The following is a 60,948-nucleotide window of genomic DNA, read 5'->3' as shown; positions in this document are numbered from 1 at the left end:
TTAAGAAAACCTAGGGAGCATAAAGATTGGACTCTGGAGCAATGGAAGAAGGTCATGTGGTCTGATGAGTCCAGATTTACCCTGTTCCAGAGTGATGGGGGCATCAGGGTAAGAAGAGAGGCAGATGAAGTGATGCACCCATCATGCCTAGTGTCTACTGTACAAGCCTGTGGGGGCAGTTGTATGATCTGGGGTTGCTGCAGTTGCTCAGGTCTAGGTTCAGCAACATTATGTGTCCAAAGAATGAGGTCAGCTGACTACCTGAATATACTGAATGACCAGGTTATTCCATCAATGGATCATATTCCAAGATGACAATGCCAGGAATCATGGGGCTCAGATTGTGAAAGAGTGGTTCAGGGAGCATGAGACATCATTTTCACACATGGATTGGCCACCACAGAGTCCAGACCTTAACCCCATTGAGAATCTTTGGGATGTGCTGGAGAAGGCTTTGCGCAGTGGTCAGACTCTCCCATCATCAATGAAATATTAGAGTGAGTGAACCTTTTTCTTCTGGCCAGGCTGTGTATGTTCTCTCTATCAAACGTGAAAAAATAAGAAAGTCAGACATGGGTTTGTTTCTGACTTGCAACTGAATAATTAGTGGTTTTGTTCAGTCTTCACTTACTAGTAACTTCCTTCTTGTATTCAAGAAGCTTGATGTTGTTGCATATTCTGTACACTAGTGTGAGTAATGTGTCCTGCTGCTCTGTAGTTTATCTGAAATGCCAACGTCTCTCTCAAACATGTGTTTTTTACTCTTCTACCCTGCTTCTCCCACGTGGAAGTAGCTTAACAGAGACAAAGTGAGGGGTGGAGGCCATACGGGACGCTTTCTCGCTTGTTGAGCAACTTTTCTTTAATGAAAACTTCATTTTGTCCTCATTAAGACACTCTGTGAAGCTGTGACAACATCAACAACAACAACAGCAGCAACAGAAAACTGTTTCCAGTGTAAAAGTGGTCAAACGAGATGTGAACTCAGTGCTGACGTCGTGGAACCAAAAGGGGATCGAGGTTGAAACGGATGAGAATGGAGGTTTGATTTCACAAAAATGAAAGTCTGTACACTCAAACCCAATCCCAAACAGACTGTCCCAGTGTGCCAGGTCCTCCGGTCCGGTCCGGTCCGGTCCGGTCCCGACCGTGAGGACTCAGCTTTAGCACTTTTGTTTGACGTTTTGATAGAAGCTGCCAGGGCCCCGAGACCAGTCTGCAGTAATCTCTCAAACCCAACAGTCAAGCAGCAGGTTAGCGACTCCCCAGCGCGACGACGCCTCATTCACAGCACAGAGGTTTAGTACGAACGGTCGCTCGGTGCGACTGACGTTATAGTAAAAGACCACAGAGCTCGTTCTGGTTTATCTGGCGCTTTGAAAGCAGCAATAACCTGAGGAAACTGGTTCACACCACACGGCTCACCATCACAGCAGACGTTTGTGCTTATTACTCTTCTGCATCACAAAAGAATAAAGACACGTAAAGATGTGAATTATTTTTTTACTGCGGGTGGGTGGGAACCAGTTTACCTGCACAATTTGCTAAAAATATAATCAAATGCTATGATTAAGAGCCTTCGCACGTCTGAGTCTGACAGACACGCACACAAAACAACTAAACAAACTTAAAAAAAAAAAAAAAAATGAACTAAAGTCTATAAAAATGTTCCCACTTTTTATCTTATGTGAAATGTCCTGTTACAGGATCCTATTCGAGTTAGAACAAGATATTATTTATGGTACCACACAAATAATTACACATTACCCAGGTACTGTGTCCTGCAGAGGGTGAACAAGGTCAAGCTGCCCTGCTGGATAACGGTGGATTGAACCCCCCCGCCCCCAGTGCTGGTGGAAAGAGCTGCTGCCCACAAGTGAAGGAGATCAAGTATCACAGGACGCTTGGAAAAAAACACACAACGACGAGGGGACAGATACCAGATTACAGTGGAGGGAACGCCCTGGTACCCCCCCCCCCACCTGGGGGAAGTTCTGAAGGGAGTAGGTCGGGTTGAGACACGTGGGTGACTTTGCTTATTATAACTTATAATAGTATCTGTTTAAACCAATCAACATTTGAAGCTTGCAGTGCAGGAAACTTCCTAAATTCCCATTTAAAACTTATCTGGTATTCATTCATTCATTCATTTTCTATACCCGGTTATTCCTGTTAAGGGTCGCGGGGGTCTGCTGGAGCCTGTCCCAGCTGTCCTCGGGCGAGAGGTGGGGGTACACCCTGGACAGGTCGCCAGTCAATCGCAGGGCTCTTATCTGGTATTAAAAATGTATATTTAATTTGAATATTGTTTTTAAATGAAGGTGAAACAGGTTTAAAAAAAGTTTTTAAAGCCTTTTTAAAAAGTGCTAGATACGTGTTTTCCCCACTGTTATTATTATTATATAATTTTATTCAATTATTATTATTATTAATAAATAATAATAAGTGCCAACGTTCCCCCCACTATTATTATAATATAATATAATATAATATAATATAATAATCATTTAATTATATTATATTATATATTATTATATTATATAAGAATAATTATAATAAATATAATAATATTCAGAAGGGCTTCTATACATTTTCTATGTGCAGGTCACATAAATAATATCTTGTTATAAAGGATCCACAAGAAACTTTATTTTTTATTATTAATGCTGGAAGCAGCAACACGCTGCAGTATTTTTAGGCTGGTAAGTGCTGGGGTCAGGTTTTTTTTTTTTTTTTTGTACCTGAAGACCTCCACTCCACAGTTTATGATTAAAAAGCACTGACGATTTTGTGTTTGACAATGTTCACAGTTGATTGGCACCAGTTTTTTTTGTTTGTTTGTTTTGTTTTTGCAGCAGCAGCAGCAGCAGCGTCGGTTCTGAAGAGCTGCAGATGCAGATGCGGATGCGGATGCGGATGCGGATGCAGACGGTCTGTCTCTGGCTTGTTTCTCCTGGTTTGGTAGGATGGCAGTTGTGATGGGATGGTCCTGCTGGTCCAGGCTGGCTCTGCCGACGCTCTGGACTCCTCTGCTCTGGGCATCACTACAACAAGGCACTAGGAGACACAGATGCTCAAGGAGGAGCCCCCCCCTCACCCTCGCAATGACCACGTCCACCTCCTCCACTGTCTGTTCCGGGGTACAATCAGCTGACATCTATCTCTCAGGAAGAAGAGTCCCGTCTGCTATAACTCCCCGACCGTGAGGGCTGGAGGTGGTGGATGTGGGGCGGTCCATTCTGAGGCCGAGCATGGATGTGCAACTCAAACATAAAACACGGTACAAAGTCTGTATCCCTGAAGATTCTTTAAATGAGATTTGGCACACTGTGGTACTACATTATTAGGTGAGCGGGATGGGGGAAGGGGAGGGGGGTCACAGTGTCTAGCCTTCTCCCCGAATCCACATTTCATTCTGTCGCTCCCTCTCATGGTGGAGTACCTGTCAGTAAAAGGCACAATGAATAAGATACATCATCACAAAAATACACCATCATTATTAAAAACGTATATACTGTACCTTGGATGTTTGGAAAAAAAACTTGATCTGTGCAAAAAAAAACAAAAAAAAACAACAACAACCCCCCCACCCCCCAAAAAAACGCTTTAATCTGATGGATGCTCTGGACAGGATCTGTTCACCTCAAACCACTCGTCAATACAGCTGGAAACAAAACAGGAAGAGACCAGAGTTAGCAAATAAAATGAGTGACCTGAAGTAAAAACAACCAATCATGTTCAGCGACGTAGACTGACGGGTCTCCACCTCCTCCCAAACTGATGCTAGCATCCCGGGGCGTACGGGCGGCGCCATCGTGCGAGTTTGGCGCAAGAGTCGTTAGCATTTGGCTAACACTGAGTCTGCTCTACCTCCACCAGTGAGAAAGAAATGTTGGGTTATACACTGTACTTATGTATTTATTTATTGTTTGCGGTTGACATGGCAACTGTCAATCATCATGATGTCACATCCTGTTTCTGCATCAAATAACCAGCTAAACTCGAACAAAAAATTTATTTCATGTGCATTTTAGTGAGTCTCATCCACTAACATGGAGGAGGAGGAGGAGGCGGAGCTTATGACCTATATTATCGGCAGCCACCAGGGGGAGCTCTACTCACTTTTTAATTTTAAAGGAGCTGTCATGGCGTCCACTTTTTATACAGTCTATGGTCCGGACAAATAGACACTACCTGAGCCCGAACGGTAGGCTTTACTTGACGTTCAGTGTTTTTAGTTTGGCCCAAGCCCCGCCCACTAACATCCACAACTCTTGAGGGAGCCTTTTCTCAAAACAGTCAAAGTTCTTGCAGTGCTTACAGTCGAGGTGATCACGTGGACGCCTGCAGATGACGAAATTAATGCCACGCAGAAATTATGCTACCCCTTAAACAAGCGGCCTTAACTAGAACTGAAATTTTCACATGGAAGTGAAGCCATAAAGTTTTTTTTCTTTCTAAATAAAGCAATATTCGTGGTACCCTTTGTGGTAGATGCAGAGGCAGGGCAGGCGAGCGATGGTGTCTCCTTGTAGCAGCTCCTCCAGGCAGATTGAACATTCTCCTGCATCCTTGGTCAGGACGTCCTCTGTGAGACGAAACACACATCAAACCGCAGACATAAGTATTATAGATAGATGAACAGGAAATAACATTAAGTCGGGACATCCCTAAGAATCAGTTTATATGAAGCATACATAACTGAGGACAGGCTGCAGGCGTATAGTTGCAACTGAAAATCAAAGAAACCCAGTTGCTACCTTCTTCTTCTTCTTCATATTGTTTATGCATGCTCAAATTGCAATAATGGTTTTCTGGAGGGTCCCTGAAGGCACCACTGATTTGTTAAGATGCTTTTAAAATCGTTTTATGTCAGTGTTGTGCTATGAAATGCACGTTTTAGTTGGCGTTTGTGCGCACACGCAGCGCAGCATTCATCTCGCCCCGCTATGAATAGCATCGGTCCAGTTCGGAAGCGGAAGTCAGCATGTGCACTATTAAACCCATCACCTGCAGCAAAACACACAGAGTCATTAGGACGGGCCTTATGCAACAGTGGATTAGCCCACATAGGACCGCAAAAGCTTGTTATTACGGGCTGCAGTGCATGGCATCCAGCTCAGCCGAGGGGTGGGGGGGTGGGGACATCTTTAACATGCTGCCAGTCTGGGCCAGTCAGACACCCATGCACGGTTCAAACATTTACTTTGTTTTAGTTGGAGAGTTGTTGTTCTCAACCCGCATGACTGCATGCAAGAGTGAGGCGGAGGGTTTGCGGCTTCTCGTGCAGGTTTGCAAGTCATTTACTGTGCATTTTGGTTCTTCTTTATCATGTCAGGACATGTGAATGAGCACTGGGGTTGCATAACAACCAAACTAAAAGGAATCCAAACTTGATTTTATTTGCACCGTACTTCTGCACCATAGACTGTATATAAATATGGACAACACATCCCCACCTCCTTGCATTGGCCAAACTGACGCTATTTTCCCGGGATACAGGCGGCGCCATCTTGCGACTTTGGAGCCAGAGTCTGCGCAGTACGGTCCGAGAATTTGATGTGCGCTAAAGTGTTTTAGTTCGGGCCAAGTCCCATCGGCTAACTGGAGGGGGTGGAGCTTATGACCTATACTGCAGCCAGTCACCAGGGGGAGCTCTATTTGCTTTGGCTTCACTTCTGAGGAGCAGTTCCTCCATCCATATTTATAGTCTATGTTCTGCACGCTAAGATATAACTTATCAATCCTTTAAAACAGAATGTGTCGTTGGCGGAACGTTTGCACAAGCGAACTTTGGATTACTGTACCTACGTCACGGTTTCTGAAAGCTGAGACGTTGCGCTTTACAGTCATTACGGTGTCATTGCGGTAATTTCACTTGCGCCTCTCCCAGGATGTTATCACGCCATAATGGCATGCAGTAAAATTGTAAACAACTGCCAGATATTGAAAGTCTAAGATATTTAGGGTTGATGAACTCAAAGACTCCCAGAGGTTCCTTGGTAGTTATTTATTCTTCAGTGACAGTTTTTTGTCTCATTTGCTAAACGAAGTCCTCAACAGTCAAACTGCAGCCATGTGTTTTATGAGTGTGAGGGTTTGGGAAGCGAGTCTTTGCCGGTATGTGAGGGAAGAAGAGCAAGCAAGTTGCGGCAACATCTGAAATGTTTATGGCTTTCGTTTGCAATAAAAACTGTGATGCCGGTCGCCTGCGTCTTCTTAACACAATGTTGGAGATTAACTGTAATGACTAAGGGTTACAGAAGGAGTGCACGCAGTGGAATTTTCCTTTCAGTGAAGATGGTGCTTGCAGGATTACGAAAACCCAATTTCAGATTTGCAGATTCTGGATCATTTCTTCAGAAGAAACGGCGCCTCAGCTTGTAACGGCGCTGGTATTTTACTGTGGCAGCAGAGCACAGGTTCAGCCTTCAGTTAGCGAAATTGAATCAGTCACAAGAAGTCGTGCGTACAAGGTGATGATGCAAAATGTGAGCCTATGGCAAAGAGGTGTCAAACATAAGGCCCACGGGCCAAAACTGGCTCGCAGCATGAATTTGCAAAAGTGCAAATATTACAACTGTAAATTTTCAATAAAAGTAAATGCCATTATTAATTTGTCGACTGTTTTAGGGAGAGTACAGGATAGAACTAAACAGCAGATGGCAGCAATGCCCCAAAATTGCACTTATTTTTCAAGAAATTTCAGGCTGTTCTTTAAATGTTTTGTAAAAGAATAGTTCATTGAACGTAAACACTTTCATAATGTACTTCTTTGCACTTAAACAAAGGGAAAACTTGTCGTTATTTATAGATTATTATGCTATGATTATGTTACTGGTTCTGCCCACTTGATATCAAACAGGACTGCATGTGGCCCCTGAACTAAAATGAGTTTGAGCTCCCTGGCATAGCAGCTCATTTCAGTTAATAAATGGTTTGTTTACATTTTAATTGTAATCGTCTAGTTCTTTTATTGCACTGCTCATACTTGCAGCACAAAATCTTTCAATGCAGAAATTTCAATAAAAATAATCCCTCGTTCTCAGCATGCATTATAAATATTTAACCAACAGGTTTGTTCTTTAAACCAGTTATTAGGATGTCTCATAATTAGTAAAACTTGTTCCTCTGAGCCCTCAAACAGACACAGCCAACACCGGCTCCAGTCTGGACGGGGTGTTCCCCAATAAAACCATGATTATTAAACTGTTCCACCCGTCTCAGTAATCACGCACCTGCCACAAAGACCACGGGGCAGCTTTGTTTCCTGAAAGAACAACACACAACCTCTTGTACGTGCACACACACACACAAAGTGTAATTACACTGCCTGGCCAAAAGAAAGTCTCCACCTGGATTTAACTAAGCAAATAGGTAGGAGCCTCCCATTGGATAATTACTGCATGGGTGATTATCTTTCAGCTGACAAGTTATTTAATCCCAACTGATGCAATGAGTAGCTTCTCATTTCTTCAACAACCATGTCTAAAGACACATCCTGTGGTCGTGGAAAAGATGTTAGTCTGTTTGAGAAGGGTCAAATCATTGGCATGCATCAAGCAGAGGAAACATCTAAGGAGATTGAAGAAACTACTAAAACTGGGTTAAGAACTGTCCAACGCATTATTAAAAACTGGAAGGATAGTGGGGAACCATCGTCTTCCAGGAAGAAATGTGGTCAGAAAAAAATCCTGATTGATGGTGAGGGGCGATCACTTAAACGTTTGGTGAAATCAGATGGAAGAAAAACAACAGTAGAACTCAGGGCTATGTTTAATAGTGAAAGTAAGAACATTTCCACACGTACAACGTGAAGGGAACTCAAAGGATTGGGACTGAACAGCTGTGTAGCCTTAAGAAAACCGCTAATCAGTGAGGCTAACTGGAAAAAAAAGGCTTCAATTTGCTAGGGAGCATAAAGATTGGACTCTGGAGCAATGGAAGAAGGTCATGTGGTCTGATGAGTCCAGATTTACCCTGTTCCAGAGTGATGGGGGCATCAGGGTAAGAAGAGAGGCAGATGAAGTGATGCACCCATCATGCCTAGTGCCTACTGTACAAGCCTGTGGGGGCAGTGCTATGATCTGGGGTTGCTGCAGTTGCTCAGGTCTAGGTTCAGCAACATTATGTGTCCAAAGAATGAGGTCAGCTGACTACCTGAATATACTGAATGACCAGGTTATTCCATCAATGGATCATATTCCAAGATGACAATGCCAGGATTCATGGGGCTCAGATTGTGAAAGAGTGGTTCAGGGAGCATGAGACATCATTTTCACACATGGATTGGCCACCACAGAGTCCAGACCTTAACCCCATTGAGAATCTCTGGGATGTGCGGGAGAAGGCTTTGTACAGTGGTCAGACTCTCCCATCATCAATACAAGATCTTGGTGAAAAATGAATGAAACACTGGATGGAAATAAATCTGGTGACATTGGAGAAGGTTATTGAAACAATGCCACAGGGAATGTAATCAAAGCTAAAGGCGGTTCAATGAAATATTAGAGTGTGACCTTTTGTTGTGTTTTTTTAGTGTATTTTAGTGCATTGTGCTCAAATGCACCTTCAAATGTTGATAGTGTCTGGGCTCAAATGCGTTTTGAAAAAAATGTCCCATTTTAGTTGCAAAAACACAACGGCTCCTGACAACTGTTAAAGAATGGGCTGACCTTTGAGCGGCTCTCTGTAAAGGCCCCCGGCAGGAGGAGCTTTAAAGAGCAGCTCTTACTGCAGCAGGTTGACCTCTGAGCTGCGTCTGGGCGTGTTTACTAGACAGAGCAACTTGGCTCCGACGGCGTCATCCGTCTGTTTCACAGCGGGTTGTAAATCAGAAATGAGGCCACGAAGCATCTCAGGATCTTCAGTGGAAACGCACGCAAAAGAAAAAAAAAAAAGAAAAAAAAAAGGTGGAAGCTGTGATTCTGTGTAGACATGACAGCTGCTGGTTGTGTGTGTGAAAATAAAAACAGTATTTCGAGGCCAAGTCACAGCCCGCGCTGACGCGAGGTCAAAGCAGTTTTCACCTTTGTCTCTTCTCGCCTCCGCTATGCCGGTGCACGCATGGACGTTTGACACATGACACGGTTAAAACATTACTTCCATCAAGGTAAGATTACACTGTCAGTAGGGAACTCAATAATCAACTCGGTGAGCACAGGGTTTCCCATGCAGTGTTAACACCATGACGGCCAGCCATGGTCTCATAACGTATCGGGAATAATTTTGCACGTTTCCAACAACGCTGTGCTTGTGTTGTGTTTCTCCAATTGCTCCAGGAAGCATCTCTCCCTCTCCTCCCCCAAAGCCGCCTCCCCCCATACCGATCCCTCTGAATTTAACCTGACAGAGAAAACGGCCCGGACAACTCACACTCACACTCACTTTTTGGTCAGCTACTTAAACCTGATGCAATATTTAAGTAATTTTTGTACCTTAACAAATTTACTTTTATATAGTTTATCTTGTCTTATTGTATTTTTTTTTTGTATTTTGCAATGTTGTTCCCTGCTGCTGCAAGATCCATCCGCACCGTAATCTCTGGTAATTAAGGTAAATACTTAACTTGACCACATGTTGCTCCTCATACGTCAACATGATCACATAAATAATTAACCACATGCTGATACGTTATTTAATGACAAAATCACACTAGTGTGCTCATATCAAATACTTTCATTTGTTAATTCTTGTTTAGATTCATCTGTTATTTAGTTAGCTAACAGCTCCAAGGACAGACTAGACATCACTAACGGCGCTTTTTCCTTTTCAGGCGATCATTTATTAAAGCTGCTTGTGTGTTTTTTGTTTCTAAATGAATGAGCTCAAGAGCAAAAGCACCCCTGATGAGCATAGCCCGCCTTTAATGAAGCTCAGGACCAATTGTGCGTTCACACTACCAAAGGAATAAGGACAAATGTGACCCAGACCAGCTCCAAATGTGGTCTAAGATCAGATATCTCAAATAGGGGTGTTCACACCTGTGTGCGCTTTACGCTGGTCACTTGTGATTGGATTGGCCCTATAGTGGAGAGATGGCCTTGCTTGGCTAAAATCACCCTTCAGCGGTCATGTGAATCTCTGTATACAATAGTGAGTGTGTTATGTGTGTCAACAGACAGTAGGCAGACCTGAGTGGCTGATTATTTTATCATGATGGCCAGAAACACCACAGAGGAGCTGTGATAACTGTGATACGTGACCTCAGCGAGGGAAATACCCACAGGTAACTGTTACTGTCGGCTGTATGCAAATGAGTAATATTGTCAGGATGTCCTGATCTGGAACTGGGGCCCATAGCTTGAAAAAACCCTTAGAAATCTGTTTTATAGCAAGAATTCATTCTTTTCTTGCTTTTTAAGAGTGCAATAAGAATTACATAGCAGTACATATGTGTGTTAAGTGTAATAAGCCAGAGTCATGATGTGAAAACTTGTTGCTGGCTACCTAGCTAGCTCAAACTGGGACAGAGCCAGGTTCTGCAATTTCCCCCTGTTACTAGTCTTCATGCAAAGCTAGGCTTACCACTTCCTGATGTGGAAATAGCAGCGCTTTGTTTACTGCACATAGTAGTTTCGCAAGTTGGTCACAAACATCCGACTCTCTTGCCGCTCCTTGACTTTGACATTTCCATTAGTGCTTACTGACAGATTTTACTGTCTCTCTGCAAAGTCAAAAAAAAACAAAAAAACAAAACACCTTTGAAGATCACATTATCAGATTGTGTTTGTGGTTCCAAACAAGCAGTTGGTTTTTATACCGGTGACCACAGTGATGAAACATGTCAGGGCCCGCCTTTTTTTTACAAAACAGACAAACACAAATCATTCTTCACCAGAACAACAACAAGAAAATGTTTGTTCGTGGGCAACCAACATGCTCTTATTGGGCTAAAGATGATGAAGTCTAACAAAGCCTGAAAAACCATTTCTGGAATATGTACCTAACCCTAACCCTACAGGACCAGATCATTTAGAGGCTTGTGATGCCATTGCATACTGTAGTGTTCCACTAGGAATCAGTGAAACAGTTATTTTTCATTGGTTCCACTAAGAACATGGCATCATTCTTTCATTCATTCATTTTCTCTCCTCTGGAGGATCGCAGGGGGGCTCTCATTGGGCGAGAGGCGGGGTACACTCTGGACAGGCCTCCAGTCTATGACAGGGCTAACACAGAGACCAGTGAACCCAATGAGCATTTCTTTGGACGGTGGGAGGAAGCCGGAGAACCTGCAGGGAACCCACACAGGCACAGGGACAACATGCAAACTCCACAGAGAAAGGCCCCAGTCGTCCCATGCATTCAAACCCGGAACCTTCTTGCTGTGAGGCATCAGTGAGATATTGCACTTTAAAGCGAGATGCACCGGAACAAATGTGCAGATTCTGCAGAAAAGTGTGATCGTGCACGGGATGAGTAGCAAAACGCCTTAAACAAACCCAACAAGTCCAATCGCCCTTCTTTTGGCTTTGCTTTATGGATTTTCAATGGCCTTGACGACTGAGAACCTTCACAAACACATTGATTATATCTTGTTTCTTGTAATCGAAGTCAGCAGATCTTTACATATCTAAATTTAGCAAAATATTTAACAGAGGAACCAACCAAACAGCACTTGCAGAATGACTAAAACGTTCACTGCGGTCACGACTATAAAACAGACAACAAATACAAGAAGAAGCTGCGCTCGGACAACCGCTGCATTACTCTACAATGTTGGAAATAACAGGAAGATTACACAAGATTTCACAGGGAACCAGACGGCAAAAAGATAATCTAGTTACATAACCAGACAGAGAACTGTGATTTTCTAGTTCGATGAGGAAGTTGGATTTTTGTTTTGACAGCGATGATCATTCTGTAGGATAAGCTGGTTAGAAGGAGCGCGCCGTTATTAAGCGGATATATCCTGTGTATATTCCAGTTTGACGGCTATTTTTGTTGTACCTAATTGCTGCCTCAATACAGTGATATAATGATTGTAATTACTGTCTGCGTTGTTATGACATGCTGTTAGAAGAAGCAGAAAGGAACGACCGGTCCTACCGTTGTACGTCACTCTGGGTTTGGTTAAACACAAAACCAGGTGAAGATCCATTTCGTCCGAAGACACAAACTTGGAGCACACAGGGCACTTGAAGCCTGGAAGACAGAAAGAAAGAAAAAAAGACAACAATGAAGCAAAGGTGGAACATAAGAAGTGGAATAAAAAGTTTCTAAGAGATTTCTGTTGCTGCAATGTCATTGTTGGTATATTGTGGACTTACATTTTCATTTAATTTCTCTGAAAACACAAACATGACACATGAAACTGAAACTTGCAGGCTGGAAAAAATAAAACAGCCAAATGCAAGCCCCAGCAATGCTATTAAGAGCTAAAGGGGAACAGCAGTTAGGTGATAATTCTGAGGAAATAAGTTATATTTTTGTCTTCTGTGACCAACAAATGCCCTAAACTCAACTAACCGTCAAAGTAGGGGAACCAGAGGGTAATCAACTGGCTACAGTAACTCAGTAAGCTGGCTGGTGGCTATACCCACTGAGAAAATCCGTTAGCCAATAACAACTAGGAATAAAACCGTATACACAGCTGATTGTATAGGTCATTTAGAGGCTACTGATGCCATTGCACACTGTAGTGTCACACTAAAAGCACGGCATCACTCTTAAGTAATCAAATTTAAGAGCATTAATCAAAATTAGCTATGGTTAGGATGTCATTGAGTATAAATCAGAGAAATGTGAGACAGAACGTTTGCGTCTGTATCAGCTGCCAAGTGGCACTGATCAGGCATAACATTATGACCACCTTCCTAATATTGTCTTGGTCTCGCTTGTGGTGACTCATCAGAGAATGGACATGGGCCTTCTGAGGGTGTCCTGTGGTGTCTGGCAACAGAATGTGGTTAGTGGGGGGCCTTTGAGGGGAGGGGCCTCCTCTGTGGATCATCCCACAGATACTTGATCAGTTTGGGATCTAGTGAATTTGGAGACCAGGTCAACACCTTGTGGTGTTCTTCATGTTTTTATTGTTGGTCCTAAAGTGTTTTTTTGTGTGTGCCTGTGTCAGGCATCAAGGAGTGTCATTGCTATGGGGTGGGGGTGCCTGGTCTGGTCTAGGTGGGTGCTACATGTCTAAGTAACATCCACACCAATGAATGCCAGGTCTAAAAGTTTCCCAGCAGAACACTGATTTGTCACAAGATGGTCGATGTTATTTACCTCTCCTGTTAGTGGTCATAATGTTATGCCAGATCGGTGTATGCTATTCCACTTGCTGAACAGAGTTGCAGTCAGGCGCCTTTTTTTGTGAAGGGGTATGGGCTTTAGACACACACTGAAAGAGTTCATTTGCATCCTGTGGACAGTTTTACACAAACTTGCAAAAAAGGGGAAATGACACTAAACTATTATAGAAGTGGTTCACGTAAAACACCTGAATGTGAAAGATAGCAATGGTGTCAGTCACGATTGCACTATATCACTCAATGACAGTGTATTCAGACTTATTCAAATGAACAATTGCACATAATTATCTTAACAATGCTCTCCCCTCCAAAAAAAAAACGCTCTCCGATCAGGACCGGTCACAGCTCTGGCTGGAATCATCCTTTTGTTTCGTCTTCCATCACAATTATGCTGCGACAGTCTCAGCCGTGACAGCAAATCTTGCAGCTTGCGCCGCGTGCTTTGTCCAAAGCAACATTTTTCCATCATCCATTAGCTGTTGTCATAACAGTTCTGCAGCAGTGTCACGTATCACCCAGAGCTGAATGTGTGTATAAGGTGCACGGAGCTTCCTACAAAGCTAAAATCTGTCCATGTCGTGTGATGCTGGTAGGGGTGTCACGATCGGAAATCTGTATTCGTGAGAGGCTTCTACTCTGTAAGATCTCCTGGCCTTCTGCTGTCAAATTAGAAATGTACAGTCTAGGTGTGTTTATCCTCCAGTCATTCTGAAAAATGCTTATAGCTCCGGAGCCGAGCCCTCCCTGTGAGGCTGTGATGACTCATCCCGTAAACCGTACGGGATGCTCTCTCCAGTAAATTAAATCGCTGCTAGTGTCCTCATCCATGTCTGCCGGAGGTCGCAGCAGCTTTGGTCACATTAAAACTGTGGCCTTTGAGAGAATACGTGTCCTGGTATAACTCACACAGGCTGAAATAGTTACACGTGAAGGACATTTAGTAGGGTGTTATTTATAACCCTGGACCAATGTACAGTATATCATTTTGTGCTGCTGTGTCCGAGGCATCTCCCTCCCTGAAGCACACTTGCTTGAAAGTAAATGTAAAAAAAAATATGAAAGATGGTTGAAATCCTCATAATGCTAATAAAAGCACAAGGATATGACAGGACAAAAAGGACAAAAAGATCCTTCAACCCGTTTAGAGAGAGGACCACATCCTTTCTAACTGCTGCTGGTTTCATTACAAAGTGGGAGAACCAAAGCGGAAGACTTGTAGCTATTGTCGTTGGAAAACATTAAATTACCCCTGGGCATGATTTTGTTTCACTTTCAGGATCACGTGTGCTACTGTCTGAGGAAACTGTCTCACCACTTTCTTTCACCCTAGCCACAAACGTACCGTAAATGCCTTTTTTGACATTTAAGGTACTATTTCATTTTGATTTGCTGCAAACAAGGTTGATTTCCTTGTATTTTGTTTTGGTGGAGAGACCGTTACTCTGAGCCTCAACTCTTGACCAAGCTGGAAAGCACCATAGCTCTCCACTTCTGAAGTTCAGCATGATCTACACCGTGCATGATGTCTTCTGTGGCTATAAAAACAATTCATGTGTATATACTTGTACAAGTCCTGCTTGACTTTGATGTCTGACACTGTGCAGGGTGCTGTGGAAAAAACCACAACAAGAAATGGGAAGGCCACAGGTGACATCTCAAATATTGGTGACCTACAGCACTCTGTAGGAATTATTAGCTTGGGAAAGACGCAAGATATCAAGATATTCGAGGCCGCAGTGAGATTTCTACTGAGAGGATTCAAGGAATTCAAGGATTTTGTCAATTCATATCATTCATTTATCAAATGAAGATCGATTTGAATTAAAGACTCAAGCCCTGCTCTACTTATAAAGAGAATACATAAGAAAAACTATCACTCTACGCAGATGACAACCAACTGTACATTTTGTTCTGTTGATCTCCACTTAAACACCAAGTCTTCGAGACAATTCAACAAAAATTCAATGCAAAATACAATGGGGGTCCCGGTGGTTATTATGCAAAGATAACTAACAAGAATCGCCTGTGACTTTTTTTTTTTTTTTTAACCAGGAAGTGTGGTTTTGATGTGAGCATTTGAACAGTGGAGTCTGAAATATCAACACTGTGATGAACAATGGTGGCCAGAAATCTTGGAGGTCACAAAGAAGACTAAACAGCTGTCTTAAAAGTCTTAGAAACATAGGATTAGATTCATTTTCCAACTGCTGACGGGTGTGTCTTCTGCTGGGAAAGGTCCAAAATATGAAACTGTCAAGCAGATCATCTCTGAGATAATAACATTGATAAAAATCACACATCTGAGCAAGACAATTACAACCAACCAAAGATTGAAAGAAGGCTTTCCCCTTGACATAATGACTGAAAGAATAAAATCGTGCATAATAATGAATGAGATGATGGTTTGGCAAAGTGCTTGTGGGGATCTTTTACTGCTAGTTTTATTTCAATGATTGATGGTCCACAAAATGGAGCTCTGTCGTTTGCATCATGCCTCAAATGCTGACCAGGCAGAAGCAAACTGCATGCTGGCACTTGAATAGGATCAAGAACCCCATTCCTCCAGTACATTAGCTGATATGACGAGTCTCCATTCACAATCTTTACACTTACTCAACTCTTTTCGTGTACACTGTTTACATTCAGCAGGTACATCTTAGTTCAGTGTGCTGGCATGCTCACATTTAGGGATGTTCCAAACGGTATTTTTAAAATGATCGTATCTGATCAGTATTGGGCTTCAACCAAGTCCGATCCTTTGTAGTTATTTATTTTAGGCCAAAACCACGTCCTAGCGTCAAAGCTGCCAAACATCGAAGAATAAGAATCAAAATCACATGATTAAACGTGTCTGCTGTGTAAATTGTGCACTGTGAATGTTTGGCGAGGTGGCAGTAGGATATCGTTATTCAGTACTACCAACTTGACTCGTCAACAACAAACACTGAACGCTGCATTTAAACATTTCATTGAGAATTGAGTCAAAGAAAATAAATATTCCAGAGAGGGTTACGGAGTTTATGGCGTTGGATGACCAGCTCATTTCTGGAGTACAGAACGCAAGGTTTTCTGAAACTAGCCCTTTGACAGCCCTGAATCCAGTCACATCTAAGAGAATAAACGGACGACAAGGAAAGCCTTTAGGAATCTCCATGGAGAACATTTAAGATGGGATCAGGACTTGGTTTGGCCGATACTGAATATTAAAAGGTCGGCATCAGATCGGGGGCCAAAAACACCTGACTGACACATTTGCCTTTAAACACAAAGAGCTGGTGGGGCGGCAGCTGTGTAGGTGTTTGAAGGACTATGAGTTTCTGAACTAAATCTGATTACAGTTTATTAAAAAAAACAAAAAAACAACAGCACCTGTCACTAGACAAAAAGTCAGGAGACCACCAACGTCATTAGTATTCATCCAAATTAGGATATAATACATAAATGTGTGTACAGTATATAGTGCTGAGAAATTGTGTTTAATGTGTGAAAACTCTGACTCTGAGGAAAATCAGTGGATAACCAAAGTCTGTGGATTAAATTTATAGAGAACTTGAATATCTGCAGAAAGCATTTCGCAGCAATCCATCTTTTGTTGTCAAGATAGTTCACCCTCAGAGGGGATGCTCACAACCTCAGATAATGCTTTTTTGTTTTGTTTTTTTTCTATTATATTCTACGCTGACAGAGCCCAACGTGACACCAAGTTCTCCTGAACAAGCTGTAATACCACAGCTACTTGGCCACAGCTCCAAAACTTCACACACTGTTAACCAGAATCATTCACACTTTTGACTGCATAAGCAGCCCATCACTGCTCCACATCTAATCTGCCGCTTGGAGACCATCCCAGGGTTCTGTGTTCATTATCCACAGCCCCTGAATCAGCACATCTTGCCCGTCCGCGCTATTAAACGGGGATTTATAAATCATCATTTTATTGATCAGTCCACTGATCATCCAGCTGGCATGGAGGCAGTTAACCCCTCGAGCCAGGCGCATTTTACTCAGAAACGTCCACCAGCATTATCACAGCCACATCATTTTAGAGTTAACTTTGAATTTTCACAGAGATAAGCAAATTCTAGAGTTTAAAACTAGCTGGGATATGAAAAAGGTAAGTCTGTCAGAAAGAAGCCATCAATCACTGGGTGTCTTGTGGCTTTTCCAAAGTCAAGGCTCCGTCAATGCACATTTTCAAGCTTTTGAGGGTATTCAGATTTACAGGGGCTCAAGAGTGACTGGACCAATAAATATAATCACTAAAAATATGTTCATTTTGAATACTTTGTCCAGAGTCCTCTGGAGGCAATTAATGCCTGATTTATGCACAAACTTACATGATACATACATGAAAAAAGCATCTTATATGTTATTAATGAACACTTTCTCCCGTTTGGATGTCCCGATTGGTACTGGGGCCGATGCAGGCATTTTTAAAATGAATGGACTGGTATCAGGCTTCAGCCAAGCCAGATCCTTTAGCTCTGCCATAAACCAAAGCCACGTCCCTGTAGCATTGAACGTCTTCTTCTTCTTCTATTTTAATGGTAGACGGCTAGTGTCAAAGCTGCCAAAAAGAAATCAAAGAAGAAGAAGATGATGACCCAAAACCATGTGAATAAACATGTCTGCTGAGTGGAATGCATATACAGTCAATGGTGTGGAGGTACTTATGCTTACTTATTATCCAATGTGGATGTTTCGCAAGGTGGTAGTAGATGAATAACACGGAATATGTCGAGTACAGTCAGGCAAAGGCTGCAATGAATGCTACTGTACATTTAAAATAGTTTCCTCGAAATAGTGTCAAGGAGGGGGTTAGGGAGTTTATGGCGTTGGATCACCAGAACGTTTCTGAAGCCAATGTACGAGCTACCCTCTCCACACTACATTAACTTTGACAGAAATATTTATTTACCTTAATACCAGTAAGAAAAGCATTTATGAATCTTCAGGGGAGGATATTATGTTTATTTCTGATCGGATTGGCCGATACTGAATATTAAAAGATAGGGATCGGTTCAGGGGGCAAAAACTTGATTGACACATCCCCAACTACAAGTCAAAGTGACAGTAAAGGTTTCATCAGGTGGCGTGTGCTGTTAATCATCTGCCATCAAAGACTCGGCGGCAGATGGACAGCTCTTTAGAAAAACAGCAAGGGGTGGTGAAAAGAAAACAAAAAAAACCTGGCAAATAAAGCAAAGCGCCAACTGACCAGCCAGTTACGCTTCAAATGTAGACGGAACACAGCCGGACGAGTGTTGTCACAAGACACTGAATAGACTCCCACACTGTAAATCTAGTTCAGTTTGACTTGGTGTAAGGTAAGTCTGGTCTTATCAGCAGGAGGGCTGCGCTGACAGTCTCCAGACTGTAGATGGACACGGGTTAAAAACAGCTTTCATCACCATCGTTATTCTCCCTCGTAGCCTGTCATGCTGTTAGATGCAACGTGGCAGCTGAAGAACTAGATATTTTTCTGTGAAGGTTGGTTGCACTGCAAATAGAACGAAAATAGACAAGGGCCTGCCGCACATTTTGCAATATTGTGCAAGAAGTGTAGGGCAGGAGGGGGCGTGGCCTATATAATTAGATGTGGGTGAATTCAAGGAATGCTGTGATGTAAAACACTGCAAGGTGCGACGTGACGTTTTTCTTGACGAATTTAACAAAATGCGTTCACGACTACTGTAGCGCCACCATGTGGTTAGCATGTGTCAGTGTTTTTACTTTAAACATTTGCGCTGGATATAATCTTCTATTCAAGTCTGAGCTTTGCACCACCTACAGAGTACTTCCCAGTCCTGGCTTTGGAAATGAAAGAAGAGGAAGAAAAATTATATAAATAATAATAATAATCATCTTGCTGGTAAGTTTTACACAAGTGGAGAAAGTACCTTCAATGACCATTTAAAGAATGAGAGTCCCAACTTACGGAAAAGAATGCTTGGGGAAAACCCTACACCCAGTGGGTTTTTACAAAACCTCAATTTATTTTTGTGTCTACCGTGATGTAATTATGGTAATCCACGTGAGCTTACGCAAACAAGTCACAAACAAGCCATAATTTCATTCTAATTTCCATTCGAAACGACAAGTCAAAACAATAGTGTAAATCCTGTCAACCATTTACACTGCATGTTGTAAAATGAAGTGCTTCTCACGTCTAGACCTTTTAATTGGTATAAAAAAGTATAGCCCAGTAACTTGGACTGTTTGGGGGAAGCGACAAACCCAAATGCAGGCTTCAGAAAGCTGTGGCTGACGTCACATCCTTGCAAAGACACACCAACACACCTGCTGCAGTATTCAAATGAAGCCACTCAACTGTACAGATTAGGAATACAGGTCAAGTGGCTGCTGGCTTATCCCATCAAGGCAGATTTCCGCTAACCTACAAGGACTCCACCACTAAGGCCACGGCTGCTCGGCTCTGCGATGTCTGACCTCCTGAAATATCACACTGACCGGTTGGGACATTTCTCCAGCAACACACAATATTAAGATTACTGTATCTTTATGCATGAATAGTGATGGAAACTGCTTAAAAAAATAAATAAATAAATACCACTCAGTCTTCTCACTCGTTTCTTTGCCAGCTCCTATCTGGCTTTAGCTCTTTGCAGAAAAACAGATGAGCAACAAATCCATCCTCGCTCTGCAGATGGACTACATCAGCCGGCTTCTTTGATCAGTCTCACAGAGCTCGGGCTGGCTTTTATCAAAAAGAATAAAATAATACCGCTACTGTTGGGGGGGTGAAAAAAAAGAAGTGTAAATTACAAAATATTTTGTCTACAATACCCTTCATCAGCTGTGGCAACGAATTGCATTAGCCTGATCTAAGTGGATATTCAAACTTAGTTGAAAAGCACTGAGCTCTTTTCCCACTCTATGTATGAAAACATGTAACGTGCATTGCAAAAGACACCTTCTCTGACCATAGTATTAATCACTGTATTACTGTGCAATACACTTATATTCATCTATTATCACATACTGAATGGTGCATGTGGAAAAGCATTCCACAATCGCTGCATTGAATGTCTTCTATGACATTTTCGCACTTTGCAAATTCATCCCGTGGGCCAGACTGGACCCCACTGGTGGGCCGGATTTGGCCCGTGGGCTGTATGTCTGACGCCCCTGCACTATAGGATAGTACTTAGGTAATTGTGTCAGATCAGGGAGCATTAATTGCACCATGACACATGATCTGACAGGGAAGCAGATGCAAAGAAAACACTCTAAACTTTGTACTTAAAAATAAAGCGGGACGCTAAACGTGTGTGGGTGGGAAAATATTAACACGTACAACATGTGGTGTCCTTTGGTGAGAACTGGTGGTGTGATTTTAACAAACAGATTTAATATCTGTCACCAGTACTATGGCTGTCAAACATTAGCCTCACGCAACACCGCCAGCTGCTCCGTCTCCTCGTAGACTTGATTTGAAACCCTAAATATCAAACACGTTCAATCCGGGTCTGGCAAAGGTTCCGGAGATAATCTGGCCTGGACCTTGGTCACTAGATCACACGTTTCCCCGTCAGTTAGTCAGGAGGGAATCAGGGGATAAGTCGGCCCAAGGCTCACGCAGTCTGAGCCCAGATTCAGTGGCCTGAGCTGAGATGATGTGCAGGTTGCAGGCTGATGCTTTTTTTAGGAATCTTGCGGGTCACGGGATTCCTGCGAGTTTCCCACGGGATGGGAGTCAGTTTCACTACTGATCGTGTGACTGGAAAGGCGTAGGAAATACAGTCAATCAATGAGGGCGGGACAGGGAATCATAATAACAGGGTCAGATTCAGGGAAGATGCCGTGTGACGCCAGAATCTGTATGACCTAGGGCGTTTCAGTCATACTATACCTGTAACAGTGGAAGCAACGAAAATAAGAGCAATTTACCATTAGCAAGCCATAATATATTTATATACTCGACCAATCAGGCATAACATTGTGCCCACCATGGACTTTCTGAACACAATCAGCCCATGTGGATTCCATGATGAGTTAGAACCGTGCTGGAGGCACAAGGGAGACCTACATGATATTAGGATCATAATGTTATGTCTGATCGGGCCTTATAATTATTGAAGCACGAATGAGCAAATATCAGCCTGTCAGATATGGAGTGTCCAGTCCAGAAAGCTGATACGTTGCGCTGTCTTTCAACTTTCAAAAAGCCCAAACTGATCAAAAGCACAGTGACAAACACTACAGAGGCTACCGTGACTTATACATGGGCCGTGTTGTGAATGAGAGGCATATTACAAAAGATGACAGCTGTCGTTCCCATTATTGTGAAGAGAATACACTTCGGAAACTCCATTCAACATTTAAGACCCTTGACCTCGCTGTTATTATTATTTTTCACAAGGAAACAGGATGCGGGAGTACAAAAGATCAGTTGCAGATGGAAGAATCTTTGAGCGCTCACATAAAACTTCCATCGAAGGTCCCTAAACCCAATTTCGCGGCCCGTGCACACTGCACAACAAGAAAGTTTAGAAGAACTCAGAACTGTGTTCCCAACACCAAGCAGCTGAGTTTCTTAGCAAACTTTGTGGTTTTTAGCTGCGTTCATTCAAATCATGACAACAGGGAACATCTCCATCATGAGCTTACAGCTTGCATGCAGGGACAGAAATTGGACATATTGGTTACAGACTTTGACATTATCTTTGTTCAGTTATCCTAGGGAGACTAGGAAGCCAGAATTCAGCAACACAGTATGTGGCTCACATTAACAGATTTCGGCCTGAAGCCTTCATTATGGCAAGTTAAAGATGTCTGATCTTTTATTATTCAGTACCAGTCGATATGAGTCCCGATCTGATCTTAAATGAAGAAGAAGAATGCTCTTTATTGTCATTGTTGTGGAAAACAACGAAACTGCAAAGCTAGACCCGTCAGTGATACATACAAACTCTATCAGGCTTTCTTATCTTCCTTGTATTCTCCTAGACTGCATGCAGTATTGCCCACAAAAAATCATGGGGGGGTTCCACTGTCTTAATAAAAGCCCCTGATTATGGTGCTATCCCAACTATTAAAAACAATTTATACAGTATACGGCACATGGAATAAGATTATGAGTTTTCTATCAGTCCATCTTTAAATTACCGTAATAATGCGGATAATAATAGCGGCAGTCTGTGCAGTTTATATACATGAATAGTAAACTAAATGCTTTTGAGATGTGGTGTTCTATGGGCATTCATTAATACACAGGATTAGATGTTACAATCCTGACTTGTGCCAAAATCCCAGGCAAAACACATTTAGAGGCCCTGTCCAGCTGAGAAACCCTAACAAACCTACAGTCATGTGATATAACGCTTAACCTACAATCTAAATGCTGCTGGCTTGTATGGCCTGCTCAGCAGCAGACGCTAACTCAAACCTTGTGAAATATAAGCTAACCAAATGCTGCTGGCTAGCTTAACCTACAATCTATATAAACTAAGTAAATGCTGCTGGCTTGTATGGCCCGCTCAGCAGCAGACGCTAACTCAAACCTTGTGAACTACAAGCTAACCAAATGCTGCTGGCTAGCTTAACCTACAATCTAAATAAACTAAGTAAATGCTGCTGGCTTGTAGGCCCATAGAGCAGCAGAGGATAATTCAAACATTGTGAAACATAAGCTAACCTAACACTGCTGGCTTGTGTGGCCCGCTCAGCAGCTAACCATAGCTACCAAGCAACATGAAGACATCAGGAACCTGGCCTAAACAGCAGCAGTATGCAGCATGTCATTGGGGTTTTCAAGTGGGCACCTCCCTTCACCCATGTTTCGTTAAGTTAGGCAAATGTATGTAAAATTATATAAAGTCAGTGAATAAATGTAATTTATAGTAAACAGTTGACTTTCAATCTAACTTTGCTAGCTACGGCTTATAAAGTTTAGCTAGTTCAGGTTAGGTCTGGAGTCGTTTTGACCAACTCTCTTCAAATAACTGTAAATCTCAGTGGTCTAAAAATCAAGAGAACAAACATCGGGTTTTAAAAAGTGGCGGTAACGTTAATTTTAATTAGCGAACAACGCAAATAGCTTCACATGCTACGTGAGTTGTCCGAGACATTTTTAAATTACAGAGCAGCTGAGCTGCCCAATCGTGCTACTGGATTAAGTCATAGTTAATGTAGTGTGGAGACGGTAGCTCATACCTTAAACTCCCTAACCCTCTCTGGAATATTTTCCTCCCTGAGCAATCTCCAGGAAACTTTTCTCTTCTTTTAAACACAGCGTTCAGTGTTTGTTGTTGTTTCGGTGCAGCCTTTGTCTGAGTGTATTGGAAAATTAGGTTGGTAGTATGGAAAGACGATCACCTGCTACTACCTCGCCAAACATCGACATTGCACAAACAACAAATGTTTGACTGACTTCATTTTCTAGAGTAAAGTTCTTTCTCATGGCTGGTTTTGTCATGTGACTTTGGTTCCTCTCCTTCTTCTTCTTTAATCATTGGCAGCTTTGACGCTAGGTACTAAAACAGAAAAAGAACAAGAAGAAGTGTTGACACTGCAGGGATGTGGTTCTGGTATATGGCAGACCTAAAATAAATAACTACAGAAGATCTGACTTGGCTGAAGCCCAATGCAGATCTGATCATTTTAAAAATGCCTGGATCGGCCCCGATAGCGTCCGGGACATCCCTAGTTTGAGTAGCTTTAGTTATCGCATAAAACATTAACAACTGTGTTGGTGGATAGGAGCTTCTTGTCACTTTGTGAATCAAGTACTTTGTTATATCGTTCATCAGTTTGTTGTGAAATTGATTTGGTGCAGCAGGTAACCCAAAACTCTTCTTCTCACAGGCATTTCTGTTCCCACAATCTACAAACTAACCCTACACTTAGTCGTTGGCTTTAATGTGGCAAAGCTGCTCTGCTGTATTTTCACTGAGCTGTTATTGAAATTAAGATCTGGCACCGTTAACAAAGAAAACAGCACGCCACCTGCTTACACAGCCTGCAGACACAGTTAAAGGGTCTTTGTTCATCCTTGCCGCGATTGTGAAGGAAGGAAACTTAGCAAGTTAGAGTTAATTATTAAGCTTCTGTCTGCTGAGTCATACACGTTAACTGGCTGTTTACACAACCTGCCACATGTGTGTTTGGTGTTATGTGCGGTATGTGTGTTTTGGAAATGCACTCTCTTGCTCACACACACATAAAACAAATAGAAAGACTAGGAATGTCCCGATCAAGTTCTTTTTTTATGCCCCTTGATCCAATACATATCTTTTAACATTCATCATTGCCTGATCCGAGTCTTGATCCAATCTTAAATAAACAAAATGTCAAAAGGCTTTTCTCGTCTTCCTTGTATTCTCCTGGATGCGTCTGGATTAAATCTAATAAACAGGGTTGTCACAGTTAATGTGGCGAGGACACGGTAGCTCGTACCTTGGCCCCAGAAAACCTGTGATCTCTACTCCAGAAGTGTTCTGGTCATCCAACGCCAAAAGAAGTCCGTAACACTCTCTGGAATATTTTTCGCTTGACACCATCTCTGAGTGAACACTGTGTTTTCCTTCTTCCTTTTTTTGACAGCTTTGACGCTAGCCAAACGCCATTAAAACAGAAGAGTATGGAGATGTTTTGAAGCTACAGGGACATTGATACTTATCGGGACATCCCTAAGAAAGGAGGTATAATATCCTTTGAGCGACTCAGCGTGGAACACCCTTCTTAAACTTGTAGAAATACAAGACTATTCTGACAGTAATAGGCGGTTTATGCATTTACGTCAATTTGACGGCGTAGCTATGGCGACAGCCCAGACCCCAACACCATAGCCTCATGTACACCTCCCCATAAATGTAACTACATGTCACAGACCGCAAGAACTGTGATTGGTCCGCTTGGTAGTAGCATGTTTCCGCTTTAGCTTCTCAATCTCCGCAATTTTCTAAATGATTGTTTTGGATCAATAAAGATGGAAGACATCGAGGAAAGGTTAACTGAGGAGGTTTGGAGATACAAACATTTGTATGACTCGTCTTCGGCGAAATTTCGGTGAAAGTTACAGTCATTATTGCTGAAAGTGAAACAGGTAGTAGAAACAAAAATTGACCCAAACGGCAAAAAAGACACAGCGCCGACTAGCGTTTGGGTGGCGTTTTTACTGAGCGAGACAGCCTGACGAGCGCACAAGTATAAATGGCTAGCACTGGCGTAGGATACATACGTAGGTTATGTACGTAGGTTACGTACGTAGGTTACGGCATCTAGTCCCGCAGTACTTTAAATAAGTATTACCATCACGGGGGTGGAGGACAGAAGACTCACACAGAACCAAATCTCAAACAGTTTGGGACAAATACACAATTTGCAACACACCAACCAATAACTGTCCAAAGGCCAACTGAAGTAAATAAAGGTGAGCCAAGCCTTTGTATTAAGTAACGTCCAGTGCAAAGAGAATGCTGTTGCCGTTTCTCCTGATTGAAATGACAGAATGAATACATTTCAGATCCTTACTACTAGGGATGTCCCAGTCAGTACTGGGAGATTGGTATCAGGCTTGGATGAAGCCCGAACTTTTGGAGTTATTTATTTTGGATGTGCCATAAACCAAAACCACATCCCTGTAGTCCCATCATTAGTTTTTCAACTTGCCAGTGACACCCAAACACACTTCTAGGCTACTTGGCCAAGAAGGAGGGTGATGGGGTGCTGCGTCTGATCACCTGGCCTCCACAATCACCCAACCTACAGATGGTTTGGGAAGAGACTGACAAGAAGAAACCTTTTGGAAAATTCCTTGAAGACTGTAGGAAAACTATTAAAGGCGCCTCTTAGAAATATTATTATTATCTGTTAAAACACAGAAAGCGTTTTTTCAAGTCTTGATCACTGCAGGAGCCTGAACCAAAAACCTGTTGGTTGTATAAACATCAGGTGCCTGGCGTTTAACCTGCACCAAGAGCACATCATATTTTACATCTTAAATCGACCTACTGCCGTTAAGGCTCTTCACGGCCTCTCTCCCTTCGCGTCTAATCGTTCTGAGTTGGTGTGTAGTGTGAGATCCTTCGGGGGGAGGGCTTTTATCGGCGTTTGCAGTCGGGGCCCTGAGGCTCGCTTGAGGAAATCAGACTGCCTGGGTCTGTGACGTCTTTTAAAACGTACACTATATTACCAAAAGTATTCGCTCACCTGCCTTTACTCATTCCATGAACTGAAGTGCCATTCCATTCCTAACTCATAGAATTCAATATGATGTCGGTCCACCTTTTGCAGCTATTACAGCTTCAACTCTTCTGGGAAGACTGTCCACAAGGTTGAGGAGAGTGTTTATAGGAATTTTTGACCATTCTTCCAAAAGCGCATTGGTGAGGTCACACACTGATGTTGGTCGAGAAGGCCTGGCTCTCAGTCTCCGCTCTAATTCATCCCAAAGGTGTTCTATCGGGTTCAGGTCAGGACTCTGTGCAGGCCAGTCAAGTTCATCCACACCAGACTCTGTCATCCACGTCTTTATGGACCTTGCTTTGTGCACTGGTGCACAGTCATGTTGGAAGAGGAAGGGGCCCGCTCCAAACTGTTCCCACAAGGTTGGGAGCATGGAATTGTCCAAAATGTTTTGGTATCCTGAAGCATTCAATGTTCCTTTCACTGGAACTAAGGGGCCAAGCCCAGCTCCTGAAAAACAACCCCATACCATAATTCCTCCTCCACCAAATTTCACAGTTGGCACAATGCAATCTGAAATGTACCGTTCTCCTGGCAACCTCCAAACCCAGACTCGTCCATCAGATTGCCAGATGGTAAAGCGTGATTCATCACTCCAGAGAACGCGTCTCCACTGCTCTAGAGGCCAGTGGCGGCGTGCTTTACACCATTGCATCCGACGCCTTGCATTGCACTTGGTGATGTGTGGCTTGGCTGCAGCTGCTCGGCCATGGAAACCCATTCCATGAAGCTCTCTGCGTACTGTACTTGGGCTAATCTGAAGGTCACATGAAGTTTGTAGCTCTGTAGCAATTGACTGTGCAGAAAGTCGGCGACCTCTTTGCACTATGCGCTTCAGCATCCGCTGACCCCTCTCCGTCACTTTACGTGGCCTACCACTTCGTGGCTGAGTTGCTGTTTTTCCCAAACGCTTCCATTTTGTTATAATAGAGCTGACAGTTGACTGTGGAATATTTAGGAGCGAGGAAATTTCACGACTGGATTTGTTGCACAAGTGGCATCCTATGACAGTTCCACGCTGGAATTCACTGAGCTCCTGAGAGCGGCCCATTCTTTCACAAATGTCTTGTTTCACAGTCTGCATGCCTGAGTGCTTGAATTTATACACCTGGGGCCAGGCCAAGTGATTAGAACACCTGATTCTGATCATTTGAATGGGTGAGCGAATACTTTTGGTAATATAGTGTATTTCTATCGGAGAGCCGATTGATTTTACTTGGGTTTTTTATTTTTTATTTTTTTCACATCAAAAGATCTTGCAAATATGCCAGTACGTGAATGTGTCATTATTACAAAGTGATCGCCTGCCATCGCCTTTATGGCAGACAACATAAACATCAACCTGTACAATAAATAATAAATATGCCTCCTGTTTGGTCTCCTGGAACCTGTCCAGCTTTAACTGCCAGTTCCTGTCCGCTCCTGGGAGAATGGGAATGGATCTCAAACGGGTCTATTGTCTTCTTCAATTGAACTCTGAGAGCTTCTGTCTTCTCTGTGTGAGCCGATAAAAACTGAGATTTGCTGAGGTCATGCTGGGAGATCTGCTTCAGGAACATTATACAAAGAAAAGGGGAAAAAAGCTGCAGAAATAACAAACCATTTGACACCATTTGACACCGATTATCAGCTCGGCCTCCTGATTGGATATAACCGACAGGCAGCGCCGAGGGTGTAACTGACCTCTGGATGCTGCCCGAGTCACCTGATCAATCCCAGGACGTGACGTGAGCGAGGGCTCAGCGTCAGCAGACGACTTGAGACGCTGCTCTGTCACAGTGGATCAATGAAATCTGCACAGAGGCTCACGTTCATCTTATTGCTCGCCTCGACTGAGCCGTCGTCCTCAGACCTCAGGCACGAATGTCATTAAACGCAGCATCTCCACAGACACCTGTGCAAGCTCCATTAGCACAGCTTCAGGCTCCAGTGCTTTCTGAGCATGAACCATCTTTTGAGCAGGTATTTCAGATTTAAATATTCAATTGTTAATGAACTGATGAAAATCATTACTCCAAAAATTCACTCATCCACTTATTGTTTCAGCTTGGCTGTGATTAGTCTTTAAACATGGGTGGCAGAATATGGATGGATGGGTGAAAGACCAGAGTCAAGAGTTTAATTTAAGGTCTGGCTCCAGAAAACCTTGTGTTCTCTTCTCCAGAAACGTTCTGGTCATCCAACGCCATAAACTCCCTATCCCTCTCTGGGATATTTTTCTCCTTAACGCTGTCTCCAGGCTAATTTTCTCTTCTTTTAAACGCAGCGTTCAGTGTTAGTTGTTGTTTTCGGTGCAGGCTGGTAGTATTGAATGATTACCTCCTACTACCACCTTGCCAAATATCCACACTGGTTCTTCTTCTCCTACTTCTTCTTTTGATTTTTGGCAGCTTTGGACCTGGCATTCATTGGTGTGGATGTTACTTAGACACGCAGCACCCACCTAGAACAGACCAGGCACCCCCACCCCATAGCAATGACACTCCTTGATGGCCTGACACACAAAAAACACTTGAGGAACAACTCAAAAAAACCCAAAAAACATTTAGTACAGCACAAGGTGTTGACCTGGCCTCCAAATTCACTAGATCCCAAACTGATCAAGTATCTGTGGGATGATCCACAGAGGCCCCTCCCCTCAAAGGCCCCCCAACTAACAACATTCTGTTGCCCAGGACGTGAGGCGACCTTCAGAAGGCCCATGTCCATTCCCATGTCCATTCTCTGATGAGTTACAACTGTTTCGGAGGCACACGGGAGACCTACACAATATTAGGAAGGCGGTCATAATGTTACGTCTGATTTCACATTGTGTCACTTTATTAGAGTTTCAGCTCGTGGTCTTGGCCAGGGTCATAGTTTTGGTGCCTGGTTACAAATTTTGACAGTGAGAGGTTTATGTTTTAGTTGTTCTAAACTCTTGTTAAAGTTTATGAGATGAGGTTTATAGAGCACATATGTGTTCACATGTGGTGTCTCCTGCTGCTTCACGACTTCAGACAACTTCCCAACAACGTTTCTTTTAAAAAAGCTGAGGGGGAAACACTATCTTCTTTGTCAACACGGTTCCATATCATCGTGTAGTAAATGTTATTTAAGCCATATTTTGTTCTTGGTGGCTGCAGTGACATTTCAGTGACACTGGCCCACGTCCTCAACCATCTGCAGAGCCCTGCTGCAAACAGTCAGTGTCACCTCAGCTCACCGAGCCTCTGCTCTGTGTCAACACAACACAACACAACACAACACAACACGGCGGCTGTGCTCTCTTACCTCCAAACAGATGAGGCGAGAGGTGTGCAGGTAGCGATCCAATCAACAACCGGGGACCCTCGTGCCCTCCGCCTGAGCGCTCCCGGTCCGCCGCCGCCGCCGCAGCCGCCGCCGCCGCCACCACCTCCTCCGGGCTGCTGCCGCCGGACTCCGGGGAGCTGTAGACTCCGCCGCTGTTCGGAATGTCAATGCCGGACTGGGTTCTCGCAGCGGAGCCCCCCGCAGACCTCCCGGCCCTGGCTCCGACTTGTTGGCTGGAGCTGGACGCAGCTCCGGACGCGCGGTACCTGGCGGCCCCGGCGGCTGTCCTGCCGCTGCCGCCGCTACCGCTGGACGTGCCGGAGGGCAGGTCCGAGCCGGAGTAGGCTCTGGTCCGTCCGTTAGCGGCTGGATTAGCAGTCGGGCTGCTCTGCTTCGCCCCCATGTTAACCTCCACTGATTCGGCTGTGAAATATTAAAGAGGCGCTCTGCGAGCCGCTGCGGGACGGTGCGCCAGATTTCCGCCCGAGGTGCAGACGGCTTTACCGGACAGGCGTCCTGGAGAGAAGACAAAAAAAAAAAAAAAAAAAAAGCGGAACAAACTCTGCGTGGCTACGATCCCATCGAGATTAGGAGAATGCCAACGAGTGAAAAGTTGAACCGGCCGCCTGTGACAAGCGCTGGAGACGCGTGGAAAAGTTTAGCCGCCGTCACCATGTATCCCGTCAGTAACAGTTGTGTCGGTGCCGCAGGTAACGCGGCTCCTTCCTCGTCCGAGCAGATCCCGCGGAACCCGCTGTGCTCCGGGCGCTGGTTCCTCCTCAGTGTCCGCTCCGCCATGCCTCCTGAGCGGCGTGCGGGAGCGGAGAGCCGCGCTCCTCACGCCTCCCTGCGCGACAACAACACATCGCTGGCAAGAAGGAAGTGATGGAGGAGAAAGTCCTGCACTGAACCGTTTTCTCAGCAGCAGCAGCAGCAGCAGCGGCGGCAGCAGCAGCAAGGAGACTCGGTGCTAGCCGCTAAGCCAGCTGGGCTGACGGCTACTTCCGGTCCGAAGCTTCAAAATAAAGGCATTGCAGCGTTTTATATATTTATTTAAATCAACCTTATACAATTACAATTTCACAGTATTACAATATACAAATGTAAATTAACATTTACATATATTAATATAGAATTTATCTGATGACAATTTGCCCAGCACTGTATATTCTCTATTCCACAGGCAGATTTATATTAATATCTATATTCCCTTCCCCTATTGGGCATTTTACAGAGCTGAAACAATATCTAGTTGCACTGTACACTTGTGTCCTGCAATGACAATAAAGATTATTCTATTCTATACTTAAAACACCCTACATATATATAAAAAAAAATGCCCCATATATTTACAATACAGCCAAGTAAAATGGATAAAATACAGCGAAGAAGAAATATAGACAACACAAAACAACAATAACAATATTAATGTCATTAAACAAGTTTATTTTATATATTCTACCCTTTTCATCCATCCATCCATTTCCCCTCACTTCCTGTCCTACCAATAAACTTCTTCGCATCAGTTAAGGCGACAACACTGCAGTCAACCCCACCTTGATAAAGATTTTAATTTCCATTGTTTTGTTGAAGCGGTTTTGCAGTGTCAACATCCAGCGGTTATTTTGGAGGATGGAGTTGAACTTGTGGGGTTGACGCAGAGAGGACAGTTAGGATAAACATAAATATACTGAAAAACATCTTAAACGTCGATGGCGTATTGTTTATAAGAGACTCAGACCTCCAGAACCTCCCGGAGGAATCACAAACTACAAGCTGCAGTCACGCCTGTGTTCACTTAAAAATTTGTTTGCATGTTCTCCCTGTGTCTGAGTGGGTTCTCTCCACAGCTCTACCAAGTCAGATGTAACCAAAATTAAGACAGATTATTATGCTACCTCAATTTAAATCATAACAGTTTAACTGTGCCACAGCAGGACACATAAATCAGTTTGCGGTTTAATAACAGACATTGCTTAATTCTGCTTTTTAACTATTTTCCATACACATAGACAGCAGCTGCCAAAGTCACTGTTTACATGCTTATGTTCCCTCATTGTATCTGCATGTTTACCTACTGAGGCACAGATTAGGGCCTAATCCCTCTGAAAGCTGAATAAATTTCTGCTTTTGTAAAACATGAACAGAAACCATTGCACTACTGGCACACTGCACGGTCAGTGGGATGAGTGCCACTAGTTTCTCTACAATACTTTCCACCCTTGTTGTGATTACATAAAACTGCTTATGCCATGTGCTGCTTTGCATCTTCTTCATATCCAAGCATTTCCAATGTTCCAAGAGAATGTACGGCGGTGGAAAAACGCATAGATATAACCATTTTCAGCAGTGGGGGTTGCCGATTATCACGCTGGCAGATGCAAAGCAATGTTTATACAGCACATGTAGGTAAACCTATCAGTGCTCGCTGGTGGGGATAACATGAGCAGGAAAGCAGCACTGTTTCTGTTAGTGGTGGCCTGGTGTAGCATGGTTCAGCACGAGCCTGGTGACCACGGCATTTAGATTTCATGGTTCGCGCTTTAACTGAAGCAGACAAAACAACTAAAACAATTTCTGCACACGACGAGAGCCATTTAGTTGTAAATAAATTCAATGCAGATGTTATGTTTGGATGGTTTCTGTCGTTTTAGGCAGTTAATATAATGCTGATGTATGTTCAAGTGTCGATTTAATTTTTTCTGAGAAGTCTGGTGTGACATGTGACAGGAAGTGGAGTATTTATATTGGTCTGCCTTATTATTGTAGTGTTCATTTCCGCTACATAATAACTTAATGGGACACTTTTCCCAGAATGAAAGGACAGGAAACATACTCTTCAGTAATGTATACTATCCCCTTGTCAAGTTTCCAAATAAACATCTTCCATCTGGTGGAGCTTGATTTTACACTGTAAACATTTGGACCAAGTCGTTTCAATTTACACAGAAGTGGATGCTCTTATTTTGAAAATCTCAAGACTTTGTTTTGGGTCTGATGGTGCGCGTGTGTGGAAACTTGATAGGCCAGGGACTACCGCGTCGGGTGACGTCGGCGGCAACGCAGCAACGTCAATAACAACTCCAGAGTCTCATGGTACGTTTACGGTCTTCCCGGTGAACTCCTCATTCGGACGTGGACCAACGTGCAGGTGGCCTCGTGCTGCGTCATTTGATCCTTTTCACCTCATCTCATCTCGGACCTAAAGGCCAGCGCTGTTTAGAGAAGACATGTAAATATATAGCCTGACCCTAACCCATGTAAATATAACATGAAAATATGAATCACAAACACTCTCCAGTCTAGAAATAGATTCAAGAGGCAATAGATATTATGTTACATGAAAAAGTAAATAAATAATAAATAAACATAACAAATAACAGATTACTCCAAAAAGACTTGTTAAGAGCAACGATAAGTAAAATTAAAGCAAAATAAAGCAAATATTTTAGACCACTGACATAATTTCTTTTAAAAAGTCTTCTACCTGAATTGTGAAGTTTTAAAAATCATTCCACTTTATCTCAACCTGGCTTATTTCCCCTTATTGTCATTCGTAACCAGGTGGAGAGTTGCTGAAGTTATTATTATTATTATTATTATGATTATTATTATCATTAGCCACAGGGCCACAGTAGCCATATTGTTTTAGTGTAAGTTGAATTAAACCAGAATGTAACTTGGAGTTTCTTGTAGGATATTTAAAACGTTTTCCCTTCTTGAATTTAGTTATTTTAGGGCGCACACCATAGACTGTATAAAAAGTGGACACCATGACAGCTCCTTTAAAAGTGAAGCCAAAGCATGTGGAGCTCCCCCTGGTGGCTGGCTGCAGTAAGGGTCATAAGCTCCACCCCCTCTATGTTAGTGGGTGGGACTTGGGCCAAATTAAAACACTCAAGTATAGGTCAACTACATTTTTTCCCAAGGATGGTTTCTGTCATTTTACGTAGTTAATAAGAAGTCTCATATAGAAACAGGATATGACATCATGTTGATTGACAGTTGCGAAGACAACCGCTCAGCGAAGTGGTCCCGATGCAACGTGAGAGTAAGAAAACGACAAATAAATCAATAAATGCAGTTTATAATCTAACATTTCTTTGTAACTGGTGGAGGTAGAGGAGTATTAATCAAACGCCAGCGAGTCTAGAGGAAGTATAATGTGGCTCCACTCTCAAGACAGCATTGCTCAGACTCCGTTCATTTTCATTTTCATTCATGAATTTGTGCAGACGAAATAAAAGTTTGCGAAATCCACAAATTTCCAAGAGAATTCCAACCAGATAAATGTCAGGTTGTATTCAAATTTTAAAAAAGGATTTCACAGTTTGTTCAGTTGCATAAAAGGCGATTTACTACTGCGTTCCTTTGCGTTCACGCGTAGCTTCCTAGCTAATTGTTTAATCTTTTAAATGCTTGTGTTACATGCTACATCAGGCTGCCAAAATCCTACCCCTGGGCAAAAACTGACACACAGGCATTTAACGTACAATCTTTCTTGCATGTGCATGCAAAGGAGAGCAGAAATCTGACTGGGAATGAATTGTTGGCACAACACCTGGGTGTATAAGAATAGAAATAGTTCCCAGATGGAAGCAGCAGAGATGGATGGCGTGCTGCGATCCTGTATACACTATCCAATATTAAAAAAAAAAAATTAAAAAAAAGTACTCAACTCAGTTGGCAGCAGCAGCAGCTTGTATTTACAGGAAACACAACAGGACACCAATCCCCTGTTAGTAATGTACTGTTCACACCAACTGAGACAGTGGCCTGAAAATATATTCAACACAGCTTCTGTTCTACAGGGATCCAATGTTTCTGATGCATCTGATTGATCTGAATTAAAACCGGACACGACTTCACACGGGGTCTTTGTTTGCATGTTGTGGTTGACGGTACCACAGCTTGGCTTAGTCAACACAAACCACAAAAACTGAGAAGCGGTTAAATGATGGCTCCCTGCTGGGCTCTAAAGGCTTTGAGGGGGTTTCCGTTAACGGCAGCAGTCTCACGATGCAGACAGAAAAGCTCCCAGAACAGTCGTGGAAGATCACGACCGCGTTAAGCCACGCTAATTCCACACAGAGGAGATTAGAAGGCAACACAGGACACCCTCAGAAGACCCATGTCCATTCTCTGATGAGTCTTAACTGTTTTGGAGGCAACAAGGGAGACCTATGCAATATTAGGAAGTCATAATGTTATGGCTGATCGGTGTAACTATTATTCCTCTATCGAAGCAGATAACTAGCATTTAGAAAGGTAGAGTGAACATCAATGTGTCAGAGAGTCATTAAACAACAAAGCATTTGATCGTTTAGAAGGAGGTGGAAGCGGTTTCTCTGTGAGTCTTCACATCTTTGCGATCCCATCCCCCTCTTTGAAAAACGGAGCTGTACTACTTCAAGGTGAGAAAAAAAAATAAAACTTTAAATCAACAGCCATAGATCACCTTTACCGAGAGGAGGATTTCAGGTTGCATCACACAAAACAGCAAAACATTGCATCATCCACGCGTCACTCATCCCAATACCTCAGCTTTGGTTGAGTTCAGGTTGAACCTAAAAGACAAAAACCAACAACAATAGATGTGCTGTACAATACTGTGGGTTTTTATTGCCGTGTTTTTATTGCAGTCAAAAATTACAATGATAAAAATAAAATGCAAATAAAAAAATAGCTTTCTCTCTCTAATGTGCTCATGCACAGGGGAAACACACCAAACTTCTGGAAGGGCCTCTTTAGTTATGGCTAACTCAGAATGAAGTGACCAGTAACGTGTCAAGATATGAGACAATCTGGATGCAGAAGATTTTCTGTACTGTGAGTTTTGCTTATTTTTCTTTCTTGCCTACCCTAGTTTAATATATAATTTTGTACCGAGGACAATCTTGTACAGGTTGCTCAATTTTAAGAGAGTCCCATCAGGTAAAAGGAGCACAGTGCTTATCCCTGCTAGCCAACGGAGGACACTACAGCTTCCCAACTAACCTTGAAGTACCGATGAAACCAACTAAGTAAGTAAAAGTACAAATCCTCGTACAACAAATCTTGCACAGCTATTTGTACAGTTTTTATATCTATATATATGATATTTTGCACTACATGCATCTGCGGCAATTTAGTCACGGTCAGCCATAACGTTATGGCTTATCATGACCACATTCCTAATATTGTGTAGGTCTCCCTTGTAGCAGAGAGGAGAACAAACTTCTGGGTATCCTGGACAATGCTAGCCAACCTCTGCTCACTGCCATCAGCTGCCAGAGAAGCATCTTTAGCGAGAGGCTGCTCCTCCCAAAGTGCAAGACTTCACAACCAGTGAATTTGGAGGCCAGGTAGTTGTTCCTAAAGTGTTTTTGTGTGTGTGTCTGTGTCAGGCTGCATCCTGCTGGGGATGGCTGCTGCCATCAAGGAGTGTCATTGCTATGGGGTGGGGGTGCCTGGTCTGGTCTAGGTGGGTGCTACATGTCTAAGTAACATCCACATGAATGAATGACAGGTCCAGAAGTTTCCCAGCAGAACACTGAATTGTCACAAGATGGTCAATGTTATTTACTTCTCCTGTCAGTGGTTTTAATGTTGTGGCTGATCAGTGTAAACTCTTTAGCTCCGTCATCAGCACCCAGCATAGCAAAGACAATGCTTATCTGTATTAGGGGTGTATATGCCTACGATACGTACCGTGACTCTCTCATGGCATATTGCAAATCTTTATTTACTCTGAGTTGGAGTTATTTCCGTACTGACACTTAGAAAGCAACTTCTTTTTAGAGAATAGTATTATATTCCTTTTTACCAACCTAATTTGTATTAATTTGTTCAGTTATGTGACGGCAATGCATAACGTTAAAACAGTTAAATAAATCTAGAGTGTATACAGAGGAGCACTGTGTGCAGCTAGAGGCTGTTGATGAACTCTGTTACCGGTGTGATAAAGTTAGATTCTTCAATATTAAATTATATCCTTGTGACGCAGGACAGCTTAAATTAGTTTTGCAACTGTGCTGACTGAAAATAAAACCCTTTTTCTTTTAAACAGGGCTTTTTATTCCCCAGCAAGACCAGAGAAATTCAATAAGGGATTTGAAGCTGAAGTATTACCTCAGGACACACAGCTTACTTCATCAGAGAGTATGTTTTTACACCGTTCGTCTTCTTAGTATGCTCTCAGACCTTATGAAATGACACAAGGAGAAGACAGACGTCAAGATGCACTGCTACTAGTCAAACGACATTGACATTTGACCTCCACAACCTTCTCGTCACAGAGAAACCTTTTGAGATCAACAAAGCTGCAGAGAAGGTGGTGGTGTGGAGCATTTACATTATGTCCGATAATATAAATGCATGTAATAGTAAAAACGAATCCTCAAGGAATTTTGAGATCTTTGCTGCAAACAACTCAGACACAGGTATGTCCAGCCTGAGGATGAAGTCTCAGACATGAAGGGAAACATCCTCAGGCCGTGGCGGTTAATAACCACACAGACAATACCAGAGAGAGTGCAAATGCAACCCATCCAGGGAGCGTTGAGGTATCTCCTCCAGGCTCAGAGAATCTCCTGAGCACAGGGGGAGGAGGCGTTCATGTTCTGCTCTAATGCACCACTGGGTGGCAGCGTTGCCTTAAGAACATAAACCCAGTCACTGGTACAGGACAAAAGGATCCTTCTGTCTGTGTTCAGTTTCGTCCCTGACACAAAGTGCTGCAGCATGCTGGCCACTGATGGCATCTTGTTGTGTTGACACATTACTGTTTGTAGATAAAGTATTGAAAAGATCTTAAAGTAGAATAAGTATGATAAAGCACAGAAATCCTCTAACAGAGGAGTGAAACGTAAAACCGACCCATCAGAGGGTCCAATCTAGCCCCATGGGATGAATTTATAAAGGGCAAATCAGGCATAACATTATGACCACCTTCCTAATATCGTGCAGGTCTCCCTTGTGGTGGCCTCTGTGGATCATCCCACAGATACTTGATCAGTTTGGGATCTAGTGAATTTGGAGGCCAGGTCAACACCTTGTGTTGTTCTTCATGTTTTCATGAGTTGTTCCTAATAGGCGGTTTAAGCTTTTGAGTCAATTTGACGCCGTAGCCTTTCGTGCACCTCCCCAGAAATGTAACTGTGCGTCACGGCGGCGCAGACCGCAAGAGCTCTTGATTGGGCCAGTTAGTGGTAACTTATTTCCTCTTTATATCTGGCTCAAATTGGTTGTTTTGGATCAATAAAGATGGAACAAGTCGATGAAACTTTAACTGAGGAGGTTCAGAGATACAAACATTTGTACGACTCGTGTTCGGCATAGTCTCAAACTCTCAAGTTTCAGTCGCCGTTGTTGAAAGTGAAGCAGGAAGTAGAAACAAAAATTAAACTGATTGTCAAAAAAGACACAGCGCCGACTAGTGTTTGGGTGGAGTTTTTACACAGCGAGCCTGCTGGGGATGGCTGCTGCCATCAAGGAGTGTCATTGCTATGGGGTGGGGGTGCCTGGTCTGGTCTAGGTGGGTACTACATGTCTAAGGAACATCCACACCAATGAATGCCAGGTCCAAAAGTTTCCCAGCAGAACAATGAATTATCACAAGATGATCAGTGCTATTCACTTCTCCTGTCAGTGGTTTTAATGTTATGGCTGATCAGTGTAAATGCATAAAAAAACGAAATGTTGAAACGTTGTCTTGGCTGTGCACTGGCAGCACAATCTAATGAGATCTAGCAACACATGAATGATGACACTGTTGTATTGTGTTGACACAGACGTACTGTAGCGCTCTGGTATTAAAGATGTCACTTTGTGCAGCAATAGCCTGTGATAATAGGAATCATTTATCAATATAATGGCAGCAACCAACTAGCTGGCGAACAACACAATGGACATTTATCTCAGTGTTAATTCTGATCCCTTGTAACTCCAGTTTGAAGGCTGATTACACAAGTGACCACTGACCGACCTCAGCAAAACGCCAGCACCGGCTCTGCGTGACTCCGACCGCCGCATTCCAGACAGAAACTTGAAAAGAAGAAAAATGCACTTAATTAATTGCCTGACATATTTTCCAGTCTTTCTCCCGGCCCAATTTTGCGGGAGATGTCAATCAGGTGGATTAGGCTTGTTTTTCTGTTAGCCCTGTGCTGACAGTGGAAAATGATTAAAAGGGGAGATTATGTGACAGCAAATTTGTGTTGATATCATTAAACTTTCATCATGTACTGGGTTTAAAGCTCTAAATTGCTTATTAACTCAGCTTTTTGTGGCTGTTCGCCTATCAACACTTCAAATGAGCCAGATATCAGAGCAGCAGACCCCCCCCACGTCCCCCCCATCCTCCAAACCCCTCCACCCCCCTACCCGTTACATTTGCTCCTCTTATTCTGCAGTGGAAACATCCTTTATATGACTGCAAGAACAACATGGAAACATTTAGGAAGGATGTTTATGGTGTTTATAAAGGTCAGGGTACAGCTGGCTCTCTAAAATGAACTCAGGTCGCTAAAAAACAAACAAAAAAAACGTTTAAAAGATAAAGTGGAAATCCACCTTAAAAGAGTATGCACATCCCACATGTTCTAACTCAAACAGAGGCTGTGTGGACTCCAGAGCCATCAACATTAATGCATATAATCTTCAGGAAAAGCTAATGTAAGCAGTCAAGCTGAAAACCTTACTTGATTTTAAGTTAACTGTACTTCTAGCGTAGTATGTGATGTTTCCAGAGGGGTAACTACAATATATGGAACAAAAAAACAACAAAAAAAGTGGTTAAATAACAAAAAGCGCAAATACATAGACTGTATAAAAAGTGGACGCCATGACAGCTACTTTAAAAGTGAAACCAAAGCAAGTAGAGCTCCCCCTGGTGGCTGGCTGCAGTATAGGTCATAAGCTCCACCCCCTCCATGTTAGTGGGTGGGACTTGGGCCAAATGAAAACACTAAATTGTCACTGTCATTATCGTTAATAAAAGGCTGGTGTATGCTCAAGTGTCCATTTATTGGAGAAGTTTTAGTTATTTGATGTCATAAAAACAGGATGTGACATCATGATGACTGGCAGTTGCCGCTGACAACCACTCTGCGAAACGTGGAGTAGCACCATGAGAGTAAGGAAAAATGTAAATCCAACATTTTTTGTAACTGGTGGAGGTAGAGAAGAGCGCAATATTAACCAAACATAAATGCCAGAGTCTAGAGGAAGTGTGGCTCCTTTTTCGGACAGTACTGCTCAGACTCTGGCTCCAAACTCAGAAGATGGCGCCGCCCGTATCCCCCGGATTATAGCATCAGTTTGGTCAATGGGAGGAAGTGGAGATGCATCGTCCATTTTTTTTTTTCTACAGTCTGCGATTCAGACAACAATGATAATAATGATAAAGCCTCAGTATGTGAGTCTATGAGAAAGAGCTGTGTGATTCACTGCCATATTGCAATCGCCCCAAAAGTGTTTGGACTATATTCATAGGCACACGCTAAGTCTACAATGTTCACTTTCACTAGCCAAACTATAGTTGAAGGTGGTAGAAAAAAAACAATAATTTTTTCTCCCTTTGGCTGGGGCATCGTCCCAGCGGAGAAACTACTAGTGATGGGAAGTTCAACTCTTTTCTGAGAGTTGACTCTTATGCCACGGCTCCCAAATAAGAGTTGACTGTTTCGGCTCTTTATTTAACATCGTTTATAGCCTAATATTTTAGCCCGGCACAGCAAATACATATGTTTTGTGTGTTGATAAGCCCTTTTGCATTCAATGTTTTTATGAGAAGCCTAACAATTGTCTCATTCTATGCAGTTATTCTCTTACAAAATTATTCTTATTTTTGTTCAATATTTCAATAAACTGTAATTGTGCAAACAAACGAACAAAACACTGTAATCAAATCCACACAAGCAAAATCAGAACCAAACTCTGTTCACCGCTGTCTATGGTCTTAATCAGTCATCCACAGCGTCTGTCCCCCCCTCTGCTGTCACATAATGGTATGATCCTAAGTCCTCACATGTGACTGGCCACATAGCGTGCCCATCAAAACAAAGTTCTGCCCCGTCATGCGAGAAATGAAGCAAAAGGAAATAAACAATGGGGAGTCGGCTCTCACTCGACGGGAATTGGCTCTTCTGATTCACTACCAAGCATCTGCTCTTTGAGCCGGCTCTTTTGCGCATGACACATCACTAGAAACTATCCATGTCAGGGTCACATCCTCACAAATATTCACTGTGTATTCCCAATGAAACGGTGCCCCTCTGGAACATAAACCACTGCTAAATGTCATCTAATGAGTATGTGGTGGATCACTGCTTTGCACCTTTCGAGTTTTCAAGTGCTGAAGGTGAAGAGGCATCGTTTTATCATTAAGTAGTAAAGTTTGGAAGGAAAGTATTTGCAACTGGAGCTTACAAGCCGACGGCTGGCACTGTTTTTATACCAGTGCTGCAGAGGAAAAGGACAATTTACATCTAAAATGACCCACATTACATCTGCTGGGACATTTTAACGTGCTGCAGCTCATGCCGTCTATTTTCTGTCCGACTTTAAGAGTTAGAACAGGCGACAACACTGAATCAGCAAAATAAAATGTGTCAGAGAACGGCCTATTAGCACAACGTAAGCATGCACAACTGACAGGCCTGACACCATGACTGACACGACTCCCAGGTTTTCTGGGAGTCGTGTCAGTCATGTGAGATTTCCCTCCGTAAACACATATATTCATATTTATGGTGCCCTGTACAACCTGGGAACTCTCTGGCCCCAAATCACTTCCAGACAAGTAAGTAAAACATATTTTTATAGCCAAATTCATGCTAAAGACACAAACACAAATGGAAATAAAGCCATAAAAACCCTTCTCCAAATAAAAGCTTTTCTAAACAAATACTTCTCTGTTGCTAAACCAGGAGTGTCAAACTCATTTTAGTTCAGGGGGCCCACATTCAGCCCAATTTGATCTCAAGGGGGCCGGACCAGTAACACAATAGCATAATAACGTATAAATAACTCCAGATGTTTCCCTTTGTTTTAGCGCAAAGAAGTACAATATGAAAATGTTCATATTGCAAATTTAACGAACTAAACTTTTACAAAATATTCGATTTCTTAAGAAAAAAGGTGCAATTTTGGTGCATTGCTGCCATCTAGTGTTTAGTTCTGGGTCCCAGTGCAACTTCTTACTAAAAAGTGCGACCCCTAGTGGACAGATTAGGAATAGCAGTTACTTTTATTACAAAAAGTGCAGTTAACGTCTTCTAAAGTCGTTTTTATGACGTGATTAATGTACCTTGTAACATCAATCTGTGCAGTCTGAAGATGACAAAGGCCTGTTTTTTTAGAGACAAATAAAAACGCTGTGACAATAATCCGAACAAGAGGAAATAAATGTCCCCGTCGGTATTGTGGTCGATCCAGGCATTTTAAAAATGATCGAATCGGACCGGTAACAGGCGTCAGCCAAGCCTGATCTTCTTGACTGAACAGACGGATCAGTACATACAAGAAATATAATTAATGTGTGGGTTCAAATAATCAAAAATAATTAAAACCTTTGATGACGCATGTATAGAAAGCACACAGACAGATGGACCGATATAGGAATTAATATCTATACACCAAAATAGTACGTGAGTACTGTACACAGGAGTATTTTACAGTCTGAACACATTCAGCTAGAAGCAGGAGGAGGAAAAGATGAAAGCTCAGAGCAGACCTAACGTGTGATGAATGCTTTTATTCTTTTTTGATTCCTCTGTCTCTTCTATTTTATTTATTTATTTTTTATTACTAGATGAACAGAGCGGTCTATAAATGTGTTTTTTAAATGGATGTCACAAAAACTTTTTCTGTTTTACCTATGAAGTAAAACACGAGGAATGAAATACTGCTTTTTTTTAATTTTTTTTTTTATTTAATTAAACTCCAATGTTTTCTGAACTGATTTAAATTAGAGCAGATTTTCAGACGACTGACACGTTGATTAATTGGACATTTCCATCTGTAAACCAAAAGTAAACATCCATATTCACCCAGTAGCAGCTTTAACATTTTAAACTTGTTTATGTGTGTTTATAATTGGGATAAATATAACTGAATCAAGCGCAGTCACAATATTGCACATGTAAAACGTGTATTTATAAGTGCAAATTACAGGTGGGATGAACTGCTACAGTGAACAGCCTTTACTTTCATTCACGTAATCCTATCTTCGCTACCGTGCAATTAGCTCCGCATGGGAACACACGGTGTATAGAGAGCTCAGGCTGCAGGCCACTCATCCTACACCATGGGAATGTCTCCCAGCCTTTGTTTGGACTGTCAACACATCTTGTCATAATTTACTTAAGACAAGAGCGCTACAGACAGCGGCCCCGGCTCAGCTTCTGTGGAAGCTGAGGAGTTACCCTGGAGAAGGCTCAGCTTTACCACCTGGCCCCGTACACACACAGACCAGGAGGTGGGAAAGACGGTAGTTTCACCCTCCCTGTGTACACAAGTACAACAGAATGGCAGGGACCGCGTCGGAAACCGCACTCCTTGTTTTTAAAGAGACATTACTGTCATTTGAAACATGAGAAGGAGCAACAAAGAGCTTTTGCAACAAAGCAGCTTGGTGACCGTATCACCACTACACTGCTGCTGGGCGTTGAAAATCCACAGATGCAGTCATTTATGTCGGGTAACTGTTCAGGTAAAATTATTTGACAGTAACACTTCTGGTCACTTCCTGCAGCTGATCTGATTACACCTGGACTGACCCCTGATGCAACCAAGCTCGACTGGACAGACTGGTGAGGAGGGCTGGCTCAGTGGTGGGCACAGAGCTGGACTCTCTGGTGACAGTGGCAGAGAAAAGGACCCTGGACAAACAGCTGTCCATACTGGACAACGCCCACCACCCTCTACACAACACCTTCATCAAGCAGAGGAGTGTGTTCAGTGGCAGGCTGCTGTCTCAATCCTGCTCCACCAACAGACTGAAGAACTCTTTCGTCCCCCTGGCCATCAGGCTGTACAACAGCTCTCAGTGATGGCAGGAGGCACAATAGACAATGGACATATCTTTTTGCACCTAATTACTGGACACTCTGTCATTACCATGTCTGTCTACCTCTGCTACATGTGGTGACTGTGATTTTCATTAATTTTTTTCCCATTTGTAGCTCTCATATTTAAAAAAAAAAAGCTCTCATATTTATAAAAAAAAAAAAAACAAAAACAAAAAACCTTCTACTTCTACTGGTCACTTTATATTTTTAACAGGTCACTTTATATTTTAACATAGTTTATAGTTGTATAAAACATTTTAATTCTAGTCACTTTCTATTTTTTATATAGCTTTTGTATTGTATGTTCAATGTATGTTACTGCTACTGGATGCTTGAATTTCCCTCGGGATTAATAAAGTATCTATCTATCTATCTATCTATCTAAGTAAATGGCAAATAGACTGAGTCAGCGTTGAACATCGTATCTAAAGCAGGGGTATGAAACATAAAGCCTGTGGGTCAAAACTGGCCCCTCCAGAAGGTGCAATCTGGCCTGTGGGATAAATTTGCAAAGTGTGAAAATGACACAGAAGACATTAGCTGCTATTCCTAATTTGTCCACTAGGGGTTGTAAGAGTTGCCGGCATAACACAATACTGAGACCCAGAACTAAACAGTAGATAGCAGCAATGTGCTGAAATTATACTTATTTTTCTTAACATGTTTCAGGTTGTTCATACAATGTTTTTGTAAAAGGACGTAAATGTGTTTCTTAGCACTAAAAACAAAGATGTTACCGTTTCAGCCCATAGACTGTATATAAATATGGACAATGCATGCTCACTTCATTGCATTGGCCAAACTGATGCTATTTTCCCGGTGATATGGGTGGCGCCATCTTGCGAGTTTGGAGTCAGAGTCTGATCAGTACTGTCCATGAGTGGAGCCACGTGGAGCCTGCTCTACCTCCACCAGTTACAGATAAATGTTTGATTATACACTGTACTTATTTATTTATTTTTCCTATGCTCAAGGCCTTTTGGAGCCTCTTCATAGAGTAGATGCCATGGAAACTGTTGGTCGTCATGACATCATATTCTGTTTTTAAAGTGTCAAATAACTAAAGCGAAACGTCATAAATCAGCATTATATTGACAAAAAAAATTATAGAAACTATTATTGAGAATCTTCTGTTTTGACGTGTTCTTTAGTGTTTTAGTTTGGCCAAAGTCCCATCCACTAACATGAAGGAGGTGGAGCTTATGACCTGTTCTACAGCCAGCCACCAGGGGGAGCTCTACTTGCTTTGGCTTCACTTTTAAAGTAGCTGTCATGGCGTCCACTTTTTATATAGTCTATGGACCACGTTACCGATGACCTGCCCACACTTCTTCTAGATTCACTTGCGTTTGATTAATAGTGCGCTCTGCTCTACCTCCGCCAGTTACAGATAAATGTTTGATTATACACTGTATTTATTTATTTATTTTCCTTTATGGAGTGGATGCCATGGAAACTGTTGGTCGTCCTGACGTCATATTCTTTTCAAACAATGACGTGAAATAACTAACTAAAACGTCATAAATCAGCATTATATTGAATACCTATAATGACAGAAACCATTATTGAGAATCTTCTGTTTTGACGTGTTCTTTGTCGTTTTAGTTTGGCCCAAGTCCCGCCCACTAACATGGAGGAGGTGGAGCTTAAGATCTGTACTACAGCCATCCACCAGGGGGAGCTCCCCATGCTTTGGCTTCACTTTTAAAGTAGCTGTCATGGCGTCCACTTTTTATACAGTCTATAGTCCGACCCCTCTGAGATCAAATTGGGCTGTATGTGAACCCCTGAACTAAAAATGAGTTAGACACCCCTGATCTAGATGAACAGTTTGATGTCACAGCACCTCACAACACAGTTTCAGGCGTCTGTTGCCTGAACGCAGTTGCGTGACAGTTCTGCGGTGTATAATATGGATGGTTGCTAAAGGCAACGTATGCGTGTGTGTTTTGTGTCAGCGATCAGCGGGAGAGACCGACTGAGGGCAGGAACTCTACCAAGTGTGCCCCGTCTCATTTACATGCATAGATGGCATAGTATTAGCATAGTAATAGAGAAGGGAGAGAGACAGGGGGGGAGAGAGAGAGAGAGAGAGAGGAAAAAAATAAGAGAACTAACGGGAGATATTTGGCAGCTGATACTCAGGGCCCAATTACAAGCGTTCGCCTGCATTCTCCTTTACTCAGGGGCTTTCTCATCTCACAGCCCTCTGCTCTGCTCGGCTCGGCACAGTGGGCCTATCTTCAAACTGTCAGCCTGTTTAGAGCTGGAGATTGCTCCCTCTCTCTCTCTGTATGTGTGTGTTAGAGAGAGAGAGAGAGAGAGAGAGAGAGAGAGAGAGAGAGAGAGAGAGAGAGAGAGAGAGAGAGAGGGAGAGAGGGAGAGAGAGAGAGAAAACAGACCAGCTCTTCACTAATGAGGACAGGGACAGATACATCTAGAATCCTCTCTGCTGCTTCGCCTCTGCAGCTCTGCAGAATGGAGGTATGTAAATAAGCATCTCCATACTCCGACTAAACGGGGCGGGCTGGAGACCTGGAAGTTGTTCCATAGGGGAAACGAAGGCGCTGACAAGCCGGACGCGCTGCATCACCGAACTGAAGACTGAACCAAGTTAACCGAAACCGACGACCGGCGTAAACTGTTTCACAAACCCAAGCCCTGCACTAAAATAAACATCGGAATAAACGGAGCTTTAATGGTGTACGCAATCAGTCTCCTCATTACCACATAAGTTTCGAGGCAATTTTGAAGTTGCTTTTCTTTTTTTGCAACGTTTGCAAAGTCAAAGCAAGTGGGGGTGATTTTTTTATATGACCGATCAGCCACAACATTATGACAGGAGAAGTAAATAACATCGACCATCTTGTGACTATTCAATGTTCTGCTGGGAAACTTCTGGACCTGGCATTCATTGGTGTGGCTGTTACTTAGACATGTAGCACCCACCTAGACCAGACCAGGCACCCCCACCCCATAGCAATGACACTCCTTGATGGCAGCAGTCATCCCCATCCCAACGCTTTAGGAGCAACTCAAAAAAACATGAAGAACAGCACAAGGTGTTGACCAGGCCTCCAAGTTCACTAGATCCCAAACTGATCAAGTATCTGTGGGATGATCCACAGAGGCTCCTCCCACTCAAAGGCCCCCCCACTAACAACATTCTGCTTCCAGACACCACAGGACACCCTCAGAAGGCCCATGTCCATTCTCTGATGAGTCACAAGAGAAACAAACACAATATTACGAAGGTGGTCATAATGTTAAGCTATTAAGGGTGAGTCAGAATCAGACCTTCTGGTCCGGGTCACATCCTGCGTCTTCTCAATCTCCATTTGAACAGTTTGAGACAACGCCCTGCAGCTCCAGCGAGGAGAGGAATGATTGAGTCATCTGGGATCTCAGTATAAAGAACAGAGAGAGAAGCTCCCACAAGGCTTCAGGTCAATATCAAAACAAGACAACTGCTCCTATTTACACGCCATCACCCGTAGGCTACATCAGACTGACCTAGAAACAGAGAGCTGGAGCAATGCTGTACAATGAAGAGTGTGGTGTTCAGGCTTACGGCTCTATTTTAATGAAGCTCTCAGAAAGCGTACAAGGCAAGTGCTGGCTCATGGCGCAATTAATTCTTACGGATCTGATGGCCCGGAGGCGCGAGTGCACACCCATGTTAGAAGATGCTCTTTTAGCCCTATCACCTTTCGCCTACTGCTCTGCAGTCTTTAAAGCAATTACGCTGGCTAACAATATGACTGGTTACAGTAATGCAGAGTGACAGAGTGCAGTGCTGTGAACATGCTTTGATTGCTGGCATATAACCTCGCCATGTTGAGCTTTTGCTGTGGCGATGCTGCTTGGTCTTGTCTGTGGTCTATGTGCCAAACCTGAGCTATAGCCCTCAGGAGCTCAAATGCACCTTTACGGTTCTGCAGAAGACCTTTATGGAAACTATCCAACAAAGTTCTCAAAACAACTGCTTTCCCTGCATTGTAAAAGCTACACCATCATGAAATTTCACTTATTTTAGGTAAAACATTTCAGGTTGTTCATTCATTCATTCATTCATCTTCTGTAACCGCTTATCCTGTGAAGGGTCTCAGGGGGGTGGGGCTGGAGCCTATCCCAGGTGTCATCGGGCGAGAGGCGGGGTACACCCTGGACAGATCTCCAGTCTATCGCAGGGCTAACCGCTTTGTTCATAAAAAGTATAATTAATTAAATGTAAATTTTCATAATGTACTTCTTTTCAAAAAAAACAAAAAACAAAGGGAAATATTTGGAGTTGTCTTATGTAAAGGCTCCGCCCTGCAGGATACATTTGGGCAAAAATGACAGAATAACTTAATTTTTCAATAAAAGTAACTCAATTTCATTAATTTTCCGTAACTACATGTCCTCCTTAGGGTCACTAGGGGGGCTGGAGACTATCCCATCTGTCATTGGGCGAGAGGCAGTACACCCTGGACAGGTCACCAGTCTATCATGGGATGCTCTTTTAGCTTTAGCTATAAAATGAACTGCTATTCCTATTTTGTCCACTAGGTGGTCACACTGGTGTAGTAAGAGTTGTGTACATAACACGGAGACCTAGAACTAACCTTGCACTTAGTTTTTTTCCTTAAAGACGTTTCAGGTTGTTCATGAAATGTTTTGTACAAGGATTTTCATGATGCACGTGTACGTCTTTGCACTAAAACAAAGAGAAAAGTTATTTAAAGTTAAAGTTATTATCATTATGGTCTGGCCCCCTTGAGAAGTGGCCCCTGAACTAAAATGAGTTTTAAAATACAGCAGTTCAGTTCAGTTTTGTTTATTCAATAAGACAATCACGGTATCCACTTGGAAGGATATTTTTCTAGTCACTCACTATGAGTCAAAAACATTATGCTAGTACGCCTGACAAACTAAATATAATCTGACAGTGTGCTTAACAGCAAGACCGGTCATGCTATCAAGTCATGTCAATGTCTTCCAAGTCAATATCAAGATTTTTTTTTTTGTGAAAGCCAGCGTGTATTACTTGCTGCAGACAGAAATAGTAGGTCAAAAAGCAAAGGGGACGTCAGATTATTACTTATATATATTATCCTGGACAGAAAGCCGTATGTATAACCTTACATATCCTAATGGGGTAAACACATTATCTGGTAAATTACTGCAAATTCCTCCTTTGACCTGTCCCACATGCAAAATACATAAACAATAGGACATTTGGGGTTCCTCTGCTGCGTGGAGAACGCTGGTACGATTAGGAACAGATCATATTTTATCTTTCTCAGCCTCCGAGTATCACACATGTTCACAATTAGCCGGGAGACGAAGGTCCGGCTGCGGTCAGCCTGTGGGGAGGGAAATCATGAGTTCATGATCTTTAAAGGATTAAAGCTGCATCTTGGGAGAAGATGAGTGTGTGTGTGTGTGTGTGTGTGTGTGTGTGTGTGAGAGAGAGAGAGAGAGAGAGAAAGAGACGAGGGAGAGACGAGGGAGATCCCATCTGTTCCGACATCAGAGTGTCTCCTTGTTTTCTTGAGGTCTTGCACCTCATCACGGCAGGCTGTAATTTATTACGTGGGTCACGACTGCAGATCTATTTTCTGCTTTCAGTCTGGTCGATGCGCACATGAACGTTGATACTGATCCTTTCTTTTTAAGATGTTTGTGATTTTATCTTTATGTATTTATTTATTATCTATTTTTTCAAATAGTAACACATGCAAATGACATAAGGGAGGACTGAGGTCTAAAGCGAAGCTGGTAAAGTTTGTTTAACTGTTGTATTTTGCTTCATGCAGTCCTAAAATCTCTTTAAATCAAGTTCTGTGTCACACAAAAACTCGTAGAGAATATTAAAACTACTGTTAATTTATACTGTATTATGTTCCTGCTGTTTGACCCATCTATTCGTTCAGTAGTGTGTACAGTTGGAGAAGTGGGCTGCAGCCTAAAGTAGACCACGCCCGGGGAGCAATTTGAGGATTAGGTGCCTGAAAAGGAGGTTATGGTGAACCTGGGACCCAAGCTGCACCTCTATCCACTACTCCACAGCTCCCCACATCAGCTACAGTAGTTCGTGTACAGCAGTTTGTCCAAACTACGGCTTGTGGGCCAGTAAAAAAAAACTATACTACGGGTCGCAGTTTGCCCTCAGGTCGTAGTTTGGACAGACTGCTGTACACCAACTACTCACCTGCCACGAACAGCAGCAAATTCTAAACACATAATGAGACATTGCCCACACATGGAAATTCACTGTACTGTACTATTTAGTTTTAACAGCAAGTGACTGCAGAGCATTTAAGACACGGCAGAAAAATTTATATTTTATCTTCTGTCACCGCTTGTCCTGTGAAGGGTCGTGGGGGGGCTCGAGCCTATCCCAGCTGTCACTGGGCGAGAGGTGGGGTACACCCTGGACAGGTCACCAGTCTATCACAGGGCTAGACAGTCACACCTACGGCCAATTTAGAATCACCAATGAACCTTACCAGCATGTATTTGGACGGTGGGAGGAAGCTGGAGTACCTGGAGAGAACCCACACAGAAACAGGAAGAACATGCAAACTCCACACAGAAAGGAACCAGTCGGCCCATGGGTTAGAACCCAGAACCTTCTTGCTGTGAGGCATCAGTGCTAACCACCACTGCACTCTGCCGCAATGAATATTTCTTCACAGAAAATGATATGAAATGAAACTGATGCTGTGATGAAAGAGTGTAATATACGACGACACCATGAAACCAAACATCAGACCTAGACTTCCGCAGAGTCAGAGCGGAAAGTTAAGCTAATAGCAGCTAGTCTGATGCTTTAAAACACAGTAAAAAGCCACAATATCCAGATCCAAGGTCCTGAACTCACTGCCTGACATGGAAAACCTTCCTCACATGGTGACTTCATCGCTTTGCAGAGAACTGAAGACGTGTCGATTGCATGTGATGAGAGCACAGCTGTTAATTTTTATCTTGAAGTTGATGATAACTAAAGTTTACGTTACAGAAAAGCAGACTGAGAACCAGAATGACCAACAGCTACCTCTGTGACGTCCTTCACATCTCAATCACCAAACTTCCTCCCGCCCTGCCAACCAAAGCATCACCCCCTGGCTTACAGTAACAGCACCAAATACAAGCCAAACACAAAATAACAGACATGGGCGTACCGCTGATCCAATGCAGGTTTCTTTGTGCGCGAATAATTTTATATCCTTGTATTTCTTGTTTGACACATGTAGTTTGTTTTTTAGCGAGGGAAAAGGAGATATCAAATTCCCCGCAGCTTGAAAAGGGCTCGGCTGAAATGAATCTTGCCGATGTTTGTGACACGGAGCTGGTGAGGCTATGCATTGTTGAGTCAAAACAGATGGCGGAGAAAGAAAAAAAAACAAAAAAAATGCAACCTTCTTCTCAGCGCTCTCAATGCCAAGCGAGGCTGGTTTGTGTTGCAGCCCTGAAGGTCCAGAGCTGCACAAAGCCAGAGCTGAAAGTGACTCTCAGAAGACAGAGGCAGGACGTCCCGGGGGACACAGTCATCTGGGATTACAGGGCTGGAGAGTCAGCGTATTATATTGCCCTCTCCTCGTCTTTTGCGTTGCGTTTCTGCCAAAGAGAGCGGCTTCGAGTGGACGTGCCGAGGCTTCAGACTCGTATCTATTTCAGCTCAATGTCAGAAAAAGAGTGAATGAAATTTTATATGAGAAAACTCAGATTCAGCGTTTTCGTAACACAGACATTTAAGTTTAAGAGTAACTCAAAGATGATTGTGGCTTGAGTTTTAAGGTTTTAGGGCCAAAAAAGCCCAAAAAAGGTACAGAGCTGCAAAAAGTAAGAGATTTAAAAAGATAAATGTACCGAAGCTCGGCTATTCACCCCGTTGTGTTGCCTAATCCAGAAAACAACAAAACAGCATTGACAGATGACTGCAGCTGGGCTCGACTGAAGAACAGCACCGGTCAGTGAACTCATCACTACATCATTTTCTGGATTTGGATAAAAGGCTTCACCATAACCACGCTATGCTAAAATAAAAAGATATGTCTGATACCTCGGAGGCTCTGGGACTCTACTTTACAGCGAGAGACCTGGACGGACAGCGAACGTTTTCAGACATGGCCAGACCTCTAAAACGTCGTCCAAGAGCAAAGATGGCAATGATTCATCTGAGAAGTTAAAACAAATATTCAAAGAGCTTCCAGTGAACTGCAGGCCTTTGTCATCTGAAAGAAAGTGGGCAAAAATGACATCCATGGGAAAGTGACGATGGTGAAAACCATTGCTAAAACCAATGCTAACCCGTATCACGTTACACCCTGACCCTGCATCCTTAGACCTTTTGGTGCAATGAACAATGGACTGAACTTTTTGGAAAAAGAAATAGGATAGCAAGACAATAAACTAGAAGAAATCAAGATGGCGAAAAATTGCTACATACGCCAATCAGGCATAACATTATGACCACCTTCCTAATATTGTGTAGGTCTCCCTTGTGCCTCCAAAACAGTTGTGACTCATCAGAGAATGGACATGGGCCTTCTGAGGGTGTCCTGTGATGCATCCTGCTGCGGATGGGTGCTGCAATCATTGTTACGGGGTGGGGGTGCCTGTTGCATTAGATTAACATGAATAAACCAAGCAGCTCCTACAAGATGTATATACCATTTTCTGACAAACTAAGTCAATCTCATACCCAGTCTGACATTCAAGTTTATCCATAGTGAGTAATTTAAGGCCATCTCAGAATGTTAGCGATAGAGGTTAGTGGTTAAAGGAGGAGACCAGTCCCAGCTCTGATGAAGTGGACAGTCTACTGATATTCTTGGCTTGAAATGGAAGGGAAATGAACCGGCTTTTTCTGCATCTCAGCCGCCGTTCTGGACTTTGCCCTCCAGGTCTCCACTCCTGACATGCGACTGAAAACTATGAATTCACAACCTATCACAGGAGTATGTGGCAGGTTGGGGCTTTGTTTATCGTGAGCAATGTTTTTAAGTAACTACTGAGACAGACAGAGCAGACGGAGTCGACAGGGATCTAACATCTGAGTCCCTGCTTTGCATGAAGCTGCAAACTCATTGAAAACCCTCCAACTTTGTTTATGTGAGAACTGGCCGAGTGTGCTCTCGTAGCCTGCTAATGAGCAGACATGGGGATATGCTGATAATACTGAATATGTGGAGTGACACAAAGTCGCTCTGTCAGAAGCAAAAAAAATTTAAAAAAGCAATGGAAAGAGCTGGAAACCTGCTGTGTTTTATTGCTCGCCCGTGAAGCCTCGTGGAAGCGAAGGTAGTTTAACCACGGCCAATTAACAGGCTGCACATCACAGCCAAGCAAAGGCAGGTATTGTAACTTTCTAAGACACATACTGTGGTTTCCCAGGAGTTTCTGTATCACTGACTTAAATTTGCAAATGTTTCTGCAGTCAGTCTTTTTATAATTATCACAGTATGACAGCTTAACCAGAGAGCCCAGGGGGAGTTTAGAGAGGATGCAGATGACACTGTTGCAGGAAACTCAGCTAACATAAGTCAATTAGCCATTGACACAGTTTGTGTTTGCATCCAGGATTTGGAAGACTAACTGCTGCTGTACAAATGTTTTCAATCAGGCCCCCCCAACACCAAAACCAGATGACTCAATGCTGGTAGAGTGAGTGAATAATTTATGTTTGGAACTAATAGAGCAGCTCAGGATACTGCACGTCAGGGTCAAAGCTTTTTAACCGTAGCACACTGTGGAAATTTCACTTGCATTAATAGTTTGACTTCTTGAAGGACATTAAGGAGACATTAGGACCTTCCTAACATTGAGTCGGTGCTGTTCTTCATGTTTTTTTTTTAGTTGTTCCTAAAGTGTTTTTGTGTGTGTGTCTGTGTCAGGCTGCATCCTGCTGGGGATGGCTGCTGCCATCAAGGAGTGTCATTGTCATAATGTTGTGGCAGATCGGTGCATATAAAATCAGCAACTATGTTAGAGCTCTGTTCAGGGATTTCCCTTACACCAGTTTCTAGATGTAACTAAGAACGGTGCGGGAAAGAAATCAGAGCCTTTCAGGTAACTAACAGAGGCATACATGTTATTTGTAGTGCTAGCACCTGGTAGCTATGTTTTGTATTTTACTCATTCTGTTAGTAGATGAAAGGTTACATGTATAGGGGGATTTGGACATCGTAAAATATTATGAACAAGTTACATTAATATGAAATAAAGGAGCATATGACAGAATAAGCAACTGACCACTAAGTAAGGAAACATTTAGAGATGTGAATTGTTTTTCTAATGCCTAATATTTACTTATAATAGGGCTTGCACGATTTCAGATCGGTTATGGGATGAAAGTCAAGTCGACATCGACTAGTCCCTGATGACGCTGCTAATAATACCACAGTAGAAAGTAATGCTTTGCAGTTGAGAACAGATAGCTCATGTGCTACATACTGTGAGCTGCAGATATGTATAGCCTGTATAAAAACAGGCAGCACCTCAGCACCATCAATGGCGTTTAAAAGAATCAGAATCAGAATCAGCATCATGTTAGATGGGAAAGTGAAACTGAGTATTTCTCTGAAGCCTTCTCCGTGTCCTGCAGCTAAAGGTCTATTAACTTTATCAAATAGTTGATGTGCATCGTTAGCGTTAGCGGATGCCTTTTCAGAGTCGGCATTGCGGAAGTACTTCAGTTGTATTTCCGGTAGTATGGGCTTCACCTTTACTAAAGTATTTCCACACACTTGATGAACAGCTCCTAGTTTGCTGCAATGACCCACTGGGCTTCTCACCTGTCTTCTTGGAGGCGTCCATGTTGTTATTGTCACGTGATCAGTGACTTGTTGACATGATGCTTAAAGCGTCATGGCACAGGAGTGAGTGGCCAATCAAACCGTTTGAAATCAAACTGACAGAAGGGTAACAGCAACATAGTTATACAAGTCATCTGAGCGCCGTGGAGTTGAATTTGTTTACAAGGCTCTCATTGGTTGTGGGACTATCCAATTGCGTGCAGAGGTATTATTCCCAATGGCGCGTCGAGTCCTATCAGTAAAATGATTATCCTTTGAGTAGTTGATATATACAATATATAGCACAAGGACTCTTCGATAAATAGAACAAGCAAATATTACTGTTGTTTTGCACCACTGCTCGATGAAGACAACATACTGCAAGAACAACACCATTTCTTTTCCTTTAACACATCCATATGTTGTGGGTTCTTCCAGTGCAGGAATTCCTGAGCTCAGACCACCCTGCACACACACACAGACCACTAATATCATAACCATTCACATGGCTTTGCTTTCTCCCAGTTTGTATAATCTACTGCACACAACGAGGGAAAAAAGCGATGCCAAATATGTATGCGCGAGTACAAGAGCCCTACAAAACAGCTCAGTCGTAGTCACAAGCTGAGCATAACGGACTTAATGAATATCAAATGCTAACGTGTGTTCATTTCACCTGATATATATACATATATATATATATATATATATATATATCTGCCTTCCTTAGAAGTTCAAAAGATCTGGATGATGCTACAAAAAAAAAGCAGCCACACCTATTACAGAAAACCAGCGGTAAAGTCTGGCTTCCAACTCCGAATCCGTTGCACAATATCTCATGAATATGACTTATTCTTCTCATAAAGTTCTCCAATTTTTCTTCTTTTCTGAACGCAGTGCACTTCCAGGTCTACATAAATACTTTCTGACCAGAATGTGCAAGGGAAAAAAAAACACAACAACTGTGGATTAGACCTTTGGAAAGTTCTGAAGCATCTGTTTTTGTTTGATTTCCAAGCAGATTTATGAACCTTTATCCACGTTTATTGCTTTGGTTAGCTGTGATGAATGCACATGTCTGCTATCCTGTACTTTAAAAGTCCGGCTCAGAATGATGTGTTGCACAACATCACAGGGAATATTTCACCCTTCCCTCCCTCTGCAATGTTAACTCCATCCAAATAAAGCCGAAGACATACAATGGCAATGCCGAGGCGCCTCAGAATAAAGAGTGAAAAGTGTGAGAAACAACCTTGTGCAGCTCATTAATTTGACTTCTGCAAACGGGAAGCGGCTCATCCGTTTTAGTAATCAGCTTTTAAGACATTCCGAGTCCTGCTCGCTGTGCTCAGTGAACATCCAACTTTCTCAGGCAGGAAGAAGAAGAAGAAGACGAGCTGCAGGGCTCAGTTCACCTTGACAGCCCAGCCCCAGAGAGAGGATCTGGGTTCAGAGAGTTGGGGAGGTGAACGCTGCAAAGGTGGAGAAGACAGAGGGCCAACAGGGGGGGGGGAGGAAGGAGCTGGAAGGAAAAGGGTAAAAAATAAAGAAATGGAGTACGGCTCTGGCTTGCATTTGACAGCTGGCACGCTGAAAAGAAACACAATACGCCAATAGGGGAGACCACAGAGGGGAAGAGATGTGTGAAGGGTGTAAAATGCACTTTAATGAGCTTGAGTGGTTGTGTTTGTTTCAACAGGAATTGTATGAAAAAAAAAAATGTGCATGCGCGAGAAGCGAGATTATAGTTGGATAAGAGGAAACACAGATACTCGAATGTCATGAAATTTACATGGCCACACAGAGCTGGCATCTACGCCGGGCTGGCTGAGCGCTGCATGCCCTGACACACCTTTGAAGTCTGAGCTCAGCTTTTTTTTTTCCCCTCACCACTGGAAAATCTCCCAGTCTCTTTTACTTACACACACACACACACACACACACACACACACACACACACACAATATCTCATCAGTTCACTGCAGAACACAGCAGCAGTCATCGCCTCCCTGCGCAGGCTTCACATAGGCATAGCGGCGGGGGGAGAGGAGCAGCGATGAGCGGTTGCTCTGCACATGTGAGGCGTCGAATGCATTAATCCTGCAGCAGCTCGGTCTGCAGCGCATGGCTAATCACTGCAGTTTGTGATCCATCCACGGCGCTGTCTCCACTCAGAGCTTCAGCAGTCATTAAAGAAGCCCCGCTTCACGACCTCAGCGGAGTTGAATTTGTTTGAGCTCGAGACACGAGTGCTACTGCTAGTTTTAATTAGACCAGTGAAGACGGCATTCCTGCGCAGTGAAGCCCCAAACTCTAACTCTGCATTCCGGGAGAAAATGTTGAACATTTGCTTGAATTTATGGGAAAACTAGTAGTTGTTGGAGCTCTTTGTCTGTGTCTTGCAAAATTACAAGACGGACTGGGTGTTGATTTTAACTGCAGACGAACCTTAAAGTGGGACTGCATCAATGGCTGCTAGATGACATTTATCAACAAGCGAGTACGGTCTCGTTGTTCGCCTGTCTAGCAAGTGTACTGATGGTCATTTTGGAAATTACTGCTCCATTAATAACATCTGAACTCTTATACACTGCCTGGCCAAAACAAAAGTCTCCACCAAGTTATTTAACCCCAACTGATGCAATGAGTAGCTTCTCATTTCTTCAACAACCATTTCTGAAGACACATCCTGTGGTCGTGGAGAAGATGTTAGTCTGTTTGAGAAGGGTCAAATCATTGGCATGCATCAAGCAGAGAAAACATCTAAGGAGATTGAAGAAGCTGCTAAAACTGGGTTAAGAACTGTCCAACGCATAATGAAAAACTGGAAGGATAGTGGAGAACCATCTTCTTCGAGGAATAAGTGCGGTCGGAAAAAAATCCTGAGCATGAGACATCATTTTCACACATGGATTGGCCACCACAGAGTCCAGACCTTAACCCCACTGAGAATCTTTGGGATGTGCTGGAGAAGGCTCTGTGCAGTGGTCAGACTCTCCCATCATCAATACAAGATCTTGGCAAAAAATTAATGCAACACTGGATGGAAATAAATCTGGTGACATTGCAGAAGCTTACCGAAACAATGCCACAGGGAATGTGTGCTGTAATCAAAGCTTTTTTTCCCCCCAGGCAGCGTAAAAGATGTTGGCTCCTGAAATGGTCCTACCTGACTTTCAAAGCTCCCGAATAACCTTTAAAAGCGAATATGTGGGCGACGGCACGTTTGCAAAAGCGCACTACTGGAAAAATTCCAGCAGTTTCTGAAAGCCGAGACGTTGAGCTTTCCAGCCAATATGGTGTCATTACGGTAATTTCACTTGCGCCTTTCACAGAAGGTTATTAGACTCTTTATAACATGCAGTAAATTGTTAATAACTGCCAGATACGGAAAGTTCCAGGGATTCTGGTGCAAAAGCACTCACTCACAGGACATTTTCTGACCTTTTTAAAGTCAAAATAAGCTAAAAAAGTGAGTCTTAGGTGTTAAAGGGTTAAGTAATGAACTTTTCTTCTCATTTTTAACGGGCGAGTTCATGGTTATGGCAAGATGGAACACTTGCACGCTCTTGTACAACCAGAGGTATGTACAAGACACGGACGCGTTCCACACATGTGCACTAGAAAACACGATGGCAACGTCAGAAGAAGAGCGACTTTGTGCGTCATGTTCTGCTGCTGAACCATCAAATAAAAAAAAACTAGGGTCCCAAAGTCGTGGAATGCAGTAAAAACAGAATAAATATATACATTCAGAACATGAAACGAGTGTCCTGGTTACTTTTGTGGTTCATGAAGAGTCTGTGCACATTGACAGGCTGCACACAGACCTGGTGATGATGAAATTTACATTAGCTGGACTCATGCAGATGTGCAAACATGGAGTCCATGAACTGGACTTTGACTAACTCAAAGTTGACACAATACTTGGCCAGTGTGAACTATGCAGAAGCTTTTATTCAAATGAATAAGGGGTCATCTTGTAATTCACACATCCAGTTCTCATTAATACATCCATGCTTCATATCAGCTCTAGGAGAACCCAATTGGTCACAGCCTGATAAGCCATCTTTATTTGAAACAATATTTAAGGCCAAAGGAGGGGATTCAGAATTTATTCCACAGTGTAAAGACCACCGTAAACTCAGTGTACATGTTTCTGGAGAAATAAATGCTTCACTGCAAACTCACATTTGGTGGCCACATCCTCATGTTCCAGTCTGGTGATTTCCTGGTAATTTCCTGGTAATTTGGATTTCATTGGCTAGTCCTCCAACCAATCAGAGCCATCTTGTTGTAAACAACTTCAACTTCACGGCACTAAGACGACGTGCATGACCAAGCTGCTGTTACTCTTCCCCGCCCAAGCAACTCGACTGGCCCCGGAGATCTTTGCCGGAGCATAATCGGTTCCCAACGAGACCACAGACCAACTCTCTGTCTCAAAGATTCTGTGGGTGTGGAAAGTGGGGCTGCCTTCCAGGCTGAGTCTTTCTGCATCATTACTACAGTGCAGCCACAACCTCTGCTCTACACACACTGGGATGGGAAAATCATACATATACATATATAAATATAACCCATCTGCAAGGAGTGTGCTGGTATGTGATCACCCTAGCAGGCTTTTCAACAAAGTACACGATGTGTTCAAAAAAATCTGATGTACTGTCAGAGTTAAAATAAATAAATAAAATCAGCTGTCATTCAACGTGTTACTGTAGGTTTACCATCGCTGCTTAAAGAGTCACAAGAAAGTCTTTGTTCTACGCACTATGGGTTGCTATGCAACTGTTAGTTAACATGAAGGAAGAATTTGACATTGCTGACTGGAAGAGTAAATGTGATCCTCCAGGTGAAGCTTTTGTTTTCTGTGTATGGTGCAGCATGCAAAGATGGAGCTGGTTCAACTTGGAGCAAGCAGGGAAACACAATTAGTGCAGCGAGGTAGGACACCGTCACGCAAATGTGTGGCGACACAGAGAGTTTGGAATATTAAACTCTTTGTCTATGCACAGATCAGCCAGAACATTAAAACCACTGACAGGAGAAGTGAATAACATTTAAACCATCTTGTGACAATTAAATGTTCTGCTAGGAAACTTTTGGACCTGGCATTCATTGGTGTGGATGTTACTTAGACATGTAGCACCCACCTAGACCAGACCAGACACCAGGCACCAGGATGCAGCCTGACACAGACACACACACAAAAACATTTTAGGAACAACTAAAAAAAACAAAACATGAAGAACAGCACAAGGTGTTGACCTGGCCTCCAAATTCACTAGATCCCAAACTGATCAAGTATCTGTGGGATGATCCCCAGAGGCCCCTCCCCTCAAAGGTCCCCCACTAACAACTTTCTGTTGCCAGACACCACAGGACACCCTCAGAAGGCCCATGTCCATTCTCTGATGAGTCACAACTGTTTTGGAGACACAAGGGAGACCTACACAAGATTAGGAAGGGGGTCATAATGTTATGCCTGATCGGTGGAGGATAGCTTTTATGATATTTGCACACATATATATATACACATATATATATATATATATATATATATATATATATATAAACCCGTCTGCAGTATCTAATAATATCCTTCCCAAAGAAGCTAATATGATTAAACTAAAATAAAAACAGCATGAACACTGTAATGGCTATCTGTGGAGTTATTAGATAAAATGCAATACTGCCTCACATCAGTTCTGAGGGCTGCCGTCTCTTATTTGAGGCTGCAGAAAAAAAAAATCAAAAAAAAAAATCAAAGACTCATAGAGGAGTTCTGGAAACTCACCTGGGGATTTGGACTGCACCATCCTGTGCAAAGCTCACTGAAACTCATGTCATTCTAATAGCTGGTATACATTTAACAACTTTTGCACAGCTGCAGCATCAGAGCCGGAGCCAGCACATCTAACACAGTGTTGAAATTACATGCCCGTCACTCTCTGAGGTATTGCGGTGTGTTTGAAGTTGAGCGGCTCCAAATTGTAATTCTGTTCTACCGTAGAAAATCCTTGTCCCTGACACATCTCTAAGAGTCTCTTGAACCATTTTTTTCTCCCCCCTTATTTTTATAATTCGCAGCACGATAAGTGAGCCACGTGAACGCATCTCGTCCTCCTCGACGACAAAAACGCGTCCCGTGATTTATCTGCCTTCTCCACATATGCCCACCTTTTCACCTTTTAAAGCACCACCACTGAGAGTCATTACTCAAGACATGCGCCCCCGTCAAAACCCCCCACCACCACACTCCGCCCACCTCCACGTTTAGCCCCGGGGCTGGATATCTATAATTCATCTTTTATCTGGCACTCGCAGTCCTGCGTGCTGCTCCGCGCAGCCGTTGCC

At 42.9% G+C, this 60,948-nt stretch overlaps 1 protein-coding gene across 1 annotated transcript; it reads right to left on the bottom strand.

Annotated features, from left to right (window-relative positions):
- Nucleotides 1-847: 847 nt before the first annotated feature.
- znrf2b (zinc and ring finger 2b) lies at nt 848-30,684 on the bottom strand. The gene is made up of 5 exons (XM_084557581.1): nt 29,736-30,684; nt 12,052-12,147; nt 4,483-4,588; nt 3,521-3,664; nt 848-3,442 (listed from the first exon to the last, which is right to left on the bottom strand). The coding sequence occupies exons 1-4, from the start codon at nt 30,157-30,159 to the stop codon at nt 3,607-3,609; spliced, it is 684 nt and encodes a 227-aa protein (XP_084413707.1). The 5' UTR covers nt 30,160-30,684; the 3' UTR covers nt 848-3,442; nt 3,521-3,606.
- Between the last annotated feature and the right edge of the window lie 30,264 nt (nt 30,685-60,948).

The sequence above is a fragment of the Chelon labrosus genome, assembly GCF_963514085.1.
Source record: "Chelon labrosus genome assembly, chromosome: 12".
In the NCBI taxonomy this organism is placed as follows: Eukaryota; Metazoa; Chordata; class Actinopteri; order Mugiliformes; family Mugilidae; genus Chelon; species Chelon labrosus.
This window is presented reverse-complemented; position numbering and strand designations above follow the sequence as displayed.

Coding starts and splice junctions, on each gene's coding strand:
- znrf2b (XM_084557581.1), bottom strand. CDS start 30,159: ATGGGGGCGAAGCAGAGCAGCCCGACTGCTAATCCAGCCGCTAACGGA. Junction 12,148..29,735: donor CTCGCCTCATCTGTTTGGAG/GTAAGAGAGCAC, acceptor TCTGTCTTCCAG/GCTTCAAGTGCCCTGTGTGC. Junction 3,665..4,482: donor CTCTGCATCTACCACAAAGG/GTACCACGAATA, acceptor TTTTGTTTCCAG/CTGTATTGACGAGTGGTTTG.